General features: G+C 37.5%; 1 protein-coding gene, 2 long non-coding RNA genes and 1 pseudogene across 4 annotated transcripts; 3 read left to right on the plus strand and 1 right to left on the minus strand.

Moving 5' to 3' along the window:
• Nucleotides 1-13,530: 13,530 nt before the first annotated feature.
• On the plus strand, nucleotides 13,531-15,379 carry LOC147398213 (uncharacterized). Its single transcript, XR_015179786.1, has 3 exons — nucleotides 13,531-13,997; nucleotides 14,722-14,841; nucleotides 15,251-15,379. It is a non-coding gene; the product is annotated as an uncharacterized LOC147398213 (long non-coding RNA).
• A 1,765-nt stretch (nucleotides 15,380-17,144) lies between these two features.
• Nucleotides 17,145-18,216, plus strand: LOC147398214 (peroxidase 56 pseudogene; annotated as a pseudogene). Its single transcript, XR_015179572.1, has 2 exons — nucleotides 17,145-17,272; nucleotides 17,559-18,216. The product of XR_015179572.1 is annotated as a peroxidase 56 pseudogene (transcript).
• Nucleotides 18,217-33,039: 14,823 nt separating this feature from the next.
• Nucleotides 33,040-36,982, plus strand: LOC147398215 (disease resistance protein RPM1-like). The gene is made up of 2 exons (XM_086447380.1): nucleotides 33,040-35,913; nucleotides 36,597-36,982. The coding sequence occupies exon 1, from the start codon at nucleotides 33,179-33,181 to the stop codon at nucleotides 35,903-35,905; it is 2,727 nt and encodes a 908-aa protein (XP_086303506.1). The 5' UTR covers nucleotides 33,040-33,178; the 3' UTR covers nucleotides 35,906-35,913; nucleotides 36,597-36,982.
• Nucleotides 36,983-39,436: 2,454 nt separating this feature from the next.
• LOC147398216 (uncharacterized) lies at nucleotides 39,437-40,083 on the minus strand. Its single transcript, XR_015179788.1, has 2 exons — nucleotides 39,854-40,083; nucleotides 39,437-39,747 (listed from the first exon to the last, which is right to left on the minus strand). It is a non-coding gene; the product is annotated as an uncharacterized LOC147398216 (long non-coding RNA).
• Between the last annotated feature and the right edge of the window lie 32,006 nt (nucleotides 40,084-72,089).

The raw sequence follows: 72,089 nt of genomic DNA on the forward strand, positions 1-72,089 counted from the left end.
TGAGGTTCAAAAGAAATAAAAACTCAGGTTTTAAATTCATAAAACTTTTGGATAAATCCTTGAGGTTCAAACAAAAGCACTTCGGATCTCACATTTGACTGTGTCCAGAGATCAACTAATATAGTTTTTTTTTCATTCCCAGATCCAATCATTCTTGGATTCGATCATTTCTCTTCCGGATTTAGTATCTTCCAGATTTATTCAATTCACTCTGATCAGTCTTTTCCAAATTCATTCATTCTTTCCCAAAAGTCCTTCATTCCTTCGCCAATTTTGCTCAGTTGCCACCAAGGGTTAACTTGGATTTTGCTCAGTTGCCGCCAAGGGTTATCTTGGATTTTGCTCAGTTTCCGCCAAGGGTTATCTTGGATTTTGCTCAGTTTCCGCCAAGGGTTATCTTGGATTTTGCTCAGATGCCGCTAAGGGTTATCTTGGATTTTGCTCAGTTGCCGCCAAGGGTTATCTTGGATTTTGCTCAATTTCCGCCAAGGGTTATCTTGGATTTTGCTCAGTTGCCGCCAAGGGTTATCTTGGATTTTGCTCAGTTGCCGCCAAGCTCAGTTGCCGCCAAGGGTTATCTTGGATTTTGCTCAGTTTCCGCCAAGGGTTATCTTGGATTTTGCTCAGTTGCCGCCAAGGGTTATCTAGGATTTTGCTCAGTTTCCGCCAAGGGTTATCTTGGATTTTTCTCAGTTGTCGCCAAGGGTTATCTTGGATTATGCTCAGATACCGCCGAGAGTTTTCTCGGAACTATGCTCAGATGCCGCCAAGGGTTTTATTGGAATTATGCTCAGATGCCGCCGAGGGTTTTCTCGGAACTATGCTCAGATGCCGCCAAGGGTTTTCTTGGAATTATGCTCAGATACCGCCGAGGGTTTTCTCGGAACTATGCTCAGATGCTACCAAGGGTTTTCTTGAAATTATGCTTAGATGCCGCCGAGGGTTTTCTCATAATTATGCTCAGATGCCGCCGAGGATTTACTTGGAATTATGCTCAGATACCGCCGAGGGGTTTCTCGGAACTATGCTCAGATGCCGCCAAGGGTTTTCTTGGAATTATGCTCAGATGCCGCCGATGGTTTTCTCAGAACTATGCTCAGATGCCGCCAAGGGTTTTCTTGGAATTATGCTCAGATGCCGTCGAGGATTTTCTCGGAACTATGCTCAGATGCCGCCAAGGGTTTTCTCGGAATTATGCTCAGATGCCGCTAAGGGTTTTCTTTGAATTATGCTCAGATGCCGCCGGGGGTTTTCTCGGAATTATGCTCAGATGCCGCCAAGGATTTTCTTGGAACCATGCTCAGATGCCGCCAAGGGTTTTCTTGGAATTATGCTCAGATGCCACTGAGGGTTTTCTCGGAACTATGGTCAGTTACCGCCGAGGGTTTTCTGGGAATTATGCTCAGATGCCGCCAAGGGTTTTTTTGGAATTATGCTCAATTTATATTTACTTCATGCTCAAATTTGACTCATTTCCAACTCAAACTCTTTGAAATTTATCTCAGATTTTAAGTCCACACACTTGCACAGTTGTTATATCAGTCAAGGAGAATTTTCTAAAATTCAAGGATCTGACACTGTTAGTGAGAGTTCTCGCTCAAGGACCTGACAACCTTTTAGTTCGGGGAGAGTTTACGCTTAAGGATCCGAACACCCCGACGAATTGCTAAATCAGGCTATAAAATGAACTGTCACTAGCTTTGGCATTCGGATATCGCACTATCTATCGAAATAGATTTGCTATCTAGTTTGCTTCAATCCTTTGCCAAAGAGGGGCATCTGTAGACACCCCATTTTTGCATCTGCCTGATTAATCAAGTCGTCAACCCGATCGTAAAAGTTTTCGATGATGGATGTTTATTCCAATACTTTATTTTGTTACCAGATGTGTTTCAGAAATTCGGATGAGGTATCTCGAACTGACAAAACTTAGAAACCACGCTACGCTAGGAAAATACGACCCCAGAAACATAGAAACCATCATCTTGCAAACCAAAAAGAAGTTTCACGATAAAAATCACTAAAAATGACCAAATTATCAAAATAACCCTAACATCAAAACAACCCTAGACCCTGCATTACGCTTAGGAAAACCCACTCAAACACATAAAACAACAAATCGAAACCAAATAAATCATTTCGCCAATTTTCACAGAATTTGACAAAATTATGAAAATACCCCTCATAAAATTCACGACCATTTCACACAAAAATTTCATAAATGACAAAACCAACATTCCCATTGAATTCCTTATGAGAAACTGACTCCAAAACATCCTGGAACATTGAAAAATGATTTAAAACGTAAAAAATCCTCTCCGAGGGCAAAACGATAATTTCACAACTTTAATAATTAAAAATTTTGAAATTAATAAATAAATCATTAAAAAATATAAAAAGAAACATTAAAGTCAATCAAATAAGACTAAAGTCAAGTAAGGCCAAAGTCAAAACATTAAAGTCAACCAAGAAAGATTAAAGTCAAAGTATTAAAGTCAATCTCATAAGACTAAAGTCAAAATCCTAAATCAAAACTCTAATCAAGTCAATCTCATAAGACTAAAAGTCAAAACCCTAAATCAAAACCCTAATCTAAACTAATCAAGTCAATTTCATAAGACTAAAAGTCAAAACCCTAAAGACTAAGTCCATCTCATGAGACCAAAGTCTAAACCCTAATTGAAACCCTAAAAGAAACCCTAATGAAACCCTAATTTTCCTAAAAAACTTTATAAATAGGAGCCTCCACACCCTATTTTCGTATCAAAGAAAAAATCTTAGAAAAAGTAGGTGAAAAAGCCTCCATAACCTCCCCAAAACCCTAATTTTGGAGCCTCAACTCCTTACCTAACACCCAAAAACCTCTCAAAAACATCTCAAAAATCCATAACAAATTCGAAGCACCCAGATCCAAGAAGGAGATACCTTACCTCGGAGATCAGAAATCAGATTCGGAGAAAGAACGAAGTAAGGAATACGGTACAAGAAGCCGTTTTCACCAGATCTGAGGGAATAACACTTTTGCAGATCGAAGGTAAGCTTTTTTTTTCATTATTTTTTAATCTAGGTTTGTCATTAGCAATGTAGATTTATTTGGGATAAGTAGAGACCGGTAATAGTCGGGCGGGGTTGGTGCCTAACACCTTCCAACCCCGTAACATGATCCCCGGATTCAGATTTTCTGTAGTAGATTAGTTCATTATCTGTTTTAGAGTCAGTTTGGTTCCTAGACCATAATAACTAGGTGGCGACTCCCAAACCTCAAGGGTCAAAAGTGGATCCGCGCACCCCGCGGATCGAGGGCGCTTTCAGTGTGGAGTCAGGGGTGTGCTCCGGAGCAACCTCAGGTATATGTGCATCTGACTGGTTCTGTCCCCCTATCATCCCAGTCAACTGTCTCATCAAGATTGCCTGACCTTCTATCATTTTCATCTGCCTTTCTTATATTCTTTCTTGGTTTTGAGATATCGCAGTTATGGCTTGCATCATCAATTCCATCTCTGTTGGTTGTCTAGCCTCAGATGTCCCTGCATCTGTGGGTTGGGGCCTCTTGCCTGGCCTACCTCTGCCTGCCATCTAATCAAATCTGCAATTAAACAATCTTTATAATTTCTCCAAATTCAAAAGACATTTCATCAAACTTTAGTCAGAGTACTAATTACACATCAAGCATTTATGTATTCAAACATATTCCATTTAATACTACTTAGTCCATTTATTCATCAAATAACTATTGTCTCATACTTCATATCCTTAAGGAATTTCCTATTATTCCTAATCCTATCTCCAATCTAGACTCTAACAGACTTCTAGACACAGAAGAGCTCTCGTCCCATCTGGAACTAATATTGAGCTCTAATACCACACTGTCACGCCCCGAAATCCCAACACGAATCCCTATGATTCATCGGTTAGAATCTCAAGGTGTGAGGTAATCAATCACACAATCTGACAGAATATTCATAAATAATAATACATAAGAAAAGAAAATATACGCAGTGGAATAAACATTTAACTAAAATCTATACGAGAGTCTAGAGTAAGCAGAAGAAATCGACAAACACTGATATAAGTCAAGATCTTTAATCTCATAATTCATCAGGTTACAAAAATTTCTAAACTAATATGTTTCTTATCTACAACCAAAAACCGCTAGGATCCTCTATTACTCTTCAAAGACATGGCGGCGGCAAGACATCAATTTGATCCTCCTCGAGGACCTCCTCAAAAGACTCCTCAAAGAACGGTTCTTCAAAAGTTGAATAATCTGAAAGGGGAAGGATAGGGTGAGTAACAGGGGAATGTTACTCAGTAGGATGAACGCCGTTCTAACAACGAGTCATACATGCACGAGTAATCAGTTGAACAGTTAAATAATGTAAGTTTTTCATAATGTAACATACGATAAATGTCTAAGCATATTCAATAAACAGTTAAATAATTTCAACCTATCATTTCTATCATTTAAAGTAACCTATGCATCTTTCAAATAAAAACATCTATCAAACATCACAAAATAAGAAAAGATACATAATAAGAACAAGGTGGTGTAATCGATAAGAGAGCAGAGGAACACGCCGATATAACCGCCTCGGCTATGGCAATACGATATTCCAAACTTAACCTCCGATGTGGAATCCCATCGTTATAATCTGATTTTGTGGTCGGTCTAGCATACCACGGTTGGATGATCATTTATCCGGCTCAGACTGGCCGTTGACCAAGAACCCAATACTGAGTTTAACTAACGGTGAGGTCGACCGTTTGACGACTACAGACTAATAGTGATCACTAACTAGCCCAGGAGACCCCTCGCGTCGAAGCCTATTAAGAGGCAATGCATGTGAACCCCGCCTAACTCTACACTATACAGAGACCGCCTTTACACACAACGTTCCCTAGGAAATAAGTAGGAGAAATTCCCGGATTTCATAAACTGTAATATGCTCTAAGGTATCCCATACTACTGAAGAGCATATGACATCTAGTGTTATCCTAGATTGACTCGCCGCTTCCGGACACATAGCAACGCGTCACTCTTTATGGGTTTTCTACAAACCTTTACTGGTAAACAAAATAATTTATTTTGTATATAATATATCATTTCTTTTTAATCGAAAATACAAACAAAGTCTGGTAGTGCCTTCCAGTGACAGTTATCTGTCATTTCCATCCATCAACAATCTCATTCCTCTATTTATCTATCACGTTTTACGTGGCATGGCCACTACGTAGAACTGGAGGCACTATCCCATCAATCAGTCGAGAACATACGTTCTCTTTATCCATCTATCAATTAAATCGATTAATCAATCATCTAATTTTCTACATATCTATTAAAGTAATTTTACCTTTAAAGTAATTCGAAATCCATAAATCATCAACCAATTCCATTCGATGGTTTTGGTTGAGTCGAGAGACTCGGAAATAAAGATAAAACCATAAGACATAAAAGCTGGAAATCTATGAAAATTTAACTAAGTGTTAAAAAAAATGATTTTTCAAAGTCGAAATTGAAAATGAATTATTTATTTATTTATTAAAGAACTTAAAGTAATACTTAATTGTTTTTAATGAAATAAAAGTAGAAAATGGGTATACATACTATATGGAAGCAACACAAAACAAATTAGAACCAAACTCAACATTCGGATACTTTTTCAAATTGCTGATTTTTCGTCGAAACTCGACCAAAATCGATCCAAATATCATATTAACTATAAAATAATTATATTACATCAAATGAACTAAAACAATCATAAATAAGCATGCAAACATGATTCAAATTGTTCAAATATGTATAAACTTAATGAAACAATCGATTTATCAACAATCATATGGATTTTCTATGAAATTATCGCATAATTAGAATGTAGAAGGGAAGGCAACCTACATCAAGCTATTTTCAACGGTTGAATGGACTTAAAAATCGCCTCCTGCCAATCTCCAAAATTTTCTTCCGGCGAAAATCGGATTTCTTTGCGTCCACGCGTAACCCTCGGCGAGAGGAACAACTTTCCTTCTTGCGCCTAAGCTCGGATCGTTCTCGTTTAGTGTAGATCTGAGTTTCAAATATTGAAGGAAAATGGTTGAGATTTGTTTGGAGAGGAGAATAAGAAAAATCTGATTTTTCTAATAGAATTTAGATATTTATATCACATAAGTTGGGACATACTTGTCATTTTGGGAATTATTTTTCTCGAATGTCGAATTGGACAAACTTATACTCTATTTCGGGTGATTTTTTGACAAGAATCTAATGGTATGATCGATTTCCTCAAATTACGTCTCTAAGGTGTCGTTTACCTATTAGAAAAATATCTAATGCGAAACTCGAAGATTTGATAGCTTTTTCAATCAACTTAAGATTTCGGCGTGCTTATAGGTTAAAGTATGTTTCTCGATCCTTCTAAATCTATTGGTAAAGTTAATTTTCCTCAAATATTAAAAATTAAGAATCTATACTTTTAAATCAATGCACGGATCTAAAATTCTTTCCTTGAGATACATTTTAGGATTTCAAGTCATTACAGACTGGGTTAGGGACAAGGTTAAGTATGCAAAATTATGTGATATGATGCATGTATGCATGCAAATGATGCCACGTGGCAATGCGGGTCCGTTGAGAGGCTCGAGTTCTAAATCGAAATCAATTCGAGAAAATTCGGATTTTTCTAACGGGTTCGTGCAAATTGGGGTGTCTATACTTAGAAAAAGAAAAGCAAAACCTACTAGGTTAAAAATCTGAAAAGGCAACCTAGGCAAAAATTAGAGCACTACAAAAGGAAAAATCCCACTGAGAAAAAAAATTCAAAAGCAAGTTGTCGAGTTAAATATTCAAGATCCATCAAGAAAAAAGAGAAACCCACTAAGTTGAAACCTCAAAAGGACGACTTAGCCAAAAGTTAGGGCATAACCATAAAAAAGGGCTTGCTAGGTTGAAAACTTGAAAATGCGACCTAGGCAAAAATCAAGGCATTCCTAGAAAATGAAAAGCAAAATCTACTAGGTTGAAAACCTGAAAACGCAACCTAGGCAAAAATTAGGGTACCAAAAAAGGGAAAAGGAACTGAGAAAAAAATTCAGAAGGAAATTGTCGAGTTGAATATTCAAGATCATCAAGAAAAAAAAGAAGTCCGCTAAGTTGAAAATCCGAAAGGGTGACTTAGGCAAAAGTTAGGGCATAACTATTAAAAAAAGTCCTGCTAGGTTGAAAACCTGAAAATGCGACTTAGGCAAACCTCAAGGCATCCTCAAAAAAAGAAAAGTAAAATCCACTAGGTTGAAAACCTGAAAATACGACTTAGGCAAAAATTAGGGCACCAAAAAATAGAAAAGGAAAATCCCACTAAAAAGAAAAATTTAGAAGGAAGTTTACTAGGAAGTGCAAAAAAATTATTCAAGCCACAATATTCATTTTTCAGCCAATAACTCACATCCGACGAAGATAATCAACGAAATTCAAAAGTCATCTTGAGCATGTTAGATCTTTAAGAGTATGTTTACTTGTCCAAGTATTCGCTAAAGAAAAATATAGAACTATCGACCACTTTGAAGAGAAAGATTTTCTATTCCAATAATTATCAAGATTTTAAGTCCAGTTCAAGCATTTCTCAAAAGAAATTTGAAAGAAAATAATATGATAATCTTAAGAGTCTTGAAAATTTAAATGAATGTTAATTCTTATATATGTTATTTATTAAAGTCTATAGTTTCTCGTCCATATTTTCCAAAAGTAATCCATTCCATCAATTTCATAGTCAAGCTCCAATTAAAGCCAACCTTGAAACTAGAAGCATTTTTGAAAGTCATTGTGATTCTAAAGTTTCATTCTTAATCACATGATAAAAAGAAAAGTCTTACTCAAAAGTCTAAAAGTCTGGCAAAGTCCAATGATAATTATGAATCCAGATGCATGATAAGCCAATAACGGCCCAATCTCTCAATCTTTGAGCTCGATAATACCAAATCATTAACTAACCAAAGCCCGAGAAGCATGACTCTAGTAAGTTCAAGTCCGAGAAACGAGACTCCAACTTTTTTTGAAGTAGGATTCTAATAAGTTCCTACCCGAGAAACGTGGCTCTAGTAAGTTCGAGTCCGAGAAACAAGACTTCAACTTTTTTGAAGTAGGATTTTAATAAGTTCCTACAAACCCAAGGCCGAGAAGCGTGACTCTAGTAAATTCGAGTATGAGAAATGAGACTCCAACTTTTTTGAAGTAGGATTTTAATAAATTCCTACAAATCCAAGCTCAAGAAGCGTGGTTCTAGTAAGTTCGAGTTTGAGAAATGAGACTCCAACTTTTTTTAAGTAGGATTCTAATAAGTTCCTACAAACCCAAGTCCGAGAAGCGTAGCTCTAGTAAGTTCGAGTCTGAAAAACGAAACTCCAACTTTTTTGAAGTTGGATTCCAATAAGTTCCTACAAACCCAAGCCCGAGAAGTGTGGCTCCAATAAGTTTGAGTCCAAGAAATGAGATTGCACTTTTTGAATCATAAAATATGAGTTTAGGTAGGATTTTAATAAGTTCATACAAACTCAAGCCCAAGAAACGTAGCCCTACTAAGTTCGAGTCCAAAAAACGAGACTCCAACTTTTTGAATCATAGAATATGAGTTCAGGTAAGATTTTAATAAGTTCCTACAAACCCAAACCCAAGAAGCGTGGTTCCTGTAAGTTCGAGTCCAAGAAACGAGACTTTAACTTTTGAATAAGGATTGTTCCTCTAACATCAACTTAGAAGCGTGATTCTAGTAAGTACGAGTCCAAAAAACGAGACTCAAACTTTTTGAACTCTAAAAAAGAATTTCAAATAGAATTTAATAAAGTTCCTACATCACTTGATGCCAATAATGCTACGATTCTAATTACTTTATTGTTCAACCTTGACGTAGTGCATTTCAATTTAAATCATTATTGTTAGTGAGAAAAGATCTCTGGGACCTGACACTTTTTTAATCAATGAGAGTTTATTCTCAATGATTCGATAGAATACTCCGTAGGCATCACACCATTACATACACGTGCACATTCATTACTTTTGCATTAGTCAGGAAATTTTTTCTAAAATTCAAGGATCTGATGTCGTCAATGAGAGTTCAAGCTCGAAAAACTGACAAACCTTTAGTTCGGGAAGAGTTTTACCTTCAAAAATCCGAACATCCCGACTAATTGCTAAATCAGGTTGCAAAATGAACTGTCACTTGCTTTGGCATTCGGATATCGTACTATCTACCAAAGTGGATTTGCTATCTAGTTTGCTTCAATCCTCTACAAAAAAAAGGCATTTGTAGACATCTCATTTTCACACTCGCCTGATTAATCAACTCGTCAACCGGAATGCGACGATTCCCAATGATGGATGAATATTTTAATGTTTTTCATTGTTACTGGATGTGTTTTCAAAATTCGAATGAGATATTTCAAATAAGCAAACTTTAGAAATCACACTACGTTAGGAAAATATGACCCAAAACATAGAAATCATCATTTTGAAACAAAAAAAATTAGGAGAAAAATCATCTAAAATGATGAAATTACCAAAATACCCCTAACATCAAAATATCCCTAGAGCCTACATTCCGCTTAGGAATACCCTTGTTGAACACATAAAACATCAAAAATCAACCTCTTAACTCAAAAACCTCTTTGAGGGTAAAACGATAATTTGTCAATCCTAAAAAGTCAAAATTGAAAGCTAATAATTAAAACATTAATTAACGTAAACTGAAATATTAATAAATCAAATTAAAATTTTTAAACAAATAAAACTAATTAATTAACCCCATCGGCCAAATTTTAAGTGGTGACTCATTTACCTAAGTGAGGTCCACATGATATTTAATAAAGAACCCTTTTACCGGGGGTTCCAAAGAATCAAAAATAATTAATAAAGAATCTAAGCTAATAATTAAAACATTAATTAACGTAAACTGAAATATTAATAAATCAAATTAAAATTTTTAAACAAATAAAACTAATTAATTAAGCCCATCGGCCAAATTTTAAGTGGTTACTCATTTACCTAAGTGAGGTCCACATGATATTTAATAAAGAACCCTTTTACCGGGGGTCCCAAAGAATCAAAAATAATTTAATAAAGAATCTTTCATTGGGGGGTTCTCCAAAAACTTAAAAAATCTTTGTTCTACGTAAGATTCAAAATCCTAATTAACTAACTTAACATTATCTTGAAAAAACTTAAAAAATCCTAATCTCTCAAAAAACTCAATAAAAAAGAGCCCCCACAACCTAAATTCGCAGGTCAAGAAAAATCGTAGGAAAGAGAAGCTAAAAACTCTCCCAAACATTTTCAAAACCTTAAATCTAAAGTCCCAAGTCCCTACCTAACACTCAAACCCATTTTTTACTCAAAATAACACCTAGAAATCCTCAAAATACATAGAAAAACCAGAAAATATTTAGATCTAGGAGGAGAATACCTCATCTCAAAGATCAGAAGCGAATCTAAAAACGGAGATAAAAGTAGGAAGACTCACACAAGGAACGCTCTCCAACAGTTCTGAGGGAATCGATCGCCGTAATCACTTAGATAAAAAAAAGGTATTATTTTAATTTTAATTTTTTAGGTTGTTAGTTTTGCAATGTAAATTTTTAAGAAAGTAGAGATCGACGTTTTCTAGACGGGATTGGTACCTAACCTTCCAATCCCGTAATGTGATCTCCGGACCCATTTTTTTCTTAGATCAGTACTTTTCTATCTACTTTGAGTTATGTTTCGATTCCTAGACCGTAAAACTAGGTGACGACTCCTTAATATCAAAAAGGCGGATCCGTACATGCGGATCGTGGGCACTTTAACCTAAAAAGTTTAGAAGAGGAACTTGGACAGAAATCTAGCTTCTTCTTAAGCTCTTCTCCCTTTTGATCTTGAATAAAGGTCTTATTTATAGGAGTTTGGGGGACTTTTAGGGGTAAACTTGACCTAAATCTTAGAATTTCCCATATTTTCAATAAAACCTCCATGCAAAGTGCCATTTTCATCTTCTAACCTTAGTCTTGATGGTCTTTATCCTTTAGTTGGGTCTTGTCAATCTTGATCATCAATGGGTATGATGGTAAACCTCCAAAGAAAATTCTTAATAAATGTTAGAATGGTCCTAAGACCTTGAGTCAATTGAGAATGAAACAACCTATATAATATATAATTAGATGATAGGTTTTTAGCTTCTTTAGTCATTTTCCTTGAGAGAGTCTCTAACAAATTAAGGATAGGTTGGTTATTAGAATCGCATTCTAGATAGTTTTCTTGGGTGGACAAATTAGTCAAAAGCTTTGGACATTGATCATATTACATAGAATTCCATAGAAGTTCTTTGAATGATGAAGAATGTAGAAGGGGTAGAAGGGGGATTTACCTCTAATATGTCTCAACAAACCAAGGTTAATGGGGGTAATTGGCCTTAAGTAGGGATCGAATTGACTAAAGATTTTTGTTAGAAGAAAATGAGAATTGACAAAAGGACCTTAATGGTGGGCATAGTAAGAAATTAAACCATTGGTAAAAAGGTAAAAATGAGGGGATTTCTTAAGAGAAAAACAATTAAGAAGTGGGTTAAATGATAATTAATCCTCACAAAATTTGAATGCACATGGGCCTCCTAACTGCTCAATAAAACTGGCCTTATGTGACCAATGGCCAATGCAAAATTTCCTTTTGGCTATTGGTCACCTTCATACCAAGTAACATTCCTTCTGGCCATTGGTAACCTATGATCAGGCTAAAAATTAAACCTGGCCGTTGGTTGCCTTCATACCGAGAAAAAAATTACAGAAATACAATTATCTATTGACTCAACATTTGTTTATTGCAACCATTTGAAAATCGACTTGAGTCACATCATTTCTCAAAAGGTTTTTGGTACTCTCAGGATCAGTCTAGACAAAAATGGGGTGTCTATAATCATTATCCAAAATGTTCTTGATTTTGTGTTAATTTCTGTTTTAACATATGGTCAAGGCATCATATGTTGGGTTTGTCAGTACCAGTCAGCAGGTTTTTGACAATGGTATACTCTTTAGTATTAAGGTAATCTCTTCTCAATTCATTAATAATGAAATGAGCTAAAAGTTAACGTTTGGTTAAAACATAAATACCTTGAAGATTATCCTCAAACGTTGCAATTCATTCATATTTACAAATGTGACACCCATCTTTTGATGGGTGAAGCAGCTTAGGTGCTTATTTCTTCATATGCATATGGATTTGTTCTTTTTTCCCTTTTTTACTTTCAAACCTTGCGATTTCTTCTACAATTAAGGGTTAAATTTCACATTGCCTATTGTCATCATCACATAGACCTTATCCCAAGTATTTTAGTCCATACATGAATCTTTTTTCCACTCAACACTATCTCGTATTACACTTTTATCAAGGGCTCAAGGCATATCTATTATCGTTTTTTTTTCTTTTTAATTATTAATTACATTTATCTTCAAAATAGCGAGAGCTAACCAGCCCATCAAACAAAAATATGTAAAACATTTGAAAGTAAATATAAGCCATGCTTGCCATTTAATATTTTTCTTCCCAGAAACATGGAGGTTAAGAAAAATTCTTTATGATAGTAATGAGTTACATTTGATTATTCTCTATAATAGTAATTGGTTCAAGGGTTATTACAGATTACTTCTATCTATGGGTCATGGAATCATATATCTATCTATCGTAATAACGCCATCCTATATATATATATATATATATATATATATATATACAGGGTCAGGTTCAAACGACAACCATTTCAACACACATATAGACAACGTGTTTTGTTTTATATGGACAAAAATGTTTGGAATGGGCTGATTTTTTGTGAGGATGATCTCTGTGGTGATGAGATCATCCTTGCCAAAAATCAGCTCATTATGAAACTTCTAGACCGTCCAATTTTTGTTGATAAATTATAGACCGTCCAATTTTTGTAAATCAATTTTGATGGGGTTACAAGTTTTGGAATGGAATGAGTTTTTGCCAGGATGATCCCCTCATCACAGAGATCATCCTCACAAAAAATCAGCCCATTCCAAACATTTTTTCCCATATAAGACAAACACATTGTCTATATGTGTGTCGCAATGTGTGTCGCAGGAACCCAACCCTATATATATATATATATATATATATATATATATATATATATATTTAGGGTCGGGTTCCTGCGACACACATATAGACAACGTGTTTGTCTTATGAGGGGATCATCCTGGCAAAAAATCATTCCATTCCAAAACTTGTAACCCCATCAAAATTGATTTACAAAAATTGGACAGTCTATAATTTTTCAACAAAAATTGGACGGTCTAGAAGTTTTATAATGAGCTGATTTTTGGCAAGGATGATCTCCTCATCACAGAGATCATCCTCACAAAAAATCAGCCCATTCCAAATATTTTTGCCCATATAAGACAAAACACGTTGTCTATATGTGTGTTGAAATGGTTGTCGTTTGAACCTGACCCATATATATATATATATATAGGGAAGGGATCAACGAACAAATTTTGGTACAAAGATCCGAACAAATGTTTCCAGAAGTTAGATCAATATAGATCTAACGAAATCCGACCGTAGAACACATCTAAATAGCACGTGTTGTTTTAATCACTTAGATATTTCATTATTTAGAAACACCTCCCCGCATCTATAACCGAAATCAAAATAATTTTTTTGATTCAAATCAAATTTCTCTCTTCCCCATCGTCTTCTCGTCTACAACTCAAACCCTAACCATCTCCATTCACCGAAGACGGCACAGATCAGGCGAAGACGCCAAGCGAGAAATACCCAATCATTATTTCAGCTTTAACTCCATCTCGGCTTGATGCCCTCCTTTGGAGATGGTAAAGAAGATCAAAACTTGATTGAGGCCCTTACCCAGGATATAACAGATCTACTGAAGAGGTCAGAGAAAAGACTACAGAAACTTCCTACAAGTGGGCCTTCTGAGGATTCAAATGTTAGAAAAAATGCACAAGTACATTAGTCAGAGTCATTACACCTTTTGTTCTGCTAATTCCTGTCCAGCACCGCATATAATTTGGTTTTTATAATTTTTTTTTCTTTTTAAATGATTCTTAAATTTAATAGTTAAAATGATAGGCGTTCTATATGTTATTTTTTTATTTAATTATCATTTGAGTTACTCGGTTTCAAATTTTTATCGAGAAAACGGAGGAGAAAACCTGATAAAATATGTGAGTAAGATTTACAAAACCATGACCTGCAGATGTCTGGGCTGTCTTTTTTCTTTTTTTGAGAACCCAAATATTGACTAAAAATATGGCTCTAGATAGAATTTAATGGTGAAATTGGAGTCGTGTTACCAACCCCAATATCTGGTTTGAGGCATAGATGATGATGACATTTAATGAGAAATGTAGGACTTATTATGGCCTCCATCCACACAATATTTTTAGTCATCATCTTTTTAGAGCCTTCAAATGCGTTGAAACACTTCTCACTTGTGCTGTCATGGTCTTAGTTGCACATTCTCATGCAATCTCAGTGGACTTTGCCGTATATAATGTCCTATGGGAAATTGGGAATATTTTTAAATAAAAAAAAAAAAAAGACTGTTCATGAATCTTTGTGTGATTTTGCATCTTTGAGCGGATTTTATGTTTTTTCTTGTGTTGGTCTAATAGTTTTCTTGATTTTTGTACATGTGTATTTGACCATACAACTTATGTCCATAGCAGATACGTAGTCTTTTTGTTCTTGGTTCGGAACCTAATTACTTCATGCAATATTGCTGCCCATGGCTTCTGCCCGCACTAATTTTGAGTGGGAACACCACTAATCTAAAGTGGATTGCCACGGTAGGAAACTTGAACTTCTACATGTACTCTCATCATATTTGTTATCTTGCTTTGGAACCATCTTCTTTATAGTTTTTACTAAATGTTGGATTTTAATAGAACTGAATAAATTCATTTTTGAGACAATTTTTTGCACCATTGAACTCGTGTCTTATGTGAAATATCCTCGCTCTAGTGTAGGGATGTTTTCTTTTTCTTTTTCTTTTTCTTTTGCCTTAAGAGGTTGTTGATAACAAGGGGTGTGCATATGCAATGTTGTGGCGTGGTGTTGAAGGAGTAAAAAAATGTGTATGCCTTCAAGATTTTTATCCATCATGTTTTTAGTATTTTTGGTTTTGATCATTTTTTTTCCATTTCATGTTTTTTCTCTAGATTTTGATCATTTTATGCGGATTGTTCTGTTCCACAGGCCCCAGCCAACAATTCCCAGGTGAATTACATTATGCATTGCTCGCGAAGCTCCTGAGGATGCATTTCCACTATTGCTTTGTTAGGGTACTAAAGAAAAAAATATTGGATTATCTGGTAGAAGAGACAGTGAAAGCGCCCTCGATCCGCGGGGTGCGCGGATCCGCTTTTGACCCTTGAGGTTTGGGAGTCGCCACCTAGTTATTACGGTCTAGGAACCAATCAATGACTCTAAACGGATAAAAACTAATCTAAAACCAAAAAAAACTGAGTTCGGGGATCATGTTACGGGATTGGAAGGTGTTAGGCACCAACCCCGCCCGGCCAAAGCCGGTCTCTACTAAATTCCCAAGTAAATTACATTGCTAAAACCTAGATAAAAAATAAATTAAAAAAAAAAAAAAAAAAATACCTTTCCGATGCAAGGACTTTGTTCCCTCAGATCTGACAAAAAGAGCTCCTTGTACCGTGCTCCCTTGCTTCGTTCTGTTTCCGGATTTGTCTTTGGATCTCCGAGGCAAGGTATCTCCTTATTTTTGAATCTAAACTCTTCAAATTCGTTGCGGATTTGGGGGTGTTTTTAGAAGGCTTTTGGGTGTTTTCTAGACTAAAATTGAAGGAGGGATGTTAGCTAAGGAGTTGGGGCTCCAAAACTAGGGTTTATGGGGGGCTAGGGGAGCTTCTAGACCTACTTCTCCTAGGGTTTATTATTTGATACGAAAATAGGGTGTGAGCACCTCTATTTATAGATGTTTTTAGGGGTTGATTTGGATAGAGTTAGTATTTAATTAGATATCTTTTAATTAGAGTTGTGTTTTAATTTGACTTGTTTTAGGTAGAATTATGTTTTAATTAGAATTGTTTTAGGTAGAATTATTTTTAAGTTAGAACTCTATTAGATAGAGTTATTAATCAATTATAATTCTATTATGACTTTTGGTCTTATTTGATTGACTTTTAATGTTTTGACTTTAGTCTTAATTGATTAACTTTTAATATCTTGACTTTAGTCTTAATTGATTGACTTTTAATATCTTGACTTTAGTCTTGCTTAATTGACTTTAATTTTGACTTCAGTCTCACTTGATTGACTTTAATACCTTGACTTTAGTCTTGCTTGATTTACTTTTAATTTTGGAGAACCCCCTTCCATTATTTCTTTAATTCTTTGGACTCCCAAATGGAGGGGTCCTTAAAGAAATATCCCACAAACCCTCAACAATTTTGCTTGAGAGTCCGATTAATCGATTTTTTAGGTTCAAAATTTTAAATTAATTTCATTAATGTTTAAATTTAATAATTTAATGTTTTTTTATTAATTTCGGAATTTTTTATCATGAAAATTGTGAAATTACCGTTTTGCCCCAGAAGAGGACTTTTCACATTTTAAGTCGGTTTTTAATGTTCTAGGATGTTTTAGAATCGATTTTTCGTAAGGAATTCAATGGAAATATTATTTTGTGTCATTTATGAAGTTTTTTGTGTGAAATGGTTGTGAACTTTATGAGGGGCATTTTCGTAATTTTGTCAAATTCTGTTAAAATTGGTGAAATGATTTATTTGGTTCCAATTTGTCATTTTATGTGTTCGAATGGGTTTTCCTAAGCGTAACGTAGGCTCTAAGGTTGTTTTGAGGTTAGGGGTATTTTGGTAATTTGGTAATTTTTAGTGATTTTTATCGTGAAGCTTCTTTTTGGTCTGCAAGATGATGATTTCTATGTTTCTGGGGTCGTACTTTCCTAGCGTAGCGTGGTTTCTAAGGTTTTGTCAATTTGAGATACCTCATCTGGATTTCTGAAACAAATCTGGTAACAAAATAAAGCAACGGAATACACATCCATCATTGGGAATCCTTGCGATCGGGTTGACGAGTTGATTAATCAGGCGGATGCAAAAATGGGGTGTCTACAGACAGCAATGTGTCGCTGGCCTCGGAGGCTTTAGCCAACATCCCTGCTCCTGTCTTCAACTTCACAAACCTCAAGCAAAGGCCTCACTGTCCATGACCTTGTGGTCTTATCAGGTATGTCTATCTAAACATTTAATACTGAGTGTCAAACAAATCATCCCTTAGAGTGATACTTCAAACTATGGGACATTAACTAACACCTCTGCTATGAAGATCCAATGTTCCTATCCATCTGATATATCGACTCTATGGGACATCAAGTAATTCAAAATAATTTTTTCCCCTTATCATACTATAATCTAGGGGTATACTCCTATCATAATTTAATATACTTATAAAAAATTGATCGCAACAGTACTTTTCATTGAAATTTTAAGAAAATAGTTTTTTTTTTGTTTAGGTGCACATATAATTGGGATTGGACATTGCAATTTCATCACCAACAGGCTTTACAACTTCACGGGGATAGGAGATGCTGATCCTTCTCTAAATTCAACATATGCTGCTCTCTTAAGAACACAATGCACTAATCCTTCAGACACCACAACCACAGTACAGATGGATTCTCAGACCCCTCTATCATTTGATAGCAATTACTATGTGAACCTAAAGCAGAATATGGGTCTTTTCCAGTCCAACGCTGCGTTTCTTACAAACGAGGACTTGAGCAACATTGTTGATGAGTAGCTGGACTCAAAGGATTTCTTCGCCAAGTTTAGCCCATCGATGAATAGGCTGAGTGCAATTGAAATCCTTACGGGAAATGCAGGAGAGATTAGAAACAATTGTAGTGTTGTCAACTCTTAGTTGAAATCTATTTGACTTGAGAAACATCATTTGTATTCAAAATAGTTTACTTACGTTGTGTCCCAACTTAATTGAGCTTCTTTTCTCTTCTCTCCACTTCTCTCCACTTCTCTCAATCCAAACATAGCGTTAGTGTACACTTTGTATTTATTCTTTAAGTTAGAAGCATGCTCGTTCGGATGTGATTTGATAGTTCTTGTTGATTTTACATAAATAAAATATCAGTCTGCTTGAATTTGAAATTAAAAAAGAAATTATGGTTTTTATTTTTTTGGTGATGAAATGATGTTTTTAAAGCCCCCCCTCATACCATTACAAGGGGTAACAAGCTTGAATCCTTTGGTAACTTACCCCATATGCCCCTAAATCTTTTTATTTTTATTTTTTTAGTGAAAAAGATTTAGTTTGACACTGGCATTTATAGTTGTAAAGTTGAAATCACCATTTATCAAATGGGATGCAAATATCTTCTTCTGCTACGTCACATTGGCAAGGAGAAGATGCTGAGAAATGTTGCAAAGGCTAACAATGGCCCAAACAATTATCGATAACCAGAAAAGAGTAACTCACTACTCGGGCATGAAGGACACAATTCTTTTTTTGACGCAAACTACCATTCTGCAAACTTGTTCAATATATGCAATTTTCAAACAATATTCTTTCATTGGTTGATGTGATGAGGGTCGGTCCTGATACAAGGTACATTTCATTTTTTAGGAAAAAAATTCTATGTATAAAAGAATTGATATAAGAAGAAAAGCTATTTCTTCACATAACCATTTGAGAAAATCAAAACCTTGTCCCCTACTACTACCTACAACACCCTTCCCTATATCCCCCTCAACAACTTTCCCAATAGTATTGTTTAACTCCTCTACTAACAATTCTAACTGGAGGTAGTCACCAAAAAGCTCCCTCATTACCAAAGTGCCCCAAGAACATGTCATCAAAAGTGGCAAGGAAAATTGTCCATGAAAAGATACTCAAGATCTCATTCACGATCACGGCATGCACAAGTCACAATAATATCTCCTTGAGGACAAGTAGGACGAGCATTATGAAGCACATAATAACAAGCACCATAGCACACTTCACCATTCCTTCTTTCCTCTACATTCTCTCAGCATACAAAAGTCCACACACCCTGAATGACAATGACCCAAGCGGGAGCAATACATACTAAATGGATAGATGAACAAGATAGAAAGAGGACCTTCCCGTGGCTGCAACAATCTGAATATTGTAGTCTATCTGATCAACAATGGTCCCCTGTTTGAAGAAACAAATTTAGTCAGCCACCCTTGGAGGAAACCTATGGAGTTAGTAAAGCTGGGAATTTGCTAACCTAGTCTATCACAAGTACCAAGAAATCCTTCATGATTTGACCAAGCTCGTTTACAGATTCCACCACTTACAAAAACAAATGTACATTGTTGTAAAGAGTACAAAGGCTTGTCTTGGATCTACAAATGGTCTGATTTGGTTACCATGCTATTGTAAGGTTACCAATTCATAAACTTATTTACAAGATTTGTTGAAAACAAACTTTTTTTTTCTTTTTTCACATGTGTACGCTTGACTAGTCTGAATCTAAATTAGGTTCAACAACCCTATGTGCTTGAGACTACTAGAGACTAGCCACAAAAAGAACCCCAATTTGCAAAACTATGCTCCAATGCGTGTAAAAGGCAACATGTATCCTATACTTTATAGACACAAGATGTACATAGACTATTAATTCACATTTTCTATCAAGACAAACATGTTATCAAACATCCCTAAATGGCCTCTAATTCTGAGAAACCATGATTCTGCATAAATGACTTACAAGAACCATATATGTTTTAAGGTTCTATTATAGCAAACAAGCTTTTTATCGATCCATGACCTGTACCAAATAATCCAAGAACCTTTTGACCCCCCAACTATATCGATCTAAGGATTTCCCTCGCTTTACAAAAACATCAAGAGACCTAAAAAGGATAATCCATTTACGCTACACATGCCTTAATGGACAATATAACTAAAGATAGATTTGAATGATGAAATATAACCAAATAGCTGGGATACGGCATAGAGGAAGATCTGCCTCTGACCCTTGGGTATCCCAATTGAACCAGCAAAGACAATCTAATAAATTGAATATCCTCTCAAGCCAACAACACATCCATGTTGGCTGCCTAGAGACTAGAGTTACCTTTTATGTTCATATGCAATCAGAATAAAAGAAAGATTTCTGTCCTTCAAAAACTGAAAGATCAAAACCTTAGATCATCACTTGAGTCCTAATAACTTAAATTATGTGACGATTTTGGCTGGTCTGAATGAATTCAGCCTCAATTCACAATGTTTCTTCAAGGAAATAGGCCTAAAAGGAACTAGAACATCAATCAAATACAATTTTCATGACCAAATAAGATCAAACCAGAGAAGATGCCAACTAGCTTAGTTGGTAAAGTTTATGGGTCTAATTCCCGCCATCATTGAGTTACTGATCTTATTAAAAAAACACGCTTACCGATCGAAAAAATGAAGATCAAACCAGACATAGTTACACCAGATTACATCAGGAAATCACATAGAAACAATTTCACAAGAAAAAACATCCCCAACTAAGAAAAACATATGCCACCAAACATCTAAAAACCAAAACCCAATAAGCCAAATTAACACAGAAGAACACAAACCAATAAATTAAGTTAACAATAGTTAGACATGGATTTATAAATATGCAATCAACCAAAACCCTTGATTTTAAAGATGAAAAATCATTCATTTTTACATACAAATCCAGGGTTTCTTAAAATCGAGGGTTTCTTTAATAGAGATAGAGAAAGAAGATACCTGTACGATCATCGCAGGAAAAGATGGAGTCGAGATCGGCTATTGTTGAAGCACTTTCGAAATTTTTTTCCAAATCCTTGAAATCGTTGCCTAAGATGAGGTCGCAAGAGAGAGAGAGAGAGGAGTGAAAGGTACGAAGAAATCACCTAAGAAGAAAAAGATGAACTCAATAAGGGTTTTTTTTTTTGTTTATTGATCAACGGATCATGCAAGAACAAAAAGAAAAAAAAAATTATATATATAATACTTGGTTGAGAATGAAATTTTCGAAATCGTTCTGGCAATCAAAACATCTTCGTCTTGTTGAGATTTGTTATTCTAGATGTTAGGCTGCTTTAGTGGTTTGTTACCACTCTGTCAATAAATCCCTATTATTAAGGGTTAGTTGTTTGATTGAATTAGTCTTACCACATTATTAGGATCTGATTAAAGGTGGGCTGTTATTTTTCATGTTTTCAAGGTTGCTTTGTAAGGTTATAAATAGCAAAGTTTGCTATTCAATAAACAGTACAGAGATTTCTCCCAAAATTTCCATCATTCTCATAAGTTTTTCTGATTTTTAACATTTGGTATCAGAGCCCTATCACAGGGCCTGGTTAAAATTAGAAGCAACAACCTTCTACGTGTGTAGTGACTAAAGTAAGATGACAGAAAGTTTTTTTGTGCAGCCAGCAGTTTCGAAATTTGATGGGCATTATGATCATTGGGCGATGCTCATGGAAAATTTCTTGCGTTCTAAGGAGTATTGGAGCTTGGTGGAGAATGGGATTCCTGCAGCAGCAGAAGGTCTCACAGATGCTCAGAGGAAGAACATTGAAGATCAGAAGTTGAAAGATTTGAAAGCAAAGAACTATCTATTTCAAGCAATAGATTGTTCGGTCCTAGAGACAATCCTCAACAAGGATACAACAAAGAACATATGGGATTCCTTAAAGCAGAAGTATCAAGGTACAACACGAGTAAAGCGTGCTCACTTGCAAGCTCTCCGGAAGGAGTTTGAAATTCTTCACATGAAGACAAGAGAATCTGTGAATGAGTATTTTGCTCGGACCCTTGCCATAGCCAACAAGATGAAAGCAAATGGTGAGGACAAAGGAGATGTTGCTGTAGTTGAAAAGATTTTGAGATCCATGACTCAAAAGTTTGATTATGTTGTGTGTTTCATTGAGGAGTCTAAGGATATAGACACCTTAACCATTGATGAGTTGCAAAGCAGCCTGCTTGTGCATGAACAAAAGCATGAGTTCTCATGTGGAAGAAGAACACGCTTTGAAGATTACTCATGGAGATCAATCTGGAGGAAGGGGTCGAGGACGTGGAAGTTTTAGAGGAAGAGGAAGGGGACGAGGTAGACAAAGCTTCGACAAGGCCACAGTGGAGTGCTATTACTGTCATAAGCTTGGGCATTTTCAATGGGAATGTCTAAGCAAGGAGAAGGAAGCCAACTATGCTCAAACTGAAGAAGAGATGTTACTGATGGCTTGTGTTGTAATGGAGAAGATATGTGGTTCCTTGACTCGGGATGTAGCAATCATATGTGTGGAAAGAAGGAATACTTCTCAGATTTTGATGGAAGTTTCACAGTTTCTGTGAAGCTGGGCAATAATTCAAGTATGGTTGTAATGGGAAAGGGTAATGTACGGCTACAAGTTAATGGAAGAGCACAAATTATCACAGGAGTATTTTATGTGCTGGAGCTGAAGAATAATTTGCTAAGTATTGGGCAATTGCAAGAAAAGGGGCTTAACATTCTGTTTCAAGGTAAAAAGTATAAAGTGTTTCATCCTGAGAAAGGCTTAATAATGGAGACGAAGATGGCTTCGAATCGAATGGTCATACTGCATGCTATATCTCAGCCTATAGCATCTACTTGTTTCAACACAATCATGGAAGATATGATGCAACTTTGGCATTATAAATATGGACACTTGAGCTTTAAGGGCTTAAAGACTCTTCAGCAGAAGCAGATGGTGAATGGTTTACCACAGTTTAAGTCTCCCTCAAGGCTATGTAAGGCTTGTTTAGTAGGGAAGCAACAAAGGTTCTCATTTCCAAGGAAAAACACCTGGAGAGCTTCACAAATTCTTCAATTAGTGCATGCTGATATTTGTGGACCAATCAAGCCCATTTCAAATGGCAAGAAGATGTATTTAATTACTTTCACTAATGACTTTAGTAGAAAAACATGGGTTTATTTTTTGACAGAAAAATCAGAAGCCCTAGCTGTTTTTAAGAGTTTTAAGATACATGTTGAGAAGGAGATGAACTCGTTCATTAGAGTGTTACGTACTGATCGAGGAGGAGAGTTTACATCACAAGAGTTCATCAACTTTTGTGATGTAAATGGCATACGAAGACAATTGACAGCTGCCTACACACTACAACAGAATGGAGTTGCGGAACGGAAGAATAGAACTATTATGAATATGGTTCGTAGTATGATTTCTGAAAAGCAACTTCCAAAAAATTTCTGGCCTGAAGTAGTCAATTGGACAGTGCATGTCTTGAATTGAAGTCCAACAGTAGCAGTGAAAAATAAGACTCCAGAAGAAGCTTGGAGCGGAGTTAAGCCTTCAGTTGAGCATTTTCGAGTTTTTGGATGTGTCTCCCATGTTCATGTGGCTGACAGTAAAAGAACTAAGTTGGATGATAAGAGCTTGAGTTGTGTTCTATTGGGAGTTAGTGAGGAGTCCAAGGCTTATAGGCTCTATGATCCAGTTTCACAAAGAATCATAATAAGTAGGGATGTTGTATTCGAAGAAGACAAGAATTGGGATTGGGATAAGAAATATGAAGAATCCATTGTGTGTGACTTGGAACGGGGTGATCTTGAGGAGGAAGCAGCAATGTTTGATGAAAATGAAGAAGGGAGCGAATCTGAATATAATCTTGAAGCCAATGATCCTGAAGCTAATGTAGACGTAGCTGAAGAGAATTTTTCCTTAGATTCCTTGACCGAAGAAAGCTCTCCTAGCTCTAATGAAGGGAGGAATAGGAGACCACCAATCTGGATGAGGGACTATGAAACAGGAGAAGGCATTTCTGAAGAAGATAATGAAGCTTGTTTGGCTATGTTTGCAACTACTGATCCTATTCGCTTTGAAGATGTTGTGAAGAGTAGGAAATGGAGGAAAGCCATGGATTTAGAAATGGAAGCAATAAACAACAATGATACGTGGGTATTGATGGAGTTACCTAAGGGAGCAAAGAAGGTTGGAGTGAAATGGATTTATAAGACCAAGTTAAATGAAAATGGAGAAGTAGACAAATATAAGGCTAGGCTTGTAGTGAAGGGGTATACTTAACAACATGGGGTAGACTATACTGAAGTATATGCACCTGTGGCACGCATGGAGACAATTCGATTGGTGATAGCACTTGCAACTCAAAGAGGATGGACTATCTATCAGTTAGATGTGAATTCTGAATGAAGTGATTTTTGTGGAGCAGCCTTGTGGTTATGTGCAAAAGGGAAATGAACAGAAGGTCTACAAGTTAAAGAAGGCACTTTATGCGCTTAAGCAAGCACCACGTGCTTGGTACAGTCGTATAAAGGCCTCTTTCATAAAAGAAGGCTTTGAGAAGTGTGACTACGAGCATACTTTGTTCATCAAGACAAGCAAAGAAGGCAAAGTATTAATTGTAAGTCTCTACGTTGATGATCTTATTTTTATTGGAAATGATGATTCAATGTTTACAGAGTTTAAAAATTCCATGAAGCATGAGTTTGATATGACAGATGTTGGTAAGATGAGGTATTTTCTTGGTCTTGAAATCGTGCAAAGAACTGATGGTGTTTTTATCAGTCAAAAGAAGTATGCTTTGGAGGTGCTGCAATGGTTTGGAATGGACAAAAGTAATTCTGTTCATAATCTTATTGTTCCTAACTTTAAGCTTGTGAAAGATGAAGATGGAGTTAAAGTGGACAAGACTTACTATAAACAGATTGTCGGTAGTCTCATGTATTTGACAGCTACTCGACCTGACATGATATTTGTGGTGAGTTTTATTAGTAGATATATGGAGAATCCTACTGAGCTTCATTTACAGGTAGCAAAAAGGGTGCTGAGATATTTGAAAGGAACAACTGGTTTTGGAATTTTCTATAAGAAGGGAGGAGATGATGAACTTGTTTCATACACTGATAGTGATTATGCTGGAGATTTGGAGGATAGAAAGAGTACTTCAGGCTATGTGTTTTTATTAAGTTTAGGAGCAGTATCCTGGTCATCAAGAAAACAACCAGTAGTAAGTCTATCAACCACAGAGGCAGAGTTTATTGCTGCAGCTTCGTGTGCATGCCAAGCAGTATGGTTGAAGAGGGTGTTGGGAAAGCTAGGTCAAAATCAAGGCAAGTCAACTATTATTCGTTGTGATAGTAGTCCTGCAATTAAACTCTCAAAGAACCCAGTAATGCATGGTCGTAGTAAGCACATAGATGTACGTTTCCATTTTCTTTGAGAGCTCACAAAGACTGGTACAGTGGAGCTGGTGCATTGTGGGACACAAGAACAATTGGCGGATGTAATGACTAAACCACTCAAGCTGGATGTTTTCTTGAACCTGCGAGGGCTATTGGGAGTTTGTTCTGAGATGGATATAAACTGAGTGATTGTAGCATTCAGTTTAAGGGAGGAATTGTTGAGATTTGTTATTCTAGATGTTAGGCTGCTTTAGTGGTTTGTTACCACTCTGTCAATAAATCCCTATTGTTAAGGGTTAGTTGTTTGATTGAATTAGTCTTACCACATTATTAGGATCTGATTAAAGGTGGGCAGTTATTTTTCTTGTTTTCAAGCTTGCTTTGTAAGGCTATAAATAGCCAAGTTTGCTCTTCAATAAACAGTACAAAGATTTCTCCCAAAATTTCCATCATTCTCATAAGTTTTTCTGATTTTTAACACGTCTGAGTCATCATGCATTAAAGGGGGTGGCTGTGATGGAAAACGTTAGGAGAAGAATATGACGAAGATAGATGTGGGGTGGGTTTTAGGTCACCATAACCGTCGTCGTAGCTTGAGTTGTTTTCGTCGACTGGGACAAAAACTCCGGTGAGAAGAGTGAAGAAGATGAGCTGGGTGATTTGGGATTTTTAAGACGTGGGGAGGCAATTGTAAATATCGAAAAGTTATAAGTGAATTTTTTTAATAAATCTCTGCCGTTGGATATGTCGAGATCCGACGGACACAGTCATTTATCCGGATCTTTGTCCCAAAATTTGTCCGCTGATCCCTTCCCATATATATATATAGGGTCCCGTTCAGCAACAAACATTTTGACAAACATTTTGGCAAAACATTTTTCAAAACATGGGTTAGAGGTTTTGGAATGGGCTGATTTTTGGTGAGGATGATCTCTACGGTGAGGAGATCATCATCACCAAAAATCAGCCCATTCCAAAACTTCTAGTCCCAGTTTACAAGTTGAAAAATCGTGGACCGTCCATTTTTTGTAAATCATTTTTGATGGGGTTAGAAGTTTTGGCAACAAACATTTTGGCAAAACATTTTTCAAAACATGGGTTAGAGGTTTTGGAATGGACTGATTTTTTGTGAGGATGATCTCTACAGTGAGGAGATCATCATCACCAAAAATCAGCCCATTCCAAAACTTCTAACCCCATCAAAAATGGTTTACAAAAAATGGACGGTCCACAATTTTTCAACTTGTAAACTAGGGCTAAAAGTTTTGGAATGGGCTGATTTTTGGTGAGGATGATCTCCTCACCGTAGAGATCATCCTCACCAAAAATCAGCCCATTCCAAAACCTGTAACCCATGTTTTGAAAAATGTTTTGCCAAAATGTTTGTTGCTGAACGGGACCCATATATATATAGGGTCGGGTTCCGTATACCCCTATTACGACTCACATTGCGACACACCGTTTTGTCTTATATGGGCACAAATATTTGGAATTGGCTGATTTTTTGTGAGGAGATCATCCTAGCCAAAATTCAGCTCATTATGAAACTTCTAGCCCCATGTTTACAAGTTGAAAAATTTTAGACCGTCCAATTTTTGTAAATCAATTTTGATGGTGTTAGAAGTTTTGGAATGGGCTGATTTTTTGTCAGGATGATCCCCTTATCACAGAGATCATTCTAAAAAAAAAAAATCAACCCATTCCAAACATTTTTGCCCGTATAAGACAAATGGTGAGTCGTAATGTGAGTTGTAATAGGGGTTGTAATAACGCCATCCATATATATATAGGGTCGGGTTCCGTATACCCCTATTACGACTCACATTGCGACACACCGTTTTGTCTTATATGGGCAAAAATGTTTGGAATGGGCTGATTTTTTGTGAGGATGATCTCTATGGTGAGGAGATTATCCTTGCCAAAAATCAGCTCATTATGAAATTTCTAGCCCCATGTTTACAAGTTGAAAAATTTTAGACCGTCCAATTTTTGTAAATCAATTTTGATGGGGTTAGAAGTTTTGGAATGGGCTGATTTTTTGTCAGGATGATCCCCTCATCACAGGGATCATCGTCACAAAAAATCAACCCATTCCAAACATTTTTGCCCATATAAGACAAAACGGTGTGTCGCAATGTGAGTCGTAATAGGGGTATACGGAACCCGACCCTATATATATATGGATGGCGTTATTACAACCCCTATTACGACTCACATTACGACTCACCGTTTGTCTTATATGGGCAAAAATGTTTGGAATGGGTTGATTTTTTTTTAGAATGATCCCTGTGATAAGGGGATCATCCTGACAAAAAATCAGCCCATTCCCAAAACTTCTAACCCCATCAAAATTGATTTACAAAAATGGACGGTCTAAAATTTTTCAACTTGTAAATATGGGGCTAGAAGTTTCATAATGAGCTGATTTTTGGCAAGGATGATCTCCTCAGTATAGAGATCATCCTCACAAAAAATCAGCCCATTCCAAACATTTTTGCCCATATCAGACAAAACGGTGTGTCGCAATGTGAGTCGTAATAGGGGTATACGAACCCGACCCTATATATATATATAATTATTTATTTGGTTTTGGGTTTATTGTGCACAACTCCTTTTCTTTAGATTTAATTTTGTTTACTGACCTTTATCTTTGAATTATGGTATTGTAATTACATAGTATAATTAGATTTTTATTCATTTCTTATCCAGATACTTTGTTTTTGGAGTAGAAAAGAGCATTGACAACATTTATTACTAATAAGATTGTGCATTGAAAACTAAATGTTGCCGCAACTACTTGTGAATGAATTCCCCCTCAAACATGACCCATTTGACAAAACACATTGTCACGAGTATTAGGTGTTCTTTTAGGTCATCATTTGAAACCTATGACCTTCCATTCGTCCTAGACGTTTTTGTGTTTCTATCTGCTTTTGAATTCATTTTATGGCTAATAGTAGTCTTTCTTCGGCATGCTTTGAACCATTCATCTTTTATCCTATGTATGTCACATCATACCTTTCATTACACACTAATAAATTTACAAAATTTTAGGAACTTTGTTAAAAATCTAGACAGCTTTAATTATATTTAACATTAAACCCAAAAATGCACATTTCTAAGTGTGCAATGACATGTATGATATGATAGAAGATAACTGGTTAATTAACAGCACGCCAAGGACGACTCCTAGTAACTTAATTTGTGATTTCTATTAAAATCAATGGAAAAAAAAACACACACACACATATATGTGTCAGGTTCCGTGTACACATATATCTATAACGTATTTTGTCCTATATAGCTAAAAGTTTCAGATTGAGCTGATTTTTGGTGAGGATGATCTCTATGATGAGGAGATCATCCTCATCAAAAATCAGCTCAATCAGAAACTTTTAACCTCATCAAAAGTGATATACAAAAAATGAATGGTCCACGATTCTTCAACTCATAAATACGAGAATAAAAATTTCAGATTGAGCTGATTTTTGGTGAGGATGATCTTCTCGTCATTGAGATCATTCTCACCAAAAATCAGATCAATCTGAAACATTTAGCCCACTTAGGACAAAATACGTTGTATATATATGAGTAGATATATAGGGAAATGTCCAGCACCAAACATTTTGGCAAAACATTTTTCAAAACATGGGTTAGAAGTTTTGGAATGGGCTGATTTTTGGTGAGGATGATCTCTACAGTGAGGAGATCATCATCACCAAAAATCAGCTCATTCCAAAACTTCTAATCCCATAAAAAATGGTTTACAAAAAATGGACGGTCCACAATTTTTCAACTTGTAAACATGGGGCTAGAAGTTTTGGAATGGGCTGATTTTTGATGAGGATGATCTCCTCACCGTAGAAATCATCCTCACCAAAAATCAGCCCATTCCAAAACTTCTCACCCATATAGGACAAAAATGGTTGGCTAAAATGTTGGCCAAAATGTTTGGTGAGGAGATCATCCTCATCAAAAATCAGCCCATTCTAAAATTTCTAGTCCCATGTTTACAAGTTGAAAAATCGTGGACTGTCCATTTTTTGTAAACCCTTTTTTATGGGGTTAGAAGTTTTGGAATGGGCTGATTTTTGGTGATGATGATCTCCTCACCAAAGAGATCATCCTCACTAAAAATCAGCCCATTCCAAAACTTCTAAGCCATGTTTTGAAAAATGTTTTGCCAAAATGTTTGATGCTGAACATTTCCCTATATATATATAGGGGGCGGTTCAAGGGCCATATGAGAAAACATATGAAAAAACTTTCGTTTTTCAAAATAAGAGTTAGAGGTTTTGGATTGAGCTGATTTTTTGCAAGGATGGTCACTATGATGAAAAGATCATCCTCACAAAAAATCGGCTCAATCAGAAACTTCTAAATCCATCAAAAGTGATTTACAAATTAGTGATAAAAATTAAAAATCGACGGTCCACATTCTAAATCACTTTTAATGGGGTTAGAAGTTTCAGATTGGGCTGATTTTTTTTTTTTTTGGATGATCTTCCCATCATAGAGATCATCCTCACAAAAAATCAGCTCAATCCAAAATTTCTAACCCATATTTTAAAATTTTATTAAAAACAAAAGTTTTTACATATGTTTTCTCATATGGCCCTTGAACCTGACCCTATATATATATATATATATATATATATATATATATATATAGGGAGCGGTTCGGCAGCCCTAAAGTTTGCCAAGTTTGGTGCCAAACATTTTTTGTAAATCACTTTTGATGGGGTTAAAAGTTTTGGAATAGGCTGATTTTTTGTGAGGATGATCTCTACGGTGAAGAGATCATCCTCACAAAAAATCAGCTCATTTTGAAACTTCTAACCCTAGTTTACAAGTTGAAGAATCTTGGACCGTCCAATTTTTGTAAATCACTTTTGATGGGGTTAGAAGCTTTGGAATAGGCTGATTTTTGGTGAGAATGATCTCCTCATCATAGAGATCATCCTCACGAAAAATCAGCTCATTCCAAAGCTTGTAACTCATATTTTGAAAAATGTTTGGCACCAAACTTGGCAAACTTTAGGGCTGCTGAACCGTCCCCATATATATATATATGTATAGGGAAATGTTGTTTTTGGCAAAACATTTTTTAAAACAAAGGTTAGAGATTTTGGAATGGGCTGGTTTTTGGTGAGGATGATCTCTACGGTGAGGAGATCATCATCACCAAAAATCAGCTCATTCCAAAACTTCTAATCCTATAAAAAATGGTTTACAAAAAATGGACGGTCCATGATTTTTCAACTTGTAAACTGGGGCTAGAAGTTTTGGAATGGGCTGAAGTTTGGTGAGGATGATCTCCTCACCGTAGAGATCATCCTCACTAAAAATCAGCCCATTCCAAAACTTCTAACCCCATCAAAAATGATTTACAAAAAATGGACGGTCCACGATTTTTCAACTTGTAAACTGGGGTTAGAAGTTTTGGAATTGGCTGATTTTTGGTGAGGATGATCTCCTCACTGTAGAGATCTTCCTCACCAAAAATCAGCTCATTCCAAAACCTCTAACCCATGTTTTGAAAAATGTTTCGCTAAAATGTTTGTTGCTGAATAGGACCCATATATATATATATATATATATATATGGAAATGTTCAGCAACAAACATTTTGGCAAAACATTTTTCAAAATATGGGTTAGAGGTTTTAGAATGGGCTGATTTTTGGTGAGGATGATCACTACGGTGAGGAGATCATCATCACCAAAAATCAGCCCATTCCAAAACTTCTAACCCATCAAAAATGGTTTACAAAAATTGGACGGTCCACAATTTTTCAACTTGTAAACTGGGGCTAGAAGTTTTGGAATGGGCTGATTTTTGGTGAGGATGGTCTCCTCACCGTAGAGATCATTCTCACCAAAAATCAGCCCATTCCAAAACCTCTAACCCGTGTTTTGCAAAATGTTTGTTGCTGAACGGGACCCATATATTATAGGGGACGGTTCAGCAACCCTAAAATTTGCCAAGTTTGGTGCCAAACATTTTTCAAAATATGGGTTAGAAGCTTTGGAATGAGCTGATTTTTTGTGAGGATGCTCTCTTCACCGTAGAGATCATCCTCACAAAAAATCAACCTATTCCAAAACTTCTAACCCCATCAAAAGTGATTTACAAAAAATGTTTGGCACCAAACTTGACAAACTTTAGGGCTGCCGAACCGCTCCCATATATTTATATATAGGATGGCGTTATTACGACTCACATTGCGACACACCATTTGTCTTATATGGGCAAAAATGTTAGGAATGGGCTGATTTTTTGTGAGGATGATCTCTGTGATGAGAGGATCATCTTGACAAAAAATCAGCCCATTCCAAAACTTCTAACCGCATCAAAATTGATTTACAAAAATTGGACGGTCTAAAATTTTTCAACTTGTAAACATGGGACTAGAAGTTTCATAATGAGCTGGTTTTTGGCAAGGATGATCTCCTCACCATAGAGATCATCCTCACAAAAAATCAGCCCATTCCAAACATTTTTGCCCATATAAGACAAAACGGTGTGTCGCAATGTGAGTCGTAATAGGGGTATACGGAACCCGACCCATATATATATATATATATATTGTGAAACCTTTTTTCTTACTAACGTAATAAGATTTTGAAACTTACCAAGGGTCATTTTGCTCAAATGGATTACCATGGTAGAAATCCAACACCAGTCTTCTAAGTTTCATAAAAAATCTCAGATCGAAAAAATTATAAAAACAATTTCTTTTGAATTAGATCCAAGGTTTTGAAAATGGACAGATACTGAACTTGCATGTAACTCCCAAAAAAAATCTTAAAACCAAAAAAAAAAAAAATAATAATAATTCTAGCAAATAGACAAGAGAGTTTCTATTGGCACCCCAACTTGTACTTATTCTCAACCATTTATTTATTTTAACTGGGCTGTAATAATTAAGTAAATGTTGGGGTACCAATAGCAGCTCTCAAAATTAACAATCGAATTGTTTAGCTCCGTAGCACAACTTCATTATGTAATAATTTAATTACCATTGTAATATTGAAATGTCCAAACACCAAGATATTGAAAAGGAAAGTTTGTAATCTCGGACAAATCTGACTTGACATGGACAGGAATGTACATGGAATCTGCTCATGGAGACAATTCCAAATTGATTCATTCAAATTTTGAAAATTCAACCCAGTTGAACATTTTGGACTGTTTTTTTTTTTTTTGACTAGTTTAACAATTTTAAGATTATTGGATTGGTTCAGATTATAAAAAATATGTAGGACTCCTTTTTGGTGATTTTGGATTTCGTTTCTTTTATATTTTATACTAAACTAACAATAATTTTGTAGAAAAGAATCAATAAAAGGAGATTATAATTTTAGATTTAAACAAACTTCTAAAATTTAATGTAATCAAATAGAGTGCTGATTTTCTAACTCAACGTAACAGAATAATTCAAAAACTCACAGCCGTGGCATGCGCAAGAACCATAGGAATACACAACTGCATCAGTGAATTTTTGAGTTATTCTGTGAGGGAAGATTTAGAAAATCATTACACTAATCAAATATAGAGTCATTGAAATTCAATTTTCATAATATGAGCGTGACATTTTCGAAAAATCCAAATCTAATAATCTGAATTTACTATTCTTTTATTACGTGCATTTTTAGTTTTGTAATATTTCCCACAAACTTGAAGGAAAAGGAAGAAAGGTGCATTGTTACTGTAACAAAGAAAGAAAGAAACGTCAACAAAGCCTATCAAGCCAACAGTAAATTGAAGGAAACAAAGCCTACCAAGGAATGCTGAGATTAATAACATCCCCATAAAAAAAGTCAACAAAGCCTATCAAGACAACAGTAAATCGATTTGGTAGATCAACCAGCAAGAACTAATAGGTGTGTCACATATTCTAATCAATCAAAAAGAGAACGAAGAGTAAAGAAAGAAAGAAAAACAATGGTAGAACCTGTTGTGAGCTTTGTACTCCAAAAGGTGGATAATTTGCTTCATGTGGAAGGGAAATTGTGGAGTGGGTTTCGTACAGAAGTTGAAGGAATCAAAGGCGAATTATGCAGTATGCAAGCCTTCCTGAGGGACGCAGATGCAAGGGAGGAGAGGGGTGAAGAAGGAGTGAAAGTTTGGGTTAAGCAAGTGAGACAAGTAGCTCATGATGTTGAAGATGTTCTCGACGAGTTTGAGCTATTGTTGGATACACCTTATCGGCATGGATTTGTTGGTTCTCTTCAAAAATTCACACACCAGGCCAAGCACTTTAAAGAGAACCATCAGATAGTCAGACGGATAGAAGACCTTAAAACAAATCTGCACGATGTCTCACAGAGACGCCAAAATTATAATTTTAATGCATCCGAGCAAACTCAAAGCTCTAGCTGTGCTGCTCACATCAGATGGCATGATCCTCGAGGGGATGCTCTTTTAATTGAGGAAGCTGAACTAGTAGGCATCGAAAAGCCCAGGAATGAGTTGATCGGAATTTTGGTGGATGGAGAATCAAGATTGGGAGTAGTTTCGGTGGTCGGAATGGCTGGACTAGGCAAAACTACTTTGGTCAAGAAAGTCTATGATCATGAGAAAGTGAAGGGATACTTCCAACACCATGCTTGGATTGCTGTCTCAGAAACATTCCAAATCGAAAATTTCTTGATGGACATGATAGAGCAACTCTTTGAAGAGAGTAACCAGCAACTCCCTCAAGGATTAGATACTATGAAAGATGTCAAGCTCAAGGTGATGCTCAAGGAATTTTTGCAGAACAAGAGTTATATCATCGTTTTTGATGATATATGGAGCCCAGATGCATGGCAAGCTGTGAAATATGCCTTACCTGATAACAATTGTAGTAGTAGAATAATCGTTACCACTCGTTTAGCTGATATAGCTTCTTTCTGTATCGAATCTTATGGCCATGTCTATAAGCTTAAACCTCTAAAACCAGACCAAGCTTCGGCTCTGTTTCATAGAAAGGCGTTTCAATCAGACCTTGAGCATTCTTTTCCTCTAGATTTGGAGAAAATTTCTCTAAATATCTTGAAAAGATGTGGAGGGTTACCACTTGCAATCACGGCGATCGGCGGGCTTTTGTCGACAAAACACAAGACTATAAAAGACTGGCAAAGAGTGCATGACAGCTTAGGGGTGGAGTTAGAAAGCAATGACATACTAACAGGTATGAAGAAAATTCTACTATTGAGTTACGAAGATTTGCCGTACTATCTAAAATCTTGTTTCCTGTATCTCTGTGTTTTTCCCGAGGATCATTCAATTAGAAGTAGTAGGGTGATTCGCCTTTGGATAGCAGAAGGATTCATGGATAAAATGATTGGCAGCACCATCACAATCGAAGAAGTTGCAGAAGGCTACCTCAATGAGTTCATTAATAGGAATTTGGTTCAAGTTGCGAAGGTGGACATTGGTGGAAGAGTGAGAGAGTTCCGAGTTCATGATCTTATGCGTGAGCTTATTGTCTCAAAGGCTCAAGAGCAGAATTTCGCTATGCTGGATGTGAAACAGAACCAAAATGTCCGACGCCTATCAATCCATAGCAATGGTGAAAACGTTACAAAAAGCAACAGCTTACAACACTTACGATCTCTCTTCATGTTTGGGATGGAAAATTTGCCTAATTCGTTTCATTATGGTTGTGGGCTATTAGGAGTCTTGGATATGGAAGGTGTGGCTCTTGAGATGTTTCCAAGTGAGTTCACCAATCTACGGCTCTTAAGATATTTAAGCTTGAGAAAAACGAATATAAAAATGCTTCCAAATTCAATTGAAAAGCTTCAAAATCTCCAAACATTGGATCTTAAACAAACGCATGTATCTGAGTTGCCCATTGGAATCCTCAAACTCCAAAATCTGCGTCATCTTCTAGTCTATTTCTATGACTATTCAACATTAAAAAGTACTGATTCTATCCTTACAAAAGGATTTAAGGCACCTGTGGGAATAGAGAGTTTAGTATCCTTACAAAAGTTATCCTTCATAGAGGCAAATAACAACACCGTGGCACTTAAAAAATTGGGCAGATTGAAACATTTGAGAAGGTTGGGTGTCATAAAGTTGAGGAAAGAAGATGGGATTGACCTGTGTTCTTCTATCGAGAAGATGAGTAACCTCAATTCCTTAGATATTACTTCAATAGAAAAGGAAGAGTTTCTTGATTTACAATCTCTGTCTTCTCCTCCTTTACTTCTTGAACGTTTATACATGAAAGGGCGTTTAGAGAAGTTACCACATTGGATTCCTTCACTTCTTAACTTGGTCAAGATACATTTGCGTTGGTCGAGATTATTAAGGGATGACGATCCACTTGAAGCCCTACAAGATTTGCCTAATCTAGTACAGCTCGAGCTTTACCGGGCTTATGATGGAGAACACTTGTGTTTCAAAGCAAGCAAGTTTCAGAAACTTAAAGTTTTATCCCTCAGAAGAATGGATGGATTGAAATTGGTGACAGTGGAGGAAGGAGCAATGTTTCTTCTCCGCACATTAAATATTGGGAGTTGTGGAGTATTAGAGAAGGTGCCGCTGGGCATTGATCATCTTACCAACCTCAAAGATCTCCGCATTTATGGTATGCCTGATGATTTCAAGAAGAGGATTTTTAAAGAAGGTGAAGATTACTGGAGAATTGCACACATCCCACGTATCCGTTACTTATAATCCCGCAAGTAAGTGATCTTTATTCTTATGATACTCTTTCTCTTTTAAAGAAAATTAAATTCAATTGAGTTGAGTGAGCCAACCATTTGTTGATTTTTTTCCCTGGAGCTGTTGTTAGTTTCATAATTTTAAAACTTGAAACTCGACTTAGACATGTCTCACTAGTCGAGTCAACCAAAAAACTCATCATGAGTTAACTTATAATAAATAAAATTATTAAAGAAGGTATAATCTTGTGACAAACATTTATTCATCTTTCAAAACATAAGCCATAGTTCAAATAACATCAAGCACCATACAGCCCAAATGATGGGAAAATCTAAACAATGTGCTATTGCTAAACCACAAGAGAATGCTATAGCCAAACAACATTTTGTCTATGCCAATATTTTGTATGGATGTTAAATCTTTTTTTTTCTTTTAAATGAAAAAAAAAAATTTAAAAGCCACTTCTCTTCCATAATATCTGTTGCGTCTTTCCTCTTTAGCTATATTTGTTTGTCTACTAAATCACTTGAAATTAAAATTGGTTAGTTTTTTTTTTTTTATCAGTAAAAAATTGGTTAGTTGTTTCATGCTGCAGAGTTCCTAGACAGGAAGAGATGGATGAATTTTAGTCTCACATTTAGGAAAAGAAATGCACCTTTTTTATCTCTTAAATGGTAATATTATTCTAATGTGTGAATGGCAGTGCACAGCTTGGTTGGTCAGGTGTCAAAAAGTATAGACATGTACAACCAGGGAATCCTCTTGTTGGAGATGATTATCATATCTCGATGAAAAGCATATATGGTTCCGTACACACCTCTACGTCAGCAAAGTGTGAATTGATGTCAATCTTGAGGTCACTCCAGCATTATTCTTATTATACTATTGTTTCGAATATTTTATTTTAGTGCGTAAGTGTTTCCTGATTATCCATCTAGAACTCTGTGTGTAAGTAATTTTTAAAATTTTTTTTAAGAGAAGTTCCAATCTCCTCATTAATTATCTAGAAAAAGATGCAACTTATGTAATGGTTTGTGAGTAGCTAGAACTTTTAATTCTAAACAATCAAAGGCTATGCATTTAATTAGGTTACTTAAAACAAATGCAGTGGGTGTAAAGAAGAAATTATGTGCTTTTGCATTATTTAAGTATTTTTTTTTTTTTTTTTTTTTTTCATTTTTGTAAAAAAAAAATTGTAGTTTTGCTAATTGTTTGTGCATCTTGAGAAATGTAACAAAATCATTTTAAAAAGTCATCATTTTTATCCATAAGAAAGGTTATCGTCCACCAATTTTCAATTGTATGTAAGTGTTTGAAACCGCACTACGGGAAAATTGGAACATTAAACAAGCAAAGACCCACAAATTTTAGAAATTGAATTTCGACAGTCCAGAGGGGTTGAAATTTTTTATATTCCCAAGTTTCGACAGCTAAGAGCCGTCGAATTTCTCCCATCCTCCATTAATTTGTTGGTTTCAGCCCATTGAAAAATAAAATTCGACAATGAAAAATTTGAAGCCTTGGTCTGCTGAATATGGGCTTTTTTTTCACGTTGTGTCGTATCCTCATATCCTCTCTATTTATGGGTTTGACACATAATGAAAAACTTGAGCAAATAGCAAGAAATCACAATGAGGCTGAGACTTCTTGTAAGATGGGTGGAATGAAAACTGTTATGTTTGTAACGTGATTGTGTTAGTGTTATTATGCTGGTAGAATGGACTGTATACCAGGAGCTGATTCTATGGGTCCAACTTCTTTATGTTGGTATACCTTTTTCACAATTTTGTAACTTTTGCCCAAAAGGCATTTCAACTTTACATGGGTTATAAATTCCTAGTGAAACTCATTTATGGTTCAATGAGGAATTTTAAGTTTTTTTTGTGAAGGAAGTGAGATTGTAATCCTGATTTTCATGGAAATAGTCAAAGGATACCATTAATGTTGTGATCTTGTTTTTTTTCTATTTTTGCATATTTTTCTGCTTTACTATCGTTTTGTTTTTTTTTCACTAATTCAAAAAAAATCAAAACAAAAAAAACATAGCAATCACAACTGATACATCGGAACAATAATTTGGTGGGCCATCAATAGAGGTGGGGCTAGCTTAAAAATAAGACCAATTAAACAATTAATTTGGTCGGTCTAGATCAATAATTTGATGGGTCACAAGTATGGCATTCGGGTTAGGATCATTGATATTACAAGTTCAACATGTGATTGTTCCCGGGTTGTTCTTAATTTGTATATTTTGTTTTAATGGGTATTGAGGTTTAACTTATTTCCTTTACTATGTTTAGGTAGTTAGTACTGATATTTTGGAGGAGATGGTGAGGTTACATGAGAACGTAATCACTAGATCGTTATTGTACTATTGCCTCGATAACTTCTACTCAGATTCATTAGCAGTTTTCTAATACCAAAATTATTTTCACAATCAAGACAAATCAGACGACAATGCTTTGCTAAGGTAGTCTATTGAGGTCAACATAAGCTCACCACCTAACAAAGAGTGAAGTTGTGTGGAGAACAATGCTGCTGTCCTATCTTCAAAAACAAAATGTTGCTTTTATAGCAAAGGAGTTTAGTGTCCTCTTGAAACAAGCTACAATTTTATTTTCTTTGAGAACAAATAAAGAGTGAAACTGAATTAAGTTATCATGGCACATGTGTTTTATAAATAAAGATAAACAGAAATGTTGTATTCTTGTATTCTCTTAAAGAGCATTTGTGGTTGTGTCTGATTAGTGTCATGAAAGGTCTAATAGTCTGAAACTTCCCACTCAGGCGAGCGTTGAGATATATTCTCTACCCATTCACTTACATGTATCTTCAAACCAAGGAAGGGGAATGGGTTTTAAAATTTGAATACTTCTTCAAGGGTTTTCATAGTTCTATAATAATGGTTTTATCAGTTTTTTTTTTTTTTTCCATGTATGTGATCGTTGAACTATCGATTGCTTGTTGAACCCTGTGAATATTCATTCCTGTGAGCACATTGACTCTTACCTATCAGAATTTTCTTAGGAATCGACAACAAGTGATTAACAGGTCAGACCCATTAGCAACTCAGCCAGCTCAAATGGCTCAAGGCGTTTAACATCACAAATAATCATTTGTAGCTTAGCTTTTGAAATTTGCAAGGGACCTCGGCCAAAGTGGCCACCATGGGGGAGGGGCTTGTATACTTTCAGTTGCAACTTTTCTTTTTCCTTTTTCGTGTATTTTTTTATTTAAAATTTTTTTTTTTAAAGTATGATAATATTTATATCTTCTAAAATTATTTGATGAAATTTAGTTCTTGACCTAAAAAATGTCAGTTTCTTCATGGGTTGTTCAGAACTTGCCTTAATCATGCAAATCATAATTGTAATAAAAGTTTCAATAAAGCCTACATATCTAAATATAAGCCTCCCTAACCATTTCGGTATTTCACACCCTTTTTTCAATTCTCTTCGATTGGAAGTTTATTAGCAGGATTAAGATTATCAGAAACCTTGTAAATTGTTAAATTCTCAATCCAGCAATCATCTCTACCTCAAATGATAAAAAATGTAAATATAATTCTCAATAAAAAGAAGGGTGTGATACATAATTCACCAAACAAACATAATTTCAATCTTGAAAACCCCAATTTCAGAGGAACTAATTTAAAAAATAAAATAAAATAAAATAAAAACAAACATAATCATCATACCTAAGGCATGATCAAGTGAAGGCGTCGAACCATTTCTAAAACAGAGCTACAATTTATACAAACCTTCTTCCTTGTGTCTGGATCAAATGAAGGTGCCGAAGCCTTCAAAATTGGTTAGTCACTCCTCTCCCTAGCGTTTCTTTCCGAGTATATCAAACTTCCCGCGAGAGAAGATTGAAAGGTTGTAAGAAAATCGAAATGTTGGTTCCAAAACAATGTTCGATCGAATCGGAAAATCGAACAAAGATAAAGAGACACTTTACCTGTGATGATCACGGAAGAAAATGTCGAATCTTTGAGAGATTTGAGAGAGACCACCAAGATAGAGAGCTACTTCAATTCGTTTCTCACCGAGAGATAGAGAGAGGAAGTAAATGAGATTTTTTTGTTTTGTTTTTTAAAGTGTAATTATAAAAGCACCCCACGAATTAATAAAGGAACCTACGCCATAGCCGAATTATTTAAAAGGGCTGATGAGGAGAACATCCCCATAAAAAATCTGCCCTTTCCAAAAATTCTAACCTCATCAAAACTGTTTTACAATGTAATGCGGTCTAAAAATTCTCTTTACTAACTTAGTACGCAAAAGTGTATTTATTTTAGAAACTTTTTAGATACTAGTTTAGATGACATTTCTTACAAACTTGTCATCTTATTTATTCTAAGTATTGGCACCAAAGTTTAATCGTGCCGACCCTTATTTATGTTGGAATTTAGAGGGTTGAATTAGAAAACCCTTTAATATTCATGTAATTGCAACCATATGGTAAATCAATTAACCATAGGGTATTTAAATCCCATGTTTACTTTTTGCTTTTTACTTTATGCTTTATGCTTTTTTACTTTATTGCTTTATGTTTAGTTGAATGTTTTGATTTTGCCTTGAGAAATTTTAGTCCCACATCGATTAGGAGAAGAATTGATTTGCAATTCTTAAGTAGTTGTGCTTCTAATAGTTTTAAAGTGCATAGAAGTAGTGGGCGGGCTCACGCGCGCACATGTGGGTCCAAGAGGAAAACCCATGGTTCTAATTGGAATTTGGATCCACCGGTCCGAAAACCTTAATGCGTGCGCGCAGGGGGGGTGCAAATTCTCGGATTTACACCTCACGTGGGTGCGTGCATAGGCCCGTTTTTGCTTTAATTTTCAAGGTCCGTTTTTATTAAAAATTCTAGACGTTTTTTAAATTTAAATTGAACCAGTGTGTCTATTCTGAACCAGCACAATGTGCCTGTTCGGAACCAGTTTGTGACTGTTCTAAACAGTCACTTTCTCTTTTATATATATCAATTGTTTAGTCGATTTAAACTACTTGATTTTCTCTGTTATTATGTATTTTCGAATTATCAGTAAATTATTATTTCGTTGTGAGAGCACACAACATCGTCGAGTTCGAAGTTACGTTCCAATTTAGAGTACCCTTTTGGATACGTGGGTTGTTGAATCCTGCAGAACGAACGCCTACAGAATGTGGTACCGTAGCAGGGGCGAATTTCGTTTTAGGACAATGCTTTGTGCACGCCTCAACCATTTCTTTGTAGGTAATATTTTCTTTTACATTCAATTTCGAAATATAAGATTTGTTCTAACTTCTTCTCACTTTGCCATAAAAGAAATCAGTATTCAGAAACAACAATCTAAAACGAAATTCTTTATTACTGATTTCTATGGAGACAGTTTCTAATTCCGTGCACAGTGAAAAACCCGATAAATTCAATGGAAAGAATTTTAAATTCTGGCAACAAAAAATGTTGTTTTATTTAACAACATTACATTTGGCTCATATCATCACTCAAGAACCAGTTTCTTTAGATGATGATGAAGATGACCAAATCAAAAGAACAGAATATCGGAAATGGGAACATTCCAATTTTATGTGCCGGAATTATATCCTGAATGGATTAAGTACTGTTGTTTATAAGGTGTATTCCTCTATTGAGTCTGTCAAAACTTTGTGAGAAATTCTTGAAAAGAAATATACTTTAGAAGATGCCGGCACAAAGAAATTTGTTGTTGGGCGTTTTCTAGATTTTAAGATGGTAGACTCTAAGTCAGTTGTATCACAATCCGAAGAGCTCCAAATCCTTATTCATGAGATCCATGCTGAAGGCATGAGTATAAGTGAAGGATTCCAAGTTGGATCGATAATTGAAAAATTACCACCATCTTGGAAAGACTTCAAAAATAATTTGAAGCATAAGAGAAAGGAAATGGGACTCGAGGATCTAGTGATAAGACTTAGAATTGAAGAGGATAACCGAAAGAATGAAAGAAAGTGAAACAAACTCTATGATTTCTAAAGCGAATGTAGTGGAAGAAGAACCTTCCAAATTCACTAGAAAGTTCAAACCCGGATTCCAGAAAAAATATGTAAAGAAAAATTTTCATGGTCCAAAAGCCAATATCCAGAAGATCAAGGGAAATTGCTATTTTTGCAATAAACCTGGACATCGGGCTAAGGATTGTCGCAAAAGGAAAAATCAGCAACACCATCAGAAACATGAACAAGCCAATGTGACTGAAACACAGAACCTATCAGCGGTTGTTTCATAAGTGAATCTGGTAGGAAATACCAATGATTGGTGGTTGGATACGGGAGCCACCAAACACATATGCTCTGAGAGAGGCATGTTTTCCTCTTACAACAACGTTGGAGATGAAAAGTTATTCATGGGAAATTATTCCACATCCGATGTGATCAGAAAAGGAAAAGTGAATGTGAATTTCACATCTGACAAAGTTCTGACTCTGAATGACGTGCTTCATGTTCCAGACATTCGAAGAAATCTGGTTTCAGGTTCTCTTTTAAGTAAGAGAGGCTTCAAAATGGTGTTTGAGTCTGATAAATGTATAATTACAAAGAATGGAATGTTTGTGGGCAAGGGCTATCTATGTGATGGATTATTTAAACTCAATGTAATTTCTGATTCTATTAATAATATTAATTCTTTTGCTTATGTTTATGAGTATTCTAATATTTGGCATGCTAGATTAGGCCATGTTAATAATAAATCAGTTATCAAATTAATGAATAGTGGTATGATTCCTAAAATGCATATTGATGTATCTAAAAAATGTGAAATTTGTGTTGAATCAAAATTTGCTAAAAAACCTTTTAAAAATATTGAAAGATGTACAAAACCTTTAGAATTAATACATTCTGATTTATGTGATCTCAAATACATTCAATCTAGAGGCGGTAAAAAATATTTCATAACTTTTATTGACGATTGCACTAGATTTTGTATGATATATCTTTTAAGTAGTAAAGATGAAGCATTGGAAATGTTTAAAATTTATAAATTAGAAGTTGAAAATCAACTTGAAAATAAAATTAAAATTTTAAGATCTGACCGAGGAGGAGAATATGAATCTAATCCTCTAACTATATTTTGTCAAGAAAATGGAATAATACACCAAACCACTGCTCCTTATTCTCCCCAACAAAATGGTGTAGCAGAGAGGAAAAATAGAACTTTAAAAGACATGGTAAACTCTTTACTTGTTAGTTCAGGTGTACCTTTAAATTTATGGGCAGAAGCTCTTTTAACATCTTGTTATATTTTAAATAAAATTCCATTAAAGAATTCTGAAAAATCACCTTATGAACTTTGGAAAGGTAGAACACCTACTTTTAAATACATGAAAGTGTGGGGGTGTTTAGCCAAAGTGGCTGTCCCTTTACCTAAAAGAACAAAATTAGGTCCTAAAACTATAGATTGTATTTTTATTGGATATGCCATTAATAGTAGTGCATACAGATTTCTTGTTTATAAATCTGATATAAATGATATTAATCCTAACACTATAATTGAATCTAGAGATGCTGAATTTTTTGAGGATGTGTATCCTTGTAAGGATAAAATTGAAAAACCATTAAAAAGATCTCACATTGAATTATCTAATAATGAACCTAGAGAACAAGAGTCTGATATAGAACCTAGGAGAAGCAAGAGAACTAGAACAGCAACATCCTTTGGACCTGATTTTATTAGTTTTCTCTTAGAAGGAGATCCTCAAACTTTTACAGATGCAATTTCAACACCTGAGGCTCCATTTTGGAAAGAAGCTATAAATAGTGAAATGGATTCAATTATGAGTAATAACACTTGGGAATTAGTTAATCTACCTCCTGGAAATAAAACAATTGGTTGTAAATGGATTTTTAAAAGAAAATTAAAATCTGATGGAACTATAGATAAGTATAAAACCAGATTAGTTACTAAAGGGTACAAGCAAAAAGAAGGCATTGACTTTTTTGACACTTATTCTCCTGTTACTAGGATCACTTCATTAGAATTCTTATTGCTATAGCTTCCATTTATAAATTAGAAATTCATCAAATGGATGTAAAAACTGCATTTTTAAATGGAGAACTTAATGAAGAAATATATATGGATCAACCGGAAGGATTTGTAATTAAAGGACATGAAAATAAAGTTTGTAGATTAATTAAATCCTTATATGGTTTAAAACAAGCTCCAAAACAGTGGCATGAAAAATTTGATACTATAATGATATCAAATGGATTTAGAATCAATGAAGCTGATAAGTGTGTTTATTATAAAACTATCTTTGATTCTTATGTGATTATTTGCCTATATGTAGATGACATGCTAATTTTTGGATCTAATATAAATGTTGTAAATCAAACTAAGAAATTATTGTCTAGAAATTTTGACATGAAAGACTTAGGTCCTGCTGATGTAATTCTTGGAATAAAAATTTTTAGAAATAATAATGGATTTGGTTTATCACAATCTCACTATATTGAAAATGTTCTGAAACGTTTTAATCAGTTTGATTGTATTCCTGCAAAAACACCTTTTGATTCAAATTGTAAGTTGATGAAAAATATTGGTAAAGGTGTTTCTCAATTAGAATATTCTCAAGTTATTGGTTGTTTAATGTATATTATGAACTGTACTAGGCCTGATATTGCATATTCAGTAAATAGATTAAGCAGATACACTAGCAACCCAGGACATGATCACTGGGAAGCTTTGGTGAGGATCATGAGATACTTAAAGTATACCATGAGTTACAGGCTGCATTATAATAGGTATCCTGCCGTATTAGAAGGATACAGTGATGCCAATTGGATATCAGACTCGGAAGAGTCGAAATCCACTAGTGGCTATATCTTTACACTTGGAGGTGCAGCAATCTCATGGAAATCCACCAAGCAAACGTGCATAGCTCGTTCCACCATGGAATCTGAGTTTATTGCCATGGACAAGACTGGTGAAGAAGCTGAGTGGCTAAGGAATTTTCTTGTTAACATTCCTATTTGGCCTAAACCAGTATCTGCAATATCTATTCACTGTGACAACCAAGCTGCCATTGCAAGAGCAAAAAATAATGTATATAATGGCAAGTCAAGGCATATTAAACGGAGACACAACTCTGTAAAACAACTACTCTCTAATGGAATTATTTCCATTGACTTTGTAAAGTCTAAGGAAAATTTGGCGGATCCTTTAACAAAAGGATTATCTAGAGAGTTAGTTGCATCGACTTCGAGGGGAATGGGCCTAAAGCCTACTGATTAAAAATTATTTCAATGGAAACCCAACCTAATTGATTGGAGATCCCAAAAAATAGGTTCAATGGGAAAACCAGTTGAATGTAATTTAAAAAGAAAACACTAATGGAACAGAGTGTTCCAAGTCCATTCCTATGAAGTGTTTAGTGTTGCCTGTAAAACAGAAAGGTTGAATTATAATTCTTAATGTTGCCTATACTTGTAAAAGTGGAGTATATCAGGGTACTTCTCATAGGCACACCTAAATGAGTGTAGAATTGGGCCGATTCTATGAGAGTTAAGGCTAAGCTCTCTAAAGCACTCATGATACCAGGATATGTTCAGGGCCAAAATGAACACCATCGATAGAACTTGATAGTTGATTGAGTAACCTGTGTGTATAGTCTATTGTTTAGGTTTACACTAAAGGTTGACAGTTCAAGGCTTAAAGTCCACTGATCGACTTGTAAATCCGATAGACTTATACTAGGTAAGGTTCAAGTCCAAAAGACACCTATACTGAAACATGGTTGTTCAAAGTGCTCTCTCTTTATATATTTTATATATTTTATTTTGAGTTTTCTGCATTCATGTGGGGGATTGTTGGAATTTAGAGGGTTGAATTAGAAAACCCTTTAATATTCATTTAATTGCAACCATATGGTAAATCAATTAACCATAGGGTATTTAAATCCCATGTTTGCTTTTTGCTTTTTACTTTATGCTTTATGCTTTTTACTTTATTGCTTTATGTTTAGTTGAATGTTTTGATTTTGCCTTGAGAAATTTTAGTCCCACATCGACTAGGAGAAGAATTGATTTGCAATTCTTAAGTAGTTGTGCTTCTAATAGCTTTAAAGTGGATAGAAGTAGTGGGCGGGCTCACGCGCGCACACGGGGGTCCAAGAGGAAAACCCATGGTTCTAATTGGAATTTGGATCCACCGGTCCGAAAACCTTAATGCGTGCGCGCAGGGGGGGTGCAAATTCTCGGATTTACACCTCACGTGGGTGCGTGCATAGGCCCGTTTTTGCTTTAATTTTCAAGGTCCGTTTTTATTAAATAAATTTAAATTGAACCAGTGTGTCTATTCTGAACCAGCACAATGTGCCTGTTCGGAACCAGTTTGTGACTGTTCTAAACAGTCACTTTCTCTTTTATATATATCAATTGTTTAGTCGATTTAACTACTTGATTTTCTCTGTTATTATGTATTTTGAATTATCAGTAAATTATTATTTCGTTGTGAGAGCACACAACATCGTCGAGTTCGAAGTTACGTTCCAATTTAGAGTACCCTTTTGGATACGTGGGTTGTTGAATCCTGCAGAACGAACGCCTACAGACTGTGGTACCGTAGCAGGGGCGAATTTCGTTTTAGGACAGTGCTTTGTGCACGCCTCAACCATTTCTTTGTAGGTAATATTTTCTTTTACATTCAATTTCGAAATATAAGGTTTGTTCTAACTTCTTCTCACTTTGCCATAAAAGAAATCAGTATTCAGAAACAACAATTTATTGTATATTCGATGATGATTTTGCATTAAACTGCCATTATATTTATTATTTATGTAGATACGTGGTTTCGCGATTACAAGTACCATGTCTACTATAGTTTGGAGTCGCCACCATTCATATTGTAAGTGGGTGTGAATGGTCACTCGATGTACATTTTTCGAAAAAATGACATTTTGCCATTTAGTGACTCACAATGGATAGAGACTAATCAAACCTTGAGATCGAGATAAACGGCTCGGTTAGAGAAAATGAAAGGTATTAGACACCCTTTTCTCCCCGTCAAGTGGCGGTAACCTCAACACAACTCGATCATTTTGATTAAAAAAGTATGAAAAATAAAATGTCACGTGTTGTGCATTTATACCCTAAGTAGGGATTTTCTTTCGGCTCGATCATAGGATCATCTCATTGAAAGAGATGATCCTGATAAACATGAGCCTTGGACATAATTCATATTTGAAAAATGTGGGTTAAGGTCATGGATTCATTCTCATGGGTTGAGAAGGATCCAATTTTCAAATGCCTTAAAACAGTTTTAGGATAAAACTGGTTTTATTTTTAAAAAGGATTACAACTCTTATACTTTCGACCGGACCGAAGTCCAATCTACCGGAGATAAGGGAGGTGAGCATTATATCTTAAAGGCCTTCTAAAAAATAAAAATATAAAGAGGAATGCGATAATAGAATAGGGGGATGTAGAGGGGAAGAGGTATACTTTGAACCCAGCTTGATGTTTCTTTTTTCTTCCCTTGTTTTTCTTCTTCTTCTTCTTCAATGTCTTCTAAGGTCCTTAATGATTTAGGAAAATGTCACCTTTTTTTTCTTTTTTAATTGAGTGAGTAGAGAAGAGATGATGGGGGAATTAGATTGAATGTAGTATTTTTTCTTATTGTGAGACTTGGTAAGATTTTTTGTAGTGAGAGTTGATAACCCATTTTGAGAAGAGGAATGAGGTATTTATAGATGTTTGGAGGATATTTTAGGGGTATAATGGGGTAAAGAGTTGAGATGAAGGCTAATGGCATGATTTTTAAGGATGGAGGGTATGGAATTTGGGGTGAGGGTAATTGTGTAATGGAGGAAAATGGATAGTGTTTAGATCCAAATGGTTTGGATCCTACCCAAATTCATTTGGGTAGAGTGTTTGGGGAGATGAGGTGAGTGATGGTTGATAGAGAGAATGGGGGTGTAAGGTGTTAGGTGTTTGATTGAGTGTTAGGTTAATGGAAGAGGTAAGGTGTTTAGATTTAGAGGGATGAGTAGTGTAAAAGGTTGGTTGGTTAGATTTTGGAAGAGTTGAGGGGATGATGACATGTGGCAAAGATGATAAGAGAGTGAGGTGATGAGGTATGTTGATTGGTGATGGTGGTTGTTTGATTATAAAGAAGAGTATATGTTAGTTTGGTGATGATGATGGGAGGTGATGTAAGTTGGTGGAGTATTTTAGGGAAAGTGATGGGTTAGGGTGTAGAAGATATGGGTTGTGATGTTAGTGGTTGATGATGATAGAGAAAGGTGATAGGTTAGGGTGTAGAGATATGGGTTGTGATGTGGGTGGTTGATGGTGTTAGAAAAGGGTAATATGTTAGGTTAGGATAAGGTATGGGTTGAGATGACTTTTTGAGGGAAGTGATAGGTTAGATGAATTGTTTAAAGAAAGGTGATGGGGGTAGGTGATTAGATGGGGGAGGTGAAAGGGAATGATGAAATATGTCATCTTTTGATGATAATAGGGTGATTGGTTTGATGTGGATGATGGTTTATGGGTTAAGGTTGTGGGTTGGATATGAATTGGATATGGATAATGATTTTTGGGCTTTAGAATGTTGGGCTTGGGTTTTAGAGATGGTTTGTAGGTTATTTCGGATTGGGTAGGGTTTGTTTTGGGTTGGATTTTTTAGGGTGGATTCATTTTAGGGTTTAGGTGATATGGGATTAATTTTAAGTTAGGGTGTAAGGTGGGAAATTGGTTTTTGGAGAATTGAGGGTTTATGGGTTTTAAACGAGTTTAGAGTACTTGTAGATTTGGAGGATGGAGTGGTGAAGGTAGAGGAAGGGATAGGTGTGCCAAGTCTCATTTTTTCATTTTATTCATTTTTTGGGGTTTTTGAAATTATTGGATCGATCGAAATGTCACGTGTTGGCAAGTTGGGCTTTTTAGGCTCATCGACGAATTTTGTTGAAAAATCAATATTTCTTGATACAAGATTGGAGCGGTGAAGGTTGGGAAGGTGTAGGGTAGTTCAAACTCCTTTGGTGAGTCCCTTAGATCATTGGGAGGTCTTAAGGGTCTCGGTTCGGTTAACATGTCGTTTTTCAATGTTTTAGGCCCTTGAGGTCCATTGACAAGTTTTGTTGGGAAATTGATATTTCTGGATTTTGATAGTGGAACGGGGTTGATGGGGGTATACTGAGTCCTTCCAAGTGGGCCCATTAGACCATTAGGAGGTCTTAAGGGCCTCGACTCGATCAAAATATTATTTTTCACTGATTTGGGCCCATGAGGTCCATTAATTAACTTTATTGAAAAATCAGTATTTTTGGGTCCTTTCGAGTATGGGCCCGTTCAAATTGGGGTGTCTACAGCTGCCATTCTTTGTAGGAATTACGTGCAAAGAATAGACTAAATCCATATTTGTACGAGCGAGGTAAAATTTCGTAAAAATACGACCTTGATTTACCGCTTGTATTGGTGAGTTTTGTAAACAATGGTTACTCAAGCATGGGGTCTAACAGAGTTTTGCCTTATTAATTCCTTTATCTCGATGGCGCGAAGCTCGTGTGAGACCTTGGATTTGATGAAAATTTGATAAGTTTAGAAATTCGGATATTTTTTGTCGCGTTTTGACAAATTAGAGTTTAAAATCAACTCGAAAGGATTTTTGAAATTCTTTTTGATTTTTTGTTTTTAATTTTTTTGTTTTTGATTTTTTTAATTTTTAAATTTTGCATTTTCTTTATTTTTAATTTTTTTGTATTTCTTGATTTTTGATTTTTTTTTTGTTTTTTTGTTTTTTTGCATTTTGATTTTCTTTTGTATTTTCTTGATTTTTTTTTCGTGAGAAGGTTTAATGGGGTTTGAACAAGCTGGTGTTCACACTCTCCTTGCCTAAGGTTTCACTGATATGAGGCTTGATCTAGGCTATGTTGACGTGTTGGGTTCCCGAACTCAACCTTTTCCAATTTTGAGAGCATGAAATGACTCTCACTATTGAGGAGATTGAAATATTGTTGGGTCTCGATATGTCGGGTATGGTTATTATTCGACCTTTGCAAGATGGTTATCGAAGCGAAGCTTCCGACTTCTTGGAGATAAACTACAAGTTCTTAAAGATCCCAAATGGTGGATCGGTTTCGAAGATAATGTCGAGGTCTTTCTTGATCGAGCATCTTACGGATCCCTCAAGGCTATTGATTCACTTAAATGCTCTAACTTTGATTGTGGTGGGTCAACTTTTGTTTCCGGGTGGTAGAGACATTATAGACCTCTCCCTTATTCACGTGATTCAACAAGTTCGAGAGGGCAGTCGGTTAGCCCCCATGCTTTTGAGTAAGATGTTTCAATCTCTCACAGCTTGTTCGTCTGGTCATGATCAGATTTTCGTGGGTATGCTCCACTCTTGCAGGTAAGTTCGAAACTTAGCTTAGATTTAAATTTAAATTTTAACTTTATTAGTTTTTAAAGTTTATAATGCTCCTGTTATTGTAACTTTTGTTTATGGATCATATGGCTTCAACTGAAGTTGTTAATCGCCCATTTTGCATTAGTGTCGATCTTGTACTTATGATGTCGAGATAAGTTGCCCCCTTCGTCTCGAGTGGCAAAGAAAAATGGTGTTCCTTTATTGACAGCCTTGATGATGAAGAGGTGAGATGGGTCGGTGCCTTCCAACCTCGAGGGTCTCCCATGATTGCATTTGATAGTGCCCATTTTCTCGTTTTGATTGGTCTTCATAGGGCAACTCATTATATACCACTTCGTGTTTTTTGACAATTTGGTTATGATCAGGGTGTGCTCATCTCCGAGAATTTCAATGAGTTGATTAGTCCTTTGTCGACCGCACTTCTAAATCGACTCGTAAAATAATGGAGTCGAGTTGAGGTTTTGAATTGACCCGTCTTTGCACCACACCTATTTCCGTCATACCTTCATTGGATTCGAGAACTCATCTCTGGGAGGCCATCGGTGTCTATAGTGCCTCAAACACGTCTTGGTGCTTTATCTTTCTTTGATTACAGAGATCGAGTGGAGGAGTCTCAAACCGATCATTGTCGAATTCAGGCTATCTGGCTCAAGTCTGAGAAGAAAATGCAGAAGGAAATCGCTTGACTAACATCCGAACTTGCCCGGTCAAGATCTAGTGATAGTAACGAGGTGGCTAGGCTTCTTGTCGAAGTTGCTGAGTTGAGGGATAGACTTGCCCAGTATCCTCATTTTGATGATCTTGCAGCATATTTGGTGAATTGTGATGCTTCAGATGCTTAAAAGAGTGATGACTAGCCAGGCTGCCCGGATCTGTGCCTTGGAGGAACGCCTTGACTCCTTTTTCATTTCTCACCATGATGTTTGACTGATTGTGTTGTATTCCCACTTTTTGTATTTTCTTGTCATTATCTGAATGTATGCAAAAATGTTGAAAGATTAATGTAAAGAAAATAGGTTTTGTACTTACTTGGCCTTAAGTGTATCTATTGTTCTTGAAAATACGAAGTTTTGTTGAATGAGTCCTAAATTTGTCATCATTGCCAAAATAATAGTTTTTGACATCTAACGAAATGTCTTTATCAAATGAGTATGATAAATTCAGAGTTTGTAAAATCTTTGGTTGTGACGGTCTTGATAATGGTGTTAGAAGACTATTATCTACTCGAGATGTAGGATTTTTGGAAAGATTTTGTCGTTAACAATGTATACTCTTGCACGCCAGTAGTCTTTTTTTGTTTACCCTTATTACCCCTGGTGCCAGTTATGGTTTTCACCAGACCCGGTTTCCACTTTTTTACGCATCGACGTCTTTTTAGGGATTTTCATCGTGCTGGTGGCTTTGATCTTGCTATAGTCTGATTCTGTTACTCATAGCGCCCTTTTAGGTTTTCACTATGCTCTTTCAGACTATGCTTGCATTTTTGGATTTTTATATTACCATTCTTACTCGGAGTTTCTGTGTCTTTGTGGCTTGGTAACTCAAGTTGAGCTGCGAGATCGACGACTCTACTCTTGTAGTGGTACTCTTTCTTGAGTGATCAATCTAGATTCCCCTATTGAGTTTCTCGATAATTTTTCGTGGCTTGGTAATTCAAGTTGAGCCGCGAGATCGGATACTCTACACTTCAAGTACTCTTTTTTTTCCGAATATCCAACCTAGATTCCCCTCTCTAGTCTTCCAACGACTAATAAGACTTTGAGGTCCGGACCAAGTCGCAAGATCATTGGTACTGCCATCATCACTATGTTGCCCTAGAACATTCCCTGATCGGAAAGAACTTTTAGTGGGATGAAATGTTGGCTTAGGTTAAAGGGTAGTGGAAAGATTCAAAAAAAAGTTAAGGTTCGAATGTATTTAGAATGGTTTAGACATGGGGCTCATCTATTTTTATTTCGAAAAGGTGATCTATGTCTCCTCCCAACGTCTCTGAACTTGTTTAGGCAAATGGGTCAAGCTTAAGATCAAGTCTCCAAGTGTTTTTGACATTTTTGATTTTTTTGTACTTTTAGTTGTTCACAGTTTATCTTCATGCGGGCCAGAAGTAATTTGATGCTTTTGATTTCTCTGATTTTCTTTTCTTTTGTCTCTCTTTTTCGTTTTTGTCTTTTTTTTACTTTTTTGTTTTTGTGTCGTTTTGTGGTTGTTGACTTGCCCTAGTCTTAAGTTAAGAAATGAACGTGATGGCTCAAATGGATTGACTAAGATAGATAGTTTGTTCAGGATAGCAAGGATGGCCTTTCGTCATCTCAGGGTCAGATCTCAGGCGTAATACTTCTTAATAGTGTCAGCGTTGATCGGTTGTGGGAAGACTTGTTCGTCCATTTCTGTAAAGATCAGAGCTCCTCCTATCATTACCTTTTGTACAATCAATGGTTCCTCATAGTTTAGTCAAAACTTTCCTCTGGCGTTTTCTTGGATTAGTATAATCTTTCTTCTGGCACGAAATCTCTAGGTTTGACTTTCTTGTTGTAAGCACGAGCTATTCGTCGTTGATAGATCTATACATGGCAAATGGCTGCAAAACACTTTTCTTTAATTAAATTCAATTGATCAAACAGAGCTTGAATCCATTCAGTTTCATCTAGCTCAACTTCTTTTAAAATCCAAAGGAAGGGAATCTCAACCTCAACAGGTAAGGTTGCTTCCATTCCATATACCAATGAATACGGCGTTTCCCTAGTCGAAGTTCTGAACGAGGTTTGATAAGCATGAAGTGCAAAAGACAACATCTCGTGCCAATCCTTGTACGTAACTGCCATCTTCTCGATAATTTTCTTGATATTCTTGTTGGCTGCCTCGATAGCTCTGTTCATCTTGGGTCTGTAAGGTACAGAGTTGTGATGAGTGATCTGGAAGTCTTTGCACATCTTGATCATATCCTTGTTTTTGAATTTCTTGGCGTTGTTCGTCACTAGTCCGCTGGGAAGCCCATATCTACAAATAATATTGTTCTTGACAAACTTCAAGACATTACTTTTCGTGACGTTGGTGTATGAAGCAGCTTCTACCCATTTAGTGAAGTAGTCGAAATCAACTAGGATGAAGCGATGCCCGTTTGTAGCTTTTAGCGAGATCTGTCCAATGACATCTATGCCCCAGAGTGAGAAAGGCCAATGAGTGGTCATATTATGTAGTTTTTAAGGCGGAGCCTTGATCTTGTTGGCATAAATTTGACATAGATGGCATATGCGGACATGCTGATAGCAGTCACTCTCTATTGTAGACCAGTAACATCCCATCCTCATGATTTTTCTTAGCTAGCATATGGTCATTCATGTGGGACCCATAGACTCCCCTATGTACGGTATCGATTAGTCGTTTCGCTTCTACCTCTGCCTCGCATCGGAGCAGGACTTCGTGATGCGATTTTTTGTACAAAATACCGTTGCTTAAAAAGAATTGCCCTGCTAATTTCTAAATGGTTCTGCGATCATTTGACGTTGCATCAGATGGGAGGGTTCAAGCTTCGAGATATGCCTTGACATCTGAGTACCAAGGCTTTTCTTTAGATTCTTCTACTTCGAGATACTGGTCATACATCTTGAATTCCAATCTTAATTGGGTTGATGACTAGGTTTTTCGAGATACTGGTCATAGAAACAAGTGTAGCTAGTGCATTTGCAAACTGATTCTTAGCTTTCGGCATATATGTGAATGAAATCCTGTCAAAGTACGAGCTTAATTCTTCCAGATACTCGTGGTAAGGGACCAGTCTCTGCTCTCGGTTCTTCCATTCTCCAATCATTTGATAGTCTACTAAGCTTGAATCTTCGAAAACATCGATCTCATCTACCTCGAGATCCAGTGCTACTTTCAACCCTACTATGCATACTTTATATTCAGTCTCGTTGTTAGAGCATTGGAACTTCAGTCTGATTGCAATTGATACGTGAGACCCATCTGGTTTAATCAAGACTGTCCCTATTCCGTTTCCTTTCTGATTGGCTGTTCCGTTGAAGTGCATTTTCTAGCCTGGTTCCTCATCATCGTCCTCAATCTCAGTTAATAGTATGACTTCATTGAGGAAGTTTGTCTTTAATGGCTCGTAATCGAACAATGGTTGCTCAACTAAATGGTCTACAATGGCTTGCCCTTTAATGGCCTTCTGAGTGGCATAGGTGATGTCAAACTCAGATAACAATAATTACTATTTCGCTATACAACCTGTTAATGCCGATTTCTCAAAAAGGTACTACAGGGAGTCCATCCTGGCAATAAGCATAGTTGAGTAACTGAGCAAATAGTAACGTAGTCATTGAGATGCCCAAACTAACACACAGTAAGTCTTCTCAAGTGTCGAATATCTTGCCTCGTACTCAGTAAATTTCTTGCTAAGATAATAGATAGCATGTTCCTTCCATCTAGATTCATCGTGTTTCCCTAGTACACACCCCATTAACATTTCTTACACTGAGATGTACATCAGCAAGGGTCGTCCTAGAGTAGGAGGGACTAGGACTGGTGGATTGAGCAGGTATTGCTTAATCTTATCAAATGCTTCCTGACAGTCCTTGTTCCATTTCTTTGGCGTGTCTTTCCTTAGTAGCTTGAAGACCGGTTCACAGATAGGTGTGAGCTGAGCAATAAACCTGTTGATATATTGTATTTTACCTAAGAATGCTCGATCATCTCTCTCTAAAAAAGGTGCCTTCATTTCGAAGATATATTTGGTTTTTGCTGGATTTATCTCAACTAACGATGAACCTAATAGCTTGCCCGATGTTGCCCCGAATACACATTTTACCGAGTTGAGCCTCAAACTATACTTTCTGAGCCTGTTGAACAACTTCTTGAGATTTACCAGATGGTCTTCTTCGATGTCGGATTTAGCAATCATACCATCTACATAGACCTCCATTTCCTTACGAATCATGTCGTGGAATAATGTTGTCATTGCCCATTGGTAAGTCGTCCCTACATTTTTTAGCCCGAATGGTATAACTTTGTAGTGGAAAGTACCCCATGGTGTGATAAACGCTATTTTTTCCTTGTCTTCTTCTACCATTTTTATCTGATTATAGTCCGAGAAGCCGTCCATAAACGAGAACATGTCGTGCCTTGCTATACTATCGACTAGAGTGTCGATGTATGGAAGTGAAAAATTTTCCTTAGGACTGGTCTTGTTCAAGTCTCGATAGTCAACACACATGTGTACCTTTCCATCTTTCTTAGGTACTAGGACAACATTAACTAACCATTCAGGGTACGTAGAGACTGCAAGAAATCCTGCTTCGAATTATTTTATGACCTCATTCTTGACTTTGAGGGTCCATTATGCCTTTAACCTTATAAATTTTTATTTGATCAACTTACTTCCAGGAGCAATTGGCAGCTTGTGGACGACCAGATCTCTATTTAACCCAAGCATATCCTTATATGACCATGCGAAGACATTTTGATAATCTTGTAAGAGTTTGATCATTTATTCCTTTTGCTGCAATGTTAATAAGGCTCCGATTTTGACTATTTGTGGGTACCAAGATTGATTGAATCTATATCCTCAATGTTTGACTGAACACCTTTCTCATGACGTTTTACCAATTCTTTGATTTCTTTAGGTGGATATTTCATTTCGTCCTTAGACTTTTCTTCAATCCTCATGAGGTTAAAATCAAGTTCAAGATCAAAATCATACTCATCATTTTCAAACTCCGTTTTATTTAGGTACTCATTTGACCGAAACAAATCCCTCGAAAACTCTTTTTTTGATTTTTGAAAAATATCTATTTTTTTACAATTTTGAAAGGTTTTTTATTTTTTTGATCTTTGAGAAATTTGTGATTTTTTTGATTTTTAAGTTGTATTTGTTTTTTGTGATTTTTCTGGATACCTAAAATAAGAAGAACAATCATGTAAATTCATTAATAAAGATAGGAAGCCCTATTCAAAACTCGACCAATTATCAGATTTGTTTTTTATAGCTCTACCTTTACCTTCTCTTTCCCCTTTTTTCACGTGATTAACAACAGCAAATTGATAGGAGTGGTATAGCACTTTGTCTTTCGTCATCTCAATTTCGATAAAAGGAACGTCCGGAGCACTCCCAGCTAGAATCAGGTTTTCTGCTAGTACAAAAATTATCCTTTGTCCTATGATAAATTTGACTCTTTGGTGCAAAGAGGAAGGTACTGCCCCAGCAATATGGATTCACGGCCTGTCCAGCAGTAAGTTGAAGGTTGTCGGTATTTCCATGACCTCGAATGTTACCTCGAAGGTGCAATGACCTATAGTAATCGGTAAGTCTCTTTTTGAACTGTCAAAGTCTTGGACAACCTTGTTGTTGGGCTTGACATGTGATCAATCAGCATTGAGTTTTTAGATGGTTTCAAGAGGACAAACATTAAACGATGAGCCATTATCAATCAGTACCTTGGCAACCATCATACCCTTACACATGACCATGATGTTTAACGGTTCTACGTGCCCCCGGCCTTTTGGCACGAATTTGTTTTCAGTGAATATGATGGGATTGGGGGTCATGATCTGACCAACCGTTTGTTCTGTGTTGGTGATGTGATCATAGGTACATGTGATTTTCCTAAAACTCTCAATAGTACCTCTTGATGTTCTTCTGACTTTTGTAACAGACCTATAATACTGATCTAGGCTAGTTGTTTGTTCAACTGGTCCACTATATTGTGTTTACTCTTACGAATGAGCTTAATGAAGTCTGCAGCCTCCTTATTTATCACTTTTGCCTTCTCTTTCATCTTGTCATCTTTATACATCTTACCCTTTCTCTTTACTTTACTTTTTCCTTCATCTGTCACCTCTTTTGCGGTTTTTTTTGTTAATTTCCTAATGCTTACCCCCTTTTCTAGTAATTTTTGGCACCTCTCTGCCTTTTTTCATATGACCAATGTCAGCCACCATTGCTTTCTTCATGGTCTCAACCCCTGTGATTGTGGTGATGGTGGTCTTGTAGCTCCAAGAAACTGCTTGGTTGGAGCTATAAGGGAATGGTTTAGGTGAACGTATGGTCATTGGAGGTGGATCAGGTTTTACGTTGAGAATGAGGGGTGGTGGCGATGATTTGGATGTGGTGGTGATAGGAGGAGTTGCGTGAGGAGTTGATGACTTGTATGGAATGACGAGTGGTGGACGTGAGGATGAGGTATATGGTATATGAAGGGGGGTCAAGTCATATTTTGATGATTTGGTGATATATAGGGTACGACGAAAGATGGTCGGATAGGAGTGTAAGAAATTTGAGGAGTGGGGTGGATGGTGAGGTCAGCCAATCTGAGTGGTGGTCGTGTATTTCGATGGGGGTTTGTTATGTATTGTTCGACGATGCTGACTGTTGGTACTTCTGATCCCTGGGTTAAATGGATTCTGATTTTCGACCCAACCGAAGCTATCAACATTAACAAATCGAAATCGAGTTCTCCGAGAATACCACTTACTCTGTGCCCACTTTCCCCTCCATTGTGAGTAGGTAGGGGTTTTGATTGATGCTTTGCTGCTGAGTGGGATTTACCGGCCCATCCAGTATGAGAGCCTTCCTGTCTATTAGGTTTTGTACCTGATGCTTGAGGTTCCAATACTGGTTTGTAGAATGCACTGGTGCACCCATATGGAATTCACAGAACAAACTAGGATTGTACCTTGGTCCCCTCACAATCTCTGGATTTGGTGGTCTTTTCGTGAGATACTCTCCCCTAAGTAGTATTGGGAGCAACTCTGACAACGACATGGGTAACCTGATAGACACCCTGTTAATTCTGTTAGGCCGTGCCTGCTGACCCTGTCCATACTGTGGTGCCTACTGTGTGCCTGGTGGAGGGTTTGCCCTGAATTGGTTCTGGGGTACAGGATTCCATGCTGGCGGCGACGTTGGTGCCCATAAAGTTGATGAAGCTTGTGGTCTTGGTGCTGGTGAAGGGATGAAGAGGGATCGGTTTGGCTGTAGGTTGTTGACCTGTGTTTCTTCCCTCTTCTTTCCCATAGGCACTGGCTTTCTTTGAGAGGGGATCCCTGCTGCTGCCCCTAAGTTTGTAAAGTCAAATATTAGACCGGTTCGGATCCTGTCCTCGATCCGATCTACTACTTATACTAGATTCGAGAATGTGCATGTAGTGTGCCCCACCAGATGAGTGTAGAAGGCGTGCCCTAGTATCTAGATAAACGTGGTGTTCATGTCTTGTTCAATTATTGCAGGCCTTACTTGTGAAGCAGGCTCTCTCCATCTCTGGGCATATTCCTTCATTGTTTTTCTTTGCTTTCTTGTCATCTTATCCATGTCATTCTGATCTAGACCAACATCTGTATTGAACTGGTAATTGTGCCAGAACATTTTTGTCAGGTCTTGCCAGTTCTTGATGAGAGTGTGGTCCAACCCGGAGAACCATTTGAGTATCGGCCCCGTTAAGCTTCTTTGGAACAACTGCACCAATAGCTTGTCGTCCTCACCATATTGGCACATAGATCTGTAGTATAATTTCAAGTGTGATAGTGGACACCCCACTCGGTTATACTTTTCGAACTTCGGACACTTGAACTTGGCTGGTAATTGAGTATTGGGGTAGAAACAAAGGTCCTTGAACCAAGTTCCACGCATAGTATTGAGGCCTTTCATCCTCCTCATTTCTTCTTGCAGAGGCTCGATTTGCTGAGCTAATTTTTCATATGTTGCACTTTTGGCCTCTGTGGCCCTGTACTCGCATTCGTCATCCAGAATGACCACAGGGCGTGGTCGATTATGTGGAATATAGAGTGGGGGCCCTTGATATTTCGGCACTACGGGAGGCATAGTGGTCTGTGGTCCTTGTGGAGGTTGCTCGGGTAGATCCTGATTTGATCCAGATGAGTGGTATTGCATTGTTTGGGCTTATATGATGCTGGCATTGGCTAACACGGCACTCAACATCTTTTCTTGCCTCTCAATCGTTTTTAGTAGTGTTGCTATTTTGGGATCAACATCTGACGTTTTGGCTACTGTGGGTTGTGCTGGTTTGAAAGAACTCATGGTGACGGTGGAAGATTTGAGAAAATATGGAGGTACCTCTGGCTACTTATATTTCTTTCGTTTGACCACCTGTGGGTACAGAAGACCAAGGGTTATTATTTTGTTTATAAAAATAAAGATGCATGATGTTTTTATTAGGTCGGGTCAAATTATTTATTATCAGGTAAACGAGTTTTAAAACAAAGGGTTTCTCGACGCGGAGTCGGCATCAACACGAAGTTGGCATCAACGCGGAGCTAGATTATGTATTTTTGAAAATAATTACATCAGCACAAAGTTGACATCAACACGAAGTTAGCATCAGCACAGAGCTGGCATTGACACGAAGTCGATAAAATATTTTTTTGAAAAAAAAATTCATCTCAGCACGGAGCTGGCATTGACACAGAGTCGGCATTGACACAGAGTCGGCATCAACACAAAGTTGGTATCAACACTGAGTTGGCATCATCATGGATCTGGCATCAACACAGAGTTGGCATCAGCACGGAGTTGGCATAAACACAGAGTCAATAAAACATTTTGAAAAAAAAAGTTGCATTATCGCGAAGCTGGTATCAACACAAAGTCAGTAGAATAATTTTTTTTTATGAAAAAAGAATTATAGCAGCACGGAGCTGGCATCGACACGGAGTCGGTATCAATACGGAATTGGCATCAACACGGAGTTGACATTAGCACGGAGCTGGCATCGATACGAAGTAGGTAAAACATTTTGAAAAAGGAAATTTCATCAGCACGGAGTTGGCATTGAAGTCGATAAAACCTTTTAAAAAAAGAATTACATCAGCGTGAAGCTGGCATCAACACGGAGTCGGTAAAATCTTTTGAAAAAAGAATTACATTAGCGCGGAGCTGGCATCGACACAGAGTCGATAAAATATTTTTTTGAAAAAAGAAATTATCTCAGCACGGAGCTGGCATCGACATAGAGTTGGCATCAGCACGGAGCTGGCATCGATATAGAGTCAGCATCAATACAAAGTTGGCATTAACACGGGGTTGGCATTAGCACGGAGCTGGCATCGGCATGGAGTCAATAAAATCTTGATAAAAAAGAATTATATCAGCACGGAACTGACATCGACACGGAGTCGGTATAACATTTTGAAAAAGTGGATTACTGCAAACAAGTCAAGTTAAAAAGATATTTTTTATTGTTAGCCCTCAATCTAATTCTATGAAATCAATACCGGCCAGTCAGACCTCTAGGGAAGAGGCGGCGCATAATGGCACTCTTAAATCACCTCATTTCCTTGAATAAATGTTGTTTATCCCCCTCGTATCAATAGGACAAGATCTTTTTAGGCACCAACTTTGATCAAGGACTGCAATTGACACTTAAAATTTTTTTTTTTGAAAAATATTAAATTTATTTGGAGTTGATTGATCGGTTGTTAGCCTCGTTAAATCATAGATGGATCATTGACTTGATTCAATATGGGTCATGGCCTTAGTTGAAATGGATCTGGGTTGTGATCCTAGTTGAAATGGATCTAGGTAGTGGATCCAGTTGAAATGGTCTCTGTTTGGATTGTGGAGCTAGTTGAAATGGATCTGGGTCGTAGACCCAGTTGTAGTGGATCTAGGTTGTGGACCTAGTTGAAATGGATCTAGGTCGTGAATCTAGTTGAAATGAATTTGGGCTGTGGACCAATTTGTAGTGGATTTGGGTTGTGGACCCAGTTGAAATGGATCTGGGTCGTAGACTTAATTGTAAGTGGATATGGGTCGTGGACCTAATTGTAAGTGGATATGGGTCGTGGACACATTTTAGATGAATATAGGTCGTGAACCCATTTGAAAGTGGGTATGGGTCGTGGACCCATTTTGAAAGTGGATATGGGTTGTGGATCCATTTTTTATGTTTGGTGATGAACGGTAACAGATTTGATTGTAGGCGAGGTTGATAGTATACCACGTTAGGTGGGGTTAACTTTGATTGATAGAATGTATGCAAGTTCTGTTTTGATTAAATAAAAAAAACGATGAGGAGTAGGCCCTAAGCTTAATTAAAATATGATCTATTTAAGTATTTTTAAGCATTAAACATCAAAATAAAAATAAACTCGAGAACAAAAGTTGTCAAGTTTGATGTTGGGAACAAAATGAACAAAAAATAATTTTTTTTTTTTACATCCGTATTTCAAGTACGGATACGGGTATTTTATACCTATCCATGCCTGAAATACGGACTAACACTAATTTTTAGCTTATTTTTTTATTTTATTTTATTTTTTAAAAGTTTTGTTAATCCAAAATTAAGGCACATTGTCTCTGGTTTTTGGCTTGTGCCAAAAAAATACATTTTTTCATTTTTTTCATTTTCTTATTTTTTTTACTTTTTGATGATATGCATGACTAAAAAGAAAAAAAAATTGAATTATCCTCTCTTGCCAAAGGGAAAAAGTAAAGAAAGAGAAATACACCTAAGCCTATACAACTTGCCTTCATGGGCTTACAACTTGGGCTTCAAAGCCCAACAAAAACTTCAAGCAAATACAACTTTGTTTCGGGGGTTGATTGTAAACTTGAAAACTTGTGTCCTAGCATTGTCTAATCGGGCACATGCATGCGGCTAATGGGTGGTTTTATGGTTACCTGATTTTCAAACCTCGATGCATACCGAAGTACATACATCGTTGGTTGGTGATCGGATTTGATGTGTTCATGCCTGACACTTGAAATAACGATCTCAAGCCGTAGAACTACTAGGCATCGGGACTAAATATATTGAGGGTGGGGTGGTCGTGCAATGAGGCTATGCTCGCAAGTGCACGTGCAACTTTTTTTTTTAATTTCTTTTTCATCGACCCCCTTACAAGTACGTAATGAAAGAAAGCAAGTAAATAAATATTACAACATGAGCATGTAATAAAATAAAATACAAACAACAAACAACACACAATGTTAGTTTGCAAATAACATTTTGTATATTTTTTTTTCAAAATGGCCGAATTGATATGAGGGTTGAGCTTAGGTCCCCAACGGAGTCACCAGCTGTAGATATGTGGTGCGATTTCGAGTACCATGTCTACTATATTTTGGAGTCACCACCATTCATATTGTAAGTGGGTGTGAATGGTCACCCGATGTATATTTTTCGAAAAAATGACATTTTTCCCCACCCTTTTTTCCTCACCAAGTGCGGTAACCTTAACACAACTCGATCATTTTGATTAAAAAAGTGTAAAAAATAAAGTGTCACGTGTTGTGCATTTGTACCCTAAGTAGGGATTTGCTTTCGACTCGATCATAGGATCATCTTATTGAAGGAGATGATCCTGATAAACATGAGCCTTGGACATAATTCATATTTGAAAAATGTGGGCTAAGGTCATGGATTCATTCTCATGGGTTGAGAAGGATCCAATTTCCAAATGCCTTAAAACAGTTTTAAGATAAAACTGATTTTATTTTTAAAAAGGATTACAACCCATATACTTTCGATCGGACCGAAGTCCAATCTATCAGAGATAAGGGAGGTAAGCATTACATTTTAAAGGCCTTCTAAAAAATAAAAATAAAAAAAGAAATGGGGTAATAGAAGAGGGGGATGTAGAGAGTAGAGAAGGAGGGGGGGCGGGGATGTATACTTTGAACCCACCTTGATTCTTCTCCTTTCTTTCCTTGCTTTTCCATGGATGCCTGGTGTTGGTCATGACGTGTCGATTAAATGGTTTGTGGGGTTTTGGAAGGACGGTTGGGGTGAAGTGGGGCTGACTTACAAATTGTTGGTGTTTGGATTGCTTTTGAGATCGATTCGGGGTTTTGATGACGGTGGGTGGGTGACTGGTGTTTTTAAGAGTCGAGTGGTTGGGTTGGGTTGGATAAATGGATTTTCTGGTTTGGGTTCATATGATGGGATATCAGGAAGTTTTAATGAGGTTTTGATGGTAGGTTGGATGGATTGGTGATGAGTGATGAACTGGGTTGTCAAAAGGAAACAATATGGATTGGAATTGGATTACTTAGGGGATTGCATGGGGATTGTTGGGCCTGTTTAGGGACAGTTGAGAGGCGGGCTTAGGTTTAGGTTGTTAAGAAATTGTTTGGGTTTGGACTGGTCATGGATTGTTTAGAGTGGGTGTTTGGGATGGTTTTACAGACTAGGTTAGGCGTGGAATGGGTAATCATTCGGGATTTGTTTTGGGGCAAAGGTTAGAGGTGGGCAGGGGTTGTCTTGGGATTGGCTTTGGTAATAGGGCTATCTAGTGGGGCTAGTTTTAGCAAAGATTAAAGAGGGTTTGGAGTGAGGATGTGGAATGTTAACGGGATCAAGATGGCAGTTTAAGCGAATCGATTCTTCCTTTCTTTTCTTAGCATGTTTTTTATTTAGAACGATTTATTTTTCATGCTTGTTGTATTTCTTTTTGCTCACCTTTGCTTGACCATTATGACTGGTATCGAACGCCTATACTTGACACCTTACCACATTGTAATGGTTGGTTGGCTAGGCCCGGACATAGGCTTGATTAAATAGGAGGGGGTTCGCATCGGTTTGAACTAGGGTTGACTAAGTCTGACTTAGGTGGACTGGGCTGGCTGGGGGTTCACTGAGTTTGACTTTGGTTGACTTAGTTGACTAGGTTAACTTAGGTTCATTGAGTTAGGTTGACTGAGTAACTCGGGCTGAGTTGGCTTTGATTGAGTTGACTGTGGTGGACAAAGTTTGACCAGGTTTGACAGGGTAATTGGGGTCTTGACTTGGAGGGGATAGGTTTGATTGAGCTGACTGGGTTTGATTGAATCCACTGGGTCTGACTCGGATTGGATTGGGTTTGACCGAGTTGACTCCATCGAGTTGACTTTGGTTAACTAGGTTTGACTAGGATCGACCAAGTTTGACTTTGGTTGACTGAGTTGAATATGTTTGACTCATATTCAACTGGGTTTGACTGAGTCGGGTAGGTTTGACTCAGATTGGACTGGATTTGATCGAGTTGGGTAGGTTTGACTCAGATTGGTTAGGTTTGACTAGACTTTGACAGGATATGTTTGACTCAAATTTGGCTAGGTTTATTGGGTGGATTAAGTTTGACTAAGTTGGCTTTGGTTGACTAAGTTGATTGGGCCTTGACTCAGATTTGACCGGGTTTAACTGAGTCGACTAGGTAGATTTTTTTGGACTAGGTTTACCGATATACGTGATGTTAGGATTTTTGCATTGTTGATTGATCACATGGCGATTTGCAAATGGGTAGAGAGCGGAGGACACGTGTAGCGTATCAGTCATCGGACGAGAAGGAGGAGGCGAGGCCCAAGACCCGGGCTCGCTTTGCTTTGGGATCTGGGGTGGCGACAGAGTACGGTTGGCCGAGGCAGCCTTCTCGTAGGCCTGATTCAGCGTCGGTGGCTGGTTCTTCGTCTAGGAGTAGGGTAGATGAGGCCAGTTCCTCTCATAGTGGTCCGACTGAGGACCTGCCGGGTAGTAGTGGTGGTAGCGGGTCGACGTGGTGGTCGAGGCTAGGCAGATAGAGCTGTAGGCGCGGGCCGAGTGGGTTAAGAGGTTCCCAGGGTCGAGATCCCTGAGGAGAAGAGTAAGAGAGTGCCAGATACTTCTCTTCTTCGTGGACTGGTGAGGCATGTCTCTATGTTAGTTCGTTTGGACATTCCTACCCCATATCCTTCAGCCAGCTTTAGAGGGAGATGGAATGCCTTTCTTTCCACTACTGCGTTATTTTCTGATGATATTCGGACCCAGTTCTCTACTGTTGGCTTCGGAACCTTCTTTTAGATTCCTGCACTTAGAGCTGATCGACCTCTGTTCTTGGCCATGATGGAGAGATGGTTCCCAGCTACTCATTCATTCCATATGCCAGAGGTGGAGATAGGCATTAGGCCTCAGATTTTGTCGCTATTACCGATATTGTCATGGATGGAGAGCCTTTGCCTTTGACCATGCTGACGATGCAGGAGGTGGGTGAGTTGTTGGGTATTACCAGGGTCCCTGCCTCCATGGTGGGGAAGCAAGGGCGTATTAGCACGGAGGTATTGATGGGACTTGTACTGATAGTAGGAGAGGATGGGGCCCCTCATACCTATAGAGAGAGGTCGGCCCGATTTGGAGATAGTGATTTCGATATTATCTTTCGCATTTGCTTCCTTCTTCTTATCGGTAGCTACTTTTTTTTTGAGGATGATTCGTCAATTTCTACCACCTTCCTCTCGGTTATGCATGATATTGACCACATCGGTGATTTCGACTTGTGGAGTCTTATTTACGGCACTGTTCTTGCCGGGTTGGATCGGATAGTTGAGGGCATCACTGCGCTTCGTAGAGCTGGGATCTCCACTCGCTTTTTCTGGTAGTTTATTGAGGTAGATAGATCTCAGTCTTATTCCTCCTCAATTTTTTTCTTGACGTTTCCTTCACTGTCTGACACTTTACGCTTTTCTTTCCAGATTTTTGTTCATGTATATTTCCCTTTTTACCTGCCTACCCGTCGTCATCCTGATGAGAGTTATCCGCTAGACGCATTCTGGGCCACCAGAGACGCCAGGGCTATCAGGAGCAGCCCTAGGAGTACTCGGGCCCATATTGATAGGTGTCGTCTTCGAGACGTGAGTATTCGAACCCTTTCTTTTCATTCAACTTTGGAACTACCTGTATTTGTTGTTTGACTATCTCTTTTGCAGATCTTTTCGGTTACGCTTCGAGACCTCCCCCGCACTGTCAACGGGAGGCAAGAGGTTAGGAACACCTATCGGCGTAACACCAGGCGACAACGCTACCCCTTCTTCATCGGAGTGCAGAGGTACACATTTTACCTAGGGGAGCGTCTGTACTTCCAGCACGACAGGAGTCTTCGTATTCCTGTCACTCCACCTGAGCCCATCTCGGGGGTTATGACGGTAGAAGAGTATCTCGCTCAGGCGATGGGCGTAGATGCGGCTGGACTGGTGAGGGCGGGTGATTTCCAGGCTTGGTTCTAAGAAGCATCCATTAGGTGTCTCATGCCTGCAGTCACTGCTCGTGCTGGGATTACGGAGATTGGAGGGTTACTGCTATAGGAGAATGCCTTTTACAGTACGTGCTCTGTCATTACCTTCTTCTTAAAATTTTTTATTTTTTACCGTTCTCACTTGGTCGATTTTCTTGTTTTCAGGCTAATGATCTTCGTCATCTTCAAGAGGGCTACGATGTGATCGAGGCCCATGCGGTGAGGGCCGTGGAGATGGAGAATAGGTGGAGAGCTTCTAGGGCGGAAGTGGAGGAGCAGGCTGCCCACATTGAGGAGTAGGAGGCTTGTCTCGAGGCTCAAACAGCTCGTATCCAGGAGCTAGAGTTGGAGGCAGCCTTGTGGGAGTCTCGCTTCTAGGCTGAGATGGTATGTTGTTATTTCTGTTTCATTTCTTTTCTGTTTCATAGATCATAGCTCCTGCTATTATGTTTTGACTGATTCCCTCATATGATCTTTTCAGGACTACTATCGACGCCGAGACGGAACGAGCATCTCTGCGCGTCCTCCGACACCTCCTAGGGTAAGTATATGCATTTTAGTTGTTTATTTCATTACATATGCTGCATGTATCACTGCCTGTGTTTTAATCTGCTCTGTTTCTTTACTTTCAGGCCTCCCCCTCCACTGGACCCTCCGCTCCGGGTGTTGATCTTGCGGGCACCACAAAGCAGGATGTAGCCTTGGATGCAGAGCTTTTCTTCACAGATTCGGAGGGGCGGTTGCGATTGCACGGTCTGCCTTCTTCTGGGGTGTCTAGCTTGGGTGCAGTGGCCGGATCTTCCTCTGGAACGATCCTAGAGACTCAGAGTGCCCGGGACGATGCTCCCCCCTTTATCTAATTTTGTATCTTGCAAAAACATGTAAATATTTTTGTGTTAGAGTCAGACATTGTATGTAAACACTTTGAATATTTATGTTTATATTTTATGGCATTTGTCGTTTTATCCTGATTACATGTGCAATTGATTTAAACTCCAACGAGCTTTTTGGGTGTGGTATCAATTGTTAGGGCTTTTGAGCCCTTTTGAGAGTTGGTGACCTATGGGCGGGTAAAGGGTGCGATTAGGGTCCAAAGGACCCTTCGAGCGTGTTCTTGAGCGGTGTGAGTCATTTGGTATCCATGCTGAGTGAAGTGGTCCTTGGGGATCTATTTTGGCCCAATGTGGTTTTGACGAGATCCAACGTGCCCGATACGTATTTTGAGGACTTTCAAGAGTTTTGAACTCATTCATCGAGCACGTAGTAATTCTTACCATTTTTCATATGATTTTGAGGTATCGAGCGTTAGGATGGCCATTATGTGGTCCAAAATCTCAAATGATCCAGGCCCCAAGGCTTAAAATGTTCTGGTCCGTGTTACCAACACGGATGGCTTTCTCTAACTTTCATTCGTGCCAGGAGCACGGATAGGTTATTTCTTCTTTCATCCGTGTTTTAAGCACGGATGAGTCACATTTTTGTTTCATCCGTGCTTCCAACACGGATAAGCTAAGATTGATTATATCCGTGTTTTGGGCACGGATCAATTGACATTTTTCCCTATCCGTGTTTCAAACACGGACCAGTCTATTCAATTTAAGCCTGTTTCAACTTCATTTTGCCCTAACATTTTACTTTTTACTTCTCTTTTTCACTCTTGGCCGATTTTACTCTCCTTCTCCCTCAAAGCTTCTTCTCAAGCTCTATGGAGGTGCCCTCTATTTTTCCCAAATTGAAAAGGTATGACATTGTTGATTCTTTCTTGAGTAGTTGGATAGATAGCATGGATAATGATGATAGAGCTCGATGGTGCTTGAACAAGTTAGGGTTCATTCTCTCTTTGCCCAAGGTTCCTTTGCAATGGGGTTTGATTGAGGTAGTGTTGGATTCCCGAGCTTAATCTCTTTCGGTTTAGGATGCACGAAATGACTCCCACCATTGAGGAGTTTGAAGTGTTTTGGGGCTTGAGATATCAGTCCCCGTTGTGATTCCACCATTGCGTGATGGATTTCGAAATGAAGCTTCCGACTTCTTGGGGATAAGTCGTAAGTTTTTGAAGATTCCGGATGGTGGATCAGTTTTGAAGACAATGTCTAAATCCTTCTTGATTGAATGCCTCACGGATCACTCGAAGCCGTTGATTCACTTTAACGCTCTTACTTTGATGGTGGTGAGTCAACTCCTGTTTCCAGGTGGTGGAGACATCATGGATCTTTCTCTTTTTCACGTGATTCAACAAGTCTGGGAAGGACGTTGGTTGGCACCAATGCTTTTGAGCGAGATGTTCCAATCTCTCACGGCTTGCTCTTCTGGTCGTGATCGAGTTTTTGGAGGGTGTGCTCCACTCCTGCAGGTAAATTCCAAACTTAGCTTAGTTTTTAAATTTAAATTTGAATTTGCTAGTTTCCAAAGTTTAGAATGCTCCTGTTATTGTAACTCTGGTTTATGGATCATCTGGCTTCAACTGAAGTGGTTAATCACCCATTTTGCGTTAACGCCGATCTTGTACTCATGATGTCGAGGCGAGTTGCTCCCTTCATCTCGGGTGGCAAAGAAGAATGGTATTCTTTTATCGGCAACCTTAATGATGAAGAAGTGAGGTGGGTTGGGGCCTTCCAACCTCGAGGGTCTCCCGTGATTGCATTTGATGGTGTCCATTTTCTCATTTTGATTGGTCTTCACGGGACGACCCATTGTATACCACTTTGGGTTCTTCGTCAATTTGGCTATGACCAGGGTGTGCTCATAGAATTCCAATGAGTTGGTTGGTCCTTTGTTGACTGCCCTTTTGAGTCGACTCGTAAAAAAATGGAGTCGGGTTGAGGTTCTAAGTCGACCCATCTTTGCAGCGCATCTGTTCCCGGCATACCTTCATTGGATTCGGGAACTCGTCTCTGGGAGACCATCAGTATCGATAGTTCTCCGAACACGTCCTGGCGCTTCATCCTTCTTTAATTATCGAGATCGAGTTGAAGAGTCTCAAACTGATCATCGTCGAATTCAGGGCATTTGGCTCAAGTCCGAAAGAAGATGTAGAAAGAGATTGCTTGGCTGACATCTGCCCTTGCCCGATTTGGATCTAGTGATGATGGTGAGGTGGCTAGACTTCAAGCTGAAGTTGCTGAGTTGAGGGATCGACTTGCCCAGTGTCCTCATTTTGAGGACTTTGCAGCATATTTGGTGAGTCGCAATGCTTCCGATGCTGAGAAAGTGATGATGAGTCAAGCTGCCTGGATCCTTGCTTTGGAAGGACGCCTCGACTCATTTTTCATTTCTTACCATGATGTTTGATTGACTGCGTTGTCCTTACTTTTTTTTTTGTATTTTCTTTCCATTAACCGGACGTATGCCAGACGTTGAAAAATTAATGCAAGGAAAATAGGTTTTGTACTTACTTGGCCTCAGGTATATCTAATATTTCTGAAAACCAAAGCTTTGTCGAATGAATCCTAGATTTATCATCATTGGCCAATATAGTAGTTTTTGAAATGCAATTTTGTGAAATGTCCTTATCAAATGAGCATGATAAATCCAGAGTTTGTAGAATCTTTGGTTATGACGATTTTGGTGCTTTTGCCAAACACAGGGGATGCAAGTGTCAATTATCTTTTGATTCCTTTAGAGTCATCCCCAGTGCCCTGGTGTTTGAAAGATTGTTATCTGCTCGGGTCATGGTTTTTTGGATGGATTTCGCCGTTCACAGTTTATACTCTTGCGGGCCAGGAGTTGTTTAAATTTTTTTTTTAACCCTTATTGCCCCTGGTGCCAGTTACGATTTTCACCAGACCTGATTTCCACATTTTTACGCATCGACATCCTTTCTGGGATTTTTTTTGTGCCGGTGGCTTTGATCTTGCCATAGTCTGATTCTTTTACTCATAGCGCCCTTTTGAATTTTCACTATGCCCTTTCAGACTATGCTTGTATCTTTAGATTTTTACATTACAATTCTGTTCGAAGTCTTTGTGTCTCTGTGGCTTGGTGACTCAGGTTGAGCTGCGAGATCGACGACTCTACTCTTATAGTGACACTCTTTCTTGAGTAATCGATATGGATTCCCCTCTCGAGTTTGCTGACGACTATTCGTGGTTCGACAACTTAAGTTGTGCCACGAGATCGGCTACTCTAAACTTTGAGTACTTTTTTTTTTCGAATATCCGACCTGGATTCCCCTCTCGAGTCTTCCAACGACTAATAAGACTTTGGAGGTCCGGACCAAGTCGCAAGATCATTGGTGTTGCCATTGTCATTGTGTTGCCTTAGAACTTTTCTTGATCAAAAATGACTTTTGTTGGGAAGAAACGTTGGCTTAGGCTTATGGTAGTGGAAGGTTACAAAAATATTAAGGTCTGGATGTATTTAGAGTGGTTTGGACATGGGGTTCGTCTATTTTTGTTTCGAAAAGGTGATCTGTGTCTCCTTCCAGCGTCTCTCGAACTTGTTTAGGCTGGAGATTTGGGTCGAGCTCAGATCAAGTGTCCGATTGTTTTGACTTTTTTGATTTTTTTGTATTTTTAGCCGTTCACAGTTTATCCTCATGCGGGCCAGGAGTAATTTGATGTTTTGATCCTTCTGATTTTCTTTTCTTTTGTCTCTCTCTTCTTTTTTGTTTTTTTGTGTGTGTTTTGTAGTTGACTTGCCCCAGTCTTAGGTTAAGAAATGAATGTGATGGCTCAAAGGGTTGACTAAGGTAGATAGTTTTTCCAGGATATCAAGGATGGCCTTTCGTCGTCTCAGGATCAGTTCCTAGGCATAGTACTTCTTGACAGTGTCAGCATTGATCGGTTGCGGGAAAACTTGTCCGTCCATTTCTGTAAGGATCAGAGCTCTTCCTGTCATTACCTTCTATACGATGAATGGTCCCTCATAGTTTGGTCGAAATTTTTCTCTAGTGTCTTCTTGGATTGACAGAATTTTCTTCAGAACAAGGTCCCATGGGTAGAAATCTTTAGGCTTAACTTTCTTGTTATAGGCGCGAGCTATTCGTCGTTGATAGATCTATCCGTGGCAGATGGCTGCAAGTCACTTTTCTTCAATCAAATTCAATTGATCAAACCGAGCTTGAATCCATTTCGTTTCATCCAACTCTACTTCTTTTAAGATCCGGAGGGAGGGAATCTCAACCTCTACGGGTAAGACTGCTTCCATTCTGTAGACCAATGAATATGGAGTTGTCCCAGTCGAAGTTCTGAACGAGGTTCGATAGGCGTGAAGTGCAAAAGGTAACATGTCCTGTCAATCCTTGTACGTAACTGCCATCTTCTCGATAATTTCTTGATATTTTTGTTGGCTACCTCGACTGCTCTGTTCATCTTAGGTCTATAGGGTACAGAGTTGTGATGAGTAATCTAGAAATCTTCGCACATCTTGACCATGTCTTTGTTCTTGAATTTTTTGACATTATCAGTCACAAATCCACTGGGAAGCCCATATCTGCAGACAATGTTGTTCTTGACAAACTTCAGGACATTGGTTTCGTGATGTTGGCATATGAAGCAGCTTCCACCTACTTGGTGAAGTAATCGATGGCTACTAAGATGAAGCGATGCTCATTTGCAGCTTTAGGTGAGAATGGCCAGATGACGTCCATTTCCCAAAGCGAAAAAGGCCAAGGCGTAGTCATCTTATGCAATTCTGATGGTGGAGCATTGATCTTGTTGAAGTAGATGGCATTTACGAACATGCTGATAGCAATCACTTTCCATTGTCGACCAATAGTACCCCATCCTCATAATCTTTTTGGCTAGCATGTGTCCATTCATGTGGGGCCCATAGACTCCACCATGTACAGTCTCGATTAATCGTTTTGCTTCTGCTTCTACCACGCAGTAGAACA

Source organism: Akebia trifoliata, chromosome 7, assembly GCF_017979445.1.
Source record: "Akebia trifoliata isolate Shusen 1 chromosome 7, ASM1797944v1, whole genome shotgun sequence".
Taxonomy (NCBI): Eukaryota; Viridiplantae; Streptophyta; class Magnoliopsida; order Ranunculales; family Lardizabalaceae; genus Akebia; species Akebia trifoliata.

Coding starts and splice junctions, on each gene's coding strand:
- LOC147398215 (XM_086447380.1), top strand. CDS start 33,179: ATGGTAGAACCTGTTGTGAGCTTTGTACTCCAAAAGGTGGATAATTTG.